This window comes from Leuciscus leuciscus (assembly GCF_965113295.1).
Source record: "Leuciscus leuciscus genome assembly, chromosome: 6".
NCBI classification, from domain to species: domain Eukaryota; kingdom Metazoa; phylum Chordata; class Actinopteri; order Cypriniformes; family Leuciscidae; genus Leuciscus; species Leuciscus leuciscus.
In genome coordinates, this window is record NC_138730.1 from 43,394,613 (window position 1) to 43,466,701 (window position 72,089).

The 72,089-nt window shown below is 39.2% G+C and overlaps 2 protein-coding genes across 3 annotated transcripts; both read left to right on the forward strand.

Moving 5' to 3' along the window:
• Positions 1 to 1,173: 1,173 nt before the first annotated feature.
• Positions 1,174 to 27,691, forward strand: creb3l3b (cAMP responsive element binding protein 3-like 3b). Of its 2 annotated transcripts, none has more exons than XM_082173126.1 (10): positions 1,174 to 1,321; positions 6,957 to 7,061; positions 8,396 to 8,651; positions 11,514 to 11,632; positions 13,801 to 13,911; positions 14,344 to 14,450; positions 17,801 to 17,869; positions 22,083 to 22,167; positions 24,521 to 24,608; positions 26,108 to 27,691. In XM_082173126.1, the coding sequence occupies exons 1-10, from the start codon at positions 1,280 to 1,282 to the stop codon at positions 26,353 to 26,355; spliced, it is 1,230 nt and encodes a 409-aa protein (XP_082029252.1). In that variant the 5' UTR covers positions 1,174 to 1,279; the 3' UTR covers positions 26,356 to 27,691. The 2 variants fall into 2 exon arrangements, with proteins under 2 accessions (XP_082029252.1, XP_082029251.1); XM_082173125.1 differs by having other exon boundaries at positions 11,511 to 11,632; positions 26,108 to 27,690.
• Positions 27,692 to 34,782: 7,091 nt separating this feature from the next.
• On the forward strand, positions 34,783 to 36,332 carry rxfp3.2a (relaxin family peptide receptor 3.2a). Its single transcript, XM_082173320.1, has one exon. The coding sequence runs from the start codon at positions 34,934 to 34,936 to the stop codon at positions 36,128 to 36,130; it is 1,197 nt and encodes a 398-aa protein (XP_082029446.1). The 5' UTR covers positions 34,783 to 34,933; the 3' UTR covers positions 36,131 to 36,332.
• Positions 36,333 to 72,089: the final 35,757 nt, after the last annotated feature.

The window sequence follows — 72,089 nt, forward strand, 5'->3', positions numbered from 1 at the left end:
AACCCTTACTTGCCACAAATATACCCGTGCAACTTGTGACTGGTTTTGTGATCCAGGGTCAAATATGCCAGAGGTTTTGAAGAAGAAGGGGCAATATCGACTCTTTGCATGCAGTGTTGATTTTGTTGTTGTTAATAAAAGCCTTTAAAACTTATGAAATGCTTATCATTTAGTATACCATAAAATAATCAAATACTGAAGCAGTAAACTTTGCGAAACACAAACTGTATGTCACTGCCATGGCTGTTGAGTTTTCTCAGACTATGTTAGGATTTGCCAAGACCAAAGCCTTATTCAAAAGCGAAAGATCTCAATAAGAACTCAATTACTTTTCAAATGATCTATCCACATTCGTTTTATAGCTCTTCGCTCTCACTGGAAGTCAACTATTAACCCATTTTGATCTATTTATCTATTATCTCTTCAAAGGAATTTTCAGAGAAACATAAGAGACAAAGTTGACACTCAAAACATAACTTAAGTCTCTTGAGCTGTGAAAGAGAAACCCCAATAAAAATAAATAAAATCTTTATTTATATGGAACCTTAATATATGGATAGTTTACCCAAAAAAATTAATAAAAGAATCTTTCATAATTTACTAACCCTCATGTTATTTCTTTCTTCTGTTGAACACAAAATAAGATATTTTGAAGAATGTTGATAATCAAACAGCTGATTTTCAATGGTTACCGTCAACTGTTTGATTACCAACGCTCCAACACAATCTCAAATGGAATTTTGTTTTAATTAATTTTAACTTTAAATTTGATGAACTCATCATACTATATTCATACTCATACTCATCATACTCATAATAGCTCATCATACTTCATCAATAGTAAAAAAAAAAGAAAGAAAATGGAAATAACCCATTAAATATGATATTATGCAATCATTTAAGACATTTCTCCTCATATAGAACCGAGTCAAGCACTATATACTCTATATAGAAACCTGAATCTTTTATCTAAGAGTGGATGTTTCCACTTAATTTACATTTAATTTAGACAATGATGTCATCCTGTTTATTTCATTTGATGAGATCATCGTCCTCTCCTCGCTGAGATTCTGACATGTATGACCTGTCAGTCAAAGCCCTGTAAACATTAACAATCCAATTGAATCATAGGCTGATTATCTGGAGTTTATCTGGAGTTTCAACTTTGTCCTAGAACAGAGAACACATTCAGGAACACAACTGTGCATACAGAGGACAGCACCACACTGACATACTGTATATTTTTCTCTCTGGATTTTAATAATCTGATTTCTTGCTCATGGATTCTAGTGCCTGGAACATGGCACTTCTCTCAGACAAGGTGAAGTATTGCATTCCCTTTGCTTTTACTGTGATTTTCAATGTTTGAAATGGGGTCGTTCTCAGGTAACAGTGCCATTTTTATGCTTGATTAATAATAATAATAATAATAATAATAATAATGATTTCATTTGAAAAGGTTACTGTCGAACCGACCCACCTCAGGCCCTGTAAAAGCCATAGACATTACTGGACCACCATAACTGGGTGTGTCCTCCAAAATATTGTATGCTTCAAATTCATATATTTAGAAAAATAAATAAGTATATAACAGTAGTATCAGTCAGTTTAAAGACTCATATATATATACACACCGGTCAAAAGTTTGGAATAATTTCGATTTTTTGTTTAATGTTTTAAAAGTCTTTTATGCTTTTTGAAAGCAAAAAATAAATAAATATAAAAACAGTAAAAATGAACTTTATTCCTGTGATCAAAGCTTATTTTTCAGCATCATTACTCCAGTCTTCAGTGTCACATGATCCTTCAAAAAAATCATTGTAATATGCTTTTCGTTGCAGCTTTAGAGAGCATAAGAAACTTCTTTTAAAAAGATTACAAACATTAAAAAATGATTACAAACGTTTGACTGGAAACCTATACAGTAATAATTCGCTGAATTTAATAATAAAAAAATGTATGGTAAGTGGTTGCACACAATTGATTTTAGCTACATTTAACACTTACCATAAATTTTTTTATTAAATTCAACAAATCATTTTTTTTTTCAGTAGGATATATGATATATATGAATTGGGACATGCAAAATGTTTCATGATCCAATGAAAAACATTGAAAATCTTTTTTCTCTTTTCCATTTTTTTTTTATCCCATTACACTCTAAACAGAGCTAAGGCACTGCTTCTTGAGAATGACCCAAATAATGTATTTGACCTTGATGATCTGAAGATGAGAACATTGTTTGTCTAGGAAGAATTTGATTAAAAAGGGTTTGAGTTTTCTGGCAGATCTGAGACATTATTAAGATCTCTTATTAAACTCTAGTTGAGATATGTGTGAGGCTCCTTCACTCTTTCAAAACTTAAATTTGCTCTCCATTTATATCTCATCAATCGAGAACAAAATGGCATCCTGCTATTTTGAGGTTTTATTGAACCTGGTGTATTTGCCGTGCTTGGAAGCTTGTGGAAATGGCAATAATACAAACCCCGAGGATAATTATCTTTTCCTAATTAGTCTAGTAACTCATCAGCGTGCTCGAAAACAAGAATAAAACCCAAGGTTCCTCTCAGAGTTTTTCCATTAACAACAAGATGAGGCAGAGAAAGTTCAACAGATCTGCTCAATAGACTAAAATGTCGTAATTACTCACACGCACTCATCCAGCGTCAGTATCAGTGTTACTTTGCCGTCTATAATCGTGATTTAGTACAGCAATCAGTTTATATTAAACCTCCCAAATGAAACTGGAAGTTAAAGTTAGCTCTTTTGCATGTTAAGTTTTATTTAGTTTGATGATGAAATGCAAATCAACCTGATTTTGAGTCTCACTTCACAAACATCCTTGAAACCGCCAGCTATATGAAACTGCTCTTTAGAGATTGACTCAAGTATGCCGTGGTATTGTGTGACTCCTTCTGTGCTATTAGCACAAGCCATACAAAACTTTGCTCAGATGAGATAAGCTTATCTTCACTGCTAAACCGCATGACCAGGAGCGATGTGGGTCGCAGGCTGCTGGAGAATCCTGTCAATGAAACACAAATAAACTGAAGGTTGAGAGAACATGCCCGTCTGGAATGAAAAACTAAGCCGAGGTTTAAAGATCCCGAGGGTTTGTGTTATTCATTGGAGAATCTGTTTTGGGATTAGATATACCACTGCCACCTTCTCATTCTAAGCACGAGCTATCATCGTTTTCAGTATGGCTTTGTCGAAACCTTTCCTTTAGGAAATCCATCAATAAGCCATTTTTCACAAAGGAAAGTTTAATTGCTCTTTAATCAGTAACAAATAATTTCTACTTTGGTACATTTTTTCAAGTATCTGTACTTTAAAAGAGTGTTTTTATTTTGGGAAATGTACGTTTACTTCACTACATTCCATAAAAACATGTCTTTCCCATGTCAAAAACATGTTTAAAAACAGCCAATGATCATGGCCGATTGTATCCTGTCAATCAAAAGTGGGCGGAAAAACGTGTTCAGACTGCAACTCATAGTGTGTGTGAAAGAAGAAAATCTCTAGTGTTGAATATAGGTCAAGTTAACGTGACACTACCGCATTTACAATAAAAAAATAGCGATTTCTGATTCATTCTGTTTAATTGGTTCACAAATAAATAACACTGCAAATATGCACCAATCTTTCTTAGTAGTGCTGGCTAATCTGATTAGTGCTGGCTATAGAATAAATAGCTATGTGGTTCATTGATCAGAACTTTTTACCTTTAATACTTTATAAGCACATTTAAAAAATCAAGTGTTTTTGACTGAAACTCGAGATGAGAGAAAAATCTGAGACTACAGTCTATGGGCCAGATTTACTAAACAGGGCAAATTAGTGTTAGTCCGCTAAGAGTGGAACGTTCTGCGTGTGATCTACTGACAAAGCTTCAAATGAAAGAACACAGACGCGGCCGGATCATTTCCATAATGACCAACACAATCTACCAAGAGCAGCACCAATTAGCATCTGGTTTAAGACATGCTTTTTTTGGTGGTAAATAATGAAACAAACACCAGTAAATTGACGAGTGCGTGTCTTTTGTAAATTTAGTTTTTTTACACCAAAAGAGGGTTTGTTAGTTAATCTGGCACCCTTTTTTGATCTCCATTGCTGTCAGGAAGAAAGAATTGAGATACTGAAGAGATACAAATAATATTGATGATAGCTCAAATTGTTTGGTCTTGGCAACATTTGATTTCATATTGAACGTTTTGACTGCAGTTTTTGATATCATCTGTGCACACTTTGCTACTGCATCTCACTGTAGAGATAAATATTACTGCAGCATGTTTTTCTGAAGATAAATCTGAGCGGCAGGAGATTTACAGTAAGCAAACGTCTCGATTTTATCTCTAACAAATCTAATTGCTGTCTGCAAAAATGCAATTGAGATCAAATGAATAGATCTCATTAATGATTTTCCTTCCCGAAGGCATTCATAAAGTCATTGAGGACTTTGGTCTACCAAGATAGAAAGAGTACATTTAGTCTCTAGAAATCCCCTTAGCAAAACTACGCTGCAAAAAATATATATTTTATTCCTGAGAATTTGTCTTGTTTTCCAGTAGCAAGTAGACAACACTTGAGAATCAAAATGACATAAGTCTTGGTTTCTAAAAAATTTATCAAAATTACACTTAAATCAAGAAACAAATCAATCAATCAAAGTTTTCTCTTTAAATGAACTCACATAATTTACATCAATTATTAAGTAAACAAAACTTAATATCTTAAGTAATTTTGCTTCTCAAGTAAATGCATCTTATTTAAGAATGTTTAGATATTTGTACACTATCAGAAATAGGGGTACAGTAGGAGTCCATTTCTGTCCCTTAAGGTACAATCTACACTAACGTACCCCATAGGGCTTATTATTGGACCTCAAGGTACATATATGTACCTTTTTGAGGGTCAAAAAGCATTAAAAGGTACATATATGTACCGTTTCTTTTAAAGGTTAAGGTACAATATTGTACCCTTGAGGGTACAGCCCCAGTGACAAGCCATTGTACCCCTAAAGGTACAATTATGTACTTTATTTTCTGAGAGTGTACAGGAAAACAAGACAAAAATACACAGGAAGAACATTTTTCTCTTTTTTTCTTTTTTTTTTTTTTTTTGCAGTCTAACAACCTAATTTAATTCTGCACAGATAGCTAATCAACTAAACAATCTAAAAACAGAAAACCAATAAAACAGAGACTCAAAGCCAATCTTTTCTGTCTCGATCTGTGTGTGTGTGTGTGTGTGTGTGTGTGATGCTGAATCAGACTAACTGCTCAGGGATCGAGTTTCTCTGGCAGAGGGAAACTTAACTCTTGGTTGTTACGTGCATTGATATTATTTAAATCTTCTTTTCTGAGTTAGCAGACTTCAACATGGCAAAGTGCGTATCTATAGCACGAATGATATTTCTCGTATCATTTATACGCCAAAAAGAGTTTTTGCGTACATATGATACGCACTTTATGGCGTGTAATACGCACGCACTCCTCACCCCTAATCCTACCCAAGGGGTTTACAGTGCGTATCATTTGAACGCAAAAACTCTTTTTGGCGTATAAATGATACGAGAAATATCATTCTTGCTATAGATACGCACTTTCATGAGCGTGTTGGTTCAGCACGATCTAGGTCACGGGTTTTGTGCATGGCCTGGTCACATGGATTTCATTAATTTTGTCATCTTTTCTTGACACATTTGATGCTATCCTGTTGCTTTATGCTGTAACCAGGCTTGAAGAGAGATGTTTCTGTCAGCTGTGTCACAAATAGCCAGCTGTGCTTCAAATGTCATCTTCTTCACACTAACTACAGGTGTTCTCTGTGCTATACAGCACTAACAATGACTCTGAAGACTTTCAAATTAATACTTAATAATGCCCAGCGGACATGGTTAAACTTTTATGGTCAGAGCAGCTTCCTGCCTCACTCTTTAATAAATTGTGGAGGGAAGTTTTACATTCAGGAGCCCGGACATGCGGAAGTAATGAAGACACTTTCTGAAGAAAATCTGAGAGGTCACCAGGATGGTTTCTAGGAGAATGCTTACTATCCTAAGACAATAAACCTCTATGATATTTTTCTTGCAAGGAAAACCCTGGTAATCTCACGTCTCTTTCTCAACAAAGTCTCAAACTGTGCTCAGATTTGCTTAAGACATTTATTTGTCATTAATCCGGATAGGCTATTTGACTTTAACCCTTCCGTCTACATTGAGATAGTGTTTTTGTCCTGTGAAAACTGAGCTTGAAGAATAAAAAAGTTTTTTTTTTTTTTTTGTTGCTTTTTTATTCAATATATGAAGGTACTGTAAATTGAATCACTAAATATTTTGTTGTTATTGTACAATATATGGTATTTTTTTATGTCGAGTTTCCCATTAATACAGACGCTGGATCCATTGCATCTGGCATGTGTTCTCACTGAGGCGACCTCAAGTTTCCCACTCGTAATTACGACTTTGTGGTGACGTTAAACTTGTAAACATGATCTTTCCGACATGACTTGAATGCACTAAAAGACAGAATGCCATTGCTTTAGTGAACAGCACATATGTGAATTAAATGCTTAAAACTTAAAAGCTGTTTTTCTCCCCACCTGGTTCAGATGATCGATTAGCCTGATCAGCTGATAAGTGCCCAAAACCCCTTTAATACCAACAAACCAGATATTTCACCTGGTTTAGATGGTCAGCCAGCTTTTCTCTAAACCTGACCAGCTGATATCTGCCCAAAACCCCTTAAAACCAGATCAGCTTGGCCAGATAAAATGCTGTTGGTGGATCTGGTGTGAGTGACAGGTTGCTCCGCCCTTAACACGTCATCAGAGAAGAGATGCGGGAAGGTTCATGGTGACTTTACTGTGGGAAAGCACCTTCTGACATGACTTACATTTGTTTTTCTCCCACGTTTCCTCCATCTTTTCACCTTTCCTCTATATCTCAGGGTTATTCCGGGATTGAACTCCTAGACCTGCTCTTCGAGCCCCATAAGGTCTCTCATATGGAGAGCGATGGTGACGTCTCTGCGTGGTCAATCACGGATCAAAGCGTGAGTGAAATGCCATTTGATATTTATGAGTTTATCTGATCAATCACAAGACAACTTTCCTACTTAGAGCATACTGAGAATATTTTATTTTTTAGTTATTTTAATAAATGAGGCTCCCTGAAATTCTTCTTGTGTGTCTTCAGTGACATGTCTGACCCAGATTTGTCTGTCAACTTCTGTGTGTGTTTGTATCTGACATGAAACTGTTGTGTATTATTCTAAAACCATGGGGAACTGTGGAGAAGATTTCTTATGCTCACCAAGGCTGCATTTATTTGATCAAAAATACAGTGAAAACAGTCATATTGCGATACATTACAATTTAAATCTATTCTTCTATTTAAATACATTTTAAAATGTAATTTATTCCTGTGATCAAAGCTGAATTTTCAGCATCATTACTCCAGTCTTCAGTGTCACATGATCCTTCAGAAATATTTCTAATATGCTGATTTGCTGTGTATCTATTTAGGAAAGCATTGCATACTTTAATTCATGTTTGATTACTTGAAACATGCTGTTACATGAGAGAAATTGATGCATGTCATAGCTGGTTGGGTTAATTTGTTAAAGTTGCCATTAGTACATACTAACAAGGGTGCAAAGCAATACTTGGGACAGAAAGAAAAACGAAAATAGGAAAAATAAGAAAATAGGACTTATTAACTGATCTAAATACAAACATTCAGTTTTTACAATTTTAACATTTGTTTATGACTAAGATTAAACTTATTTAGCAAGATGACAAAATGCACCTACTGTAAAATAACCACATTTTTGTTGGACAGAAATTGAGATTACAATATTTGCATCAAAATATATATAAAAAATGTATATATTTGTATTATGTATTATAAATGGAAATATTTGTTTTCTTATATTGTGTAAATATAGATGTATTTTTGTACAATTTAATTCTCTTACACTCTTAAAAGTAAAGGTTCTGTACTGCAATTGATGGTTCCATGAAGAATATTTTACATCTATTTTCTTTATAGAAATATAAAATTCTTTATAAAGGAAAAAGGGTATTTAGATATGTTTAAATGCTCTTCACTCCCAAAAAAGATGCTCTTTAAATGAAGAAATGGTCACTGAGAGGTTCTTTGGGGAACCAAAAAGATTCATACTAATAATCACTTCTATAGCATCGCTGTGAAACCCCACTTTATCTTTTGTAGGAGCAATTAAAATCCATGTTAAAGTGAACGAAACATGAAATACTGTACTTTAGAGACACAGATGACGCATCTGCAATGAGTGTGTATCATGGTTGTGCATGTGTGTTTCTGCTGTGTATTTATTCTCTGTGTTTTGTGTCTGCATCCCTGCAGAGTCAGAGTCAGGGTGAAGGTGTTGTTGATAGCTTCCTGGACTCCCTGCTGTCGGAGCCCTGCTCTCCTCTCTGGGTCCCTTCACCCTGTGACAGTGGAATCAGTGACGACACCCCGTCAGACCACCTGGACAGCCCCCCACCACCCCCCACCAGCCCGCTCTTCGACTCCATCTTCCTCCCTCAGCATCCTCATCTTCTTCCTCAGCCGGCCGCTCATGCCGCAAACACAGAGCCGGATATCTCCATTGATCTGGGTGAGATCTCACTCTTCAAACTGCAGTCCCACCGGAATCTAGTTGATTATTTTGCAGTCAAAACAACATCAGGGATGCAATAAAGTAGAGATGCACCGATTTATCGGCCAATAATCGGTATCGGCCGATAAAAGCAATTAATTTCATTATCAGCCATCGGCTGATTGATTTAAATCAGCCAATGATCAGGGCCGATTATATCCTGTCAATCAAAAGGGGGCAGAAAAATGTGTCAGACTGAAACTCATAGTGTGTGTGAAGAAAATCTCTAGTGTTGAATTTAGGACAAGTTAACGTGACAATAACGCATTAACGGTTAAAAAATAGCGATGTCCGATTCATTCTTTCCAATGAACCTGTTGAATTGGTTCACAAATAACACTGCAAATACGCACCAATTTTTCTTATTCCTGCTAGGAGAAATAGCTATGGTTCATTGATCAGTACTTTTTACCTTTAATACTTAATAAGTACATTTAAAAATCAAGCACTTCTGTACGTTTAAGTCAAACTTAAATAAGTAGGCTACTTATACTTTTCCTGGAGTAATATTTTAACATGGCATCTGTACTTTTACTCAAGTACTTGATTTGTGACACTCGTCCACTGCCTTTTATAGCTCAGGAAACTTCTCACTTATGTTTCAAGTATCAACTTTGTCTCAGATGTTTGTTTGTTTTTAAGTAAAGTGGCATAAAGGCATTACTGAAATCTCTACTGGAACTAACACGACAAATAACGCATTAACAGTTAAAAAATAGTGACGTTAAAGCAGGCTCTATTTGACCCTATGAATTACCTGTAGTTCAAGCCAGGGTTGCCAGATCCGCAGTTTTTCCCTACACTAAACATTATTTGTAGCACGCCTCCCATCCCATAATCACAAAGAGCTTTGTGCTTTGAACAAGTAAACAAGACTTGTAAACAAGTCTCAGCTTTAAGATTCTGTCCATTTTATCATTTTATGCATGAATATCAGAAGATGAAAGGTATAGTATACTTACTGAAATGAGTCATGTCTCATATAATCACTTAATCAGTGTTTCAACCCAAAGACGTCAATAATTTAATTTTGCATTTACCTCAGGAAAGTTATCCAATGTTTACAGTTCGTTAGTTAGCTATTAAAAACACTATAGAGGAGCTTATTTACTAATTATATATGCTTAAATAAATTTGTCATGAAGACAAGTGTTTATGAAAACTACCTTATGTGCAACCGAGTTTTATAGGCAACAAACATTTCAGTTTTTATTTGAGATCAAGAAATCAACTCAACTCTAAGAAAACAAATTTTTTGTTTTTGTTAACATGATCACAGGGTTATTATTGTTCAATTGTAGGCCATATTGATGCTCATTTGCTGTAATACAGCAGCGGGACAGGGCAATTTTTTTTGGGATTAGCCTGGGATTTATGTATCTCGATTAACTGATATTGACCTACTACAAATGTCTGAGTGGAAAATTGCAGAAATAAGGCAAAATTGCAGGCTATCGCATTTCCATTTGATGTTTCAATCACAAAAACCTGTAAGGCTGCAAAATCAGAACACACAACAGACTTTCAAAGCTTTCAGAGTTCAAAGTCTGATGAAATGTAGTGAAGAATCAACCCTTAGAGTTCATCTTCAGAACACAAATTAAGATATTTTTTATTAAATCTGAGAGCTGTCTCACTCCTCCATATGCTTCACTGTAATTGAAACTTGGCCCAGAAAGTTAGTAAAGACAATGTTTAAAATAGTGCAAGTGACTACAGTGGCTCAACCATAAGTTTATCAAGTGTTGAGAATAGTTTTTGTGCGCAAAAACAAACAATGATAACGACTTTATTCAACTATTCATTTTCTAAACCCTAGCACCACCTAGAAAAAAACAATTGGAACATTGCATTGCAACACCCTAGAAACCACCTAGAAATGGGGAAACGACTTACTTGAAACACCTTAGTGCTAACAACCACCAGAACACCTTGGCAACCATCAAGCAACACCAACAGAAACCACCTAAAACAATTGCAACCACTCAAAAATGTGTTAACAACCACTGAGAACACCTAACATTAGCATAGTAATGCCCTAACAAACACCCAGAAATGGGGTAACAACCCCTTGTAACCCCTTAGAGCTAACAACCATCAGAACACACTGGCAACTGCACAGCAACGGCCTAGGAACCACATAGAAACTTGATAAACACCCAGAACACCTTAGCAACTGCATAGCAACGCCCTAACAACCACCCAGAAATGGGGTAACAACCCCTTAGTGCTAACAACCATCAGAACACCCTTGCAACTGCACCGAAATGGCCTAGCAACTACCTAGAAATTTGATAAACACTTTTACGTCTTAGAAACTACATAGCAATGCCCTAGCAACCACCTAGAAATAGGGGTAATGACCCCTGGGAACCCCTTAGTACTAACAACCATCAGAACACATTGGCAACTGCACCTAGAAATGTGATAAACACTTAGAACACCTTAGTAAGTAGTAACTGCATAGCAACAGCTTAGCAACCTCCTAGAAATGTGATCAACACTCAGAACCCTTTAGCAACTGCACAACAATGGCCTAGCAACCACATAGAAATCTGATAAACACTTAGAACACCTTAGCAACAGCCTAGCAACCACCAATAAATGTGGTAAACTCTCAAAACAACCTAGCAACTATTTGCCAACATCAAAAAAATAAATAAAAAAATAATCCATCTACCATCTGGCAATGTAACAACAACCTCTCAGAAAATGAAAATATATTTTTTGTCTGTTGGTCTTCAGACACAGTGTGAAGTTAATGCATTCTGCGATGTAAAACGCTCCTCTGTGTGTGTGTGTGTGTTGTACGTGCAGCAGATTGGGAAGCCTGTCTGTTCAATGACGGTCTGACAGACTCTCAGTGCACGAGAACTCAACCAACCCCCGTTTACCAGCTCACTGTAAAAGACCTGCTGCTCTCCAACATCGGAGAACCGGTGAGTACTGAATCTGACAGAACATGAACAGACACCATGTTGTGTGTGTGACTACACAGTCCTGCTGTGCCTGTGACATTCAATGTGACATAACCAGGAGAGGAGAGAGAGAGAGAAAGCAGTGGAGTTGATTTCATTCTAGAAAACAGGAGATGTGGAGGGAAGAAATACATGACAGAGAAAGAGAGAAACACACAATAACTCTAAAAAAGGCTTGTAAGAAAACAAATTTTGATTTCTAGGCTAAAATTAAAGGCAGCTTATTGCGTGTGTTGTTCACTAAGATGTGGAAGCTCGTTTCCGCCACTGAATAAAACAATTTAAAAGAAAAATTGCGACTTTTTCCTCACAATTCAGACTTTTTTCTCTCAATTGTGCGTTTATATCTCACAGTTCTAACCTTTTTGCCGGATATAAACTCTCAATTCTGATTTTTTTTTTCTCGCAATTCTGATTTTTTTTTCTCGCAATGCAAAATTCTGACTTCTGTTCTCAAAATTGTGAGAGATAAACTCGCAATTGCAAGTTATAAAGTCCAATTTTGAGGTAAAACATTTAATTGCGAATTTATACATCACAATTCTGACTTTATAACTTGCAAAGGCAAGTTTTTATTCAGTGGCGGAAACAAGTTTCCATTCTAAGAAGTGAATCCCAGAGTGAGATTTTTTTTTTAATGCATTCTTTTTTTTATCAACAATGTGAGTAAGTTCATAAAAAAGCAACATTTTGAACAAAAAATGCTTGTTGGACTAAAATGCTTGTTTCTGCTAATTCTTCGCTGGTGTTTTAATCCAGAGATTAAAACACTCTTTTACTCTTTTAAAAGATGCGTAATAGCGCCCCCTACCGTATAACAGTGAAAACACAGAAAGCCAGAAAAATCCTTCAATAGGTCAATTTCACAAGAATCAGAAATGACTCAGCTGTGTAAAGTTAGTTCCGCTACGGGTTTGCACATAATATTCCCTTTTCTCCAATATTGCTTCTTACCTTTTCTGTTTTGTCTGTTTTCCAAGTTGCTGTTAATCTACAAAGAAATTAATTTGTAGTTTATACGGCCACTCAGACCGTGCTCAAAGTAACCGGCGGGTGGTTTTAATTCACCGGCTGTCGTGTCACAGAAATATGTACTTATTTATATTAAAAAAATCGAAATTCCCAGTACATACACACAGTTATATATATATACAGGAATGCATTCACACATATATATGTATATATATACACACACCGGAAAAAGTTTACCCATGCATGGGCCAATCTGGAAGCCAAAAACCCAGATGTGTAAAATTGGCGTTTGGTGGCAAGCATTGTCTCATAAATGACGGAAAATTCTGTCAATGGCAGGGAAAGAGTTAAGTGTGCATTATCTAACAAAGCAGCCGCCTGTGTAGACAGTAAACAGCTTAATAGTGTCATTTGAACAGATAAAAGCATGTTGAGGGGCAATGTTTTCAGTCAAACATAGGGTAAACATAGGGTCGTCCATAGCATACAGGTAATGACTTTGACCTGTAAACATTACCGTGCAACATAAAGCACAATAGAGAGCTGCTATAGTGCTTTTCACAGTGCTTTAAAACCTCCACAGATGCTGTTTCAGTGTTTGGGTTGATGTGGCATTGCGTCTGATTTATGCGTTATGATGCATGCTGGATAAAATCACACAGATGAACAAATGTATCCGCAGCACTTTTGTTGTCAATGCATTGCATTGATACTTGCGTGAACAGGGTTATTTTTGCGGCTGACCTTATTGCATATGCATTTGTAGGAGTTTCCCTTTCAGATGCAAAATTTATGGGAGGAGAATATTGAAATTAATCATGCAAGGTGATTTACTAAGGTGGTTTGTGCTCGTCAATTTACTGGTATTTGTGCCATTATTTACCGGCCAAAAAAAAAACAGACGCTGATTTGCGCTGCTCTTGGTAGATTGTGTTGGTCATTATGGAAATGATCCGGCTGCGTCTTTAATTTGTGTGTCGACAGTAGATCACGTGCAGAACTATCCACTCCCATCTGTGCTTTTTTGGAATTGCGCTCTCAAGCTACTTTGCCCGGTTTAGTAAATCTGGCCCTAAGTAAAGTGTCTTTAATCATAATAAAAACAAATGCAGTTTTTGAACAAGAGCATGAAATGAAATGTGTGATTCTGTGTCTAGACAAAACCCTCCAACCAGCAATCCCAGCAAGAACTGATGCTCAATGAAGATGAGAAGAAACTTCTAGCCAAGGAAGGAGTCAATCTTCCCAGCCAACTGCCTCTAAACAAGGTACGTTGAACACACACATGTTCCACCTGAGTTAGACCAAGGTCACATGGCCACCTGTAATAATCTATCCATGTCCTGCATGTGTCATTGCTCCATGTCTCTATATTTACTGGAAGCCAGATCAGACATCAGCAGCAGGGAGGAAAGAGGCTTTCATAAAGGCTGAGATGAAGGAAGTCAGTGATGAAAGGCAAAGGCAGCTCTCATCGTAATAACACATTCTCAGCCGCAGAGGTTTTTCCCTCTGTGTATGCGATAATAATAATGACATGATTAAGCTGATTTGATTCAACTCACAAACCGCATACTTCAGACCTTCCACTAAAATCTGTATCAGAATAAATGTTTGAAATGTAGACACTTGTGCCATCTCAATTCAAGATGAATTCCTCTTAACATTTTGTCTGGCTTGTTCTCTCATGTTTTTATTAGTACGAAGAAAAGATTCTGAAGAAGATTCGAAGGAAAATCCGAAACAAGCAGTCGGCACAGGAGAGCCGCAAGAAAAAGAAAGAATATATAGATGGACTGGAGGGCAGGTAAACACAAACAGAGAGAGACACACAGACACACGTTGGGTTTTCATGTTTTATGGGGACTTTCCATATTAAACTTTTGGCATTTTTACATAAAAAAACAAACAAAAAAAAACATTGATTTATAAGCGGTTTTCCCCATGGGGACCATATAATTTCCATTTATGGGGACATTTTGTCCCCACAACATAGGGAATACCTGAACCACACACACACACACACACACACACACACACACACACACACACACACACACACACACACACACACACACACACACACACACACACACACACACACACACACACACACACACACACACACACACACATACTTGAATGCAGACATAATTTCTACAATTTCAGCTCACTCTTTTTTTAACTTGCATATGTAGAATTAGAAAGCAGAATTGGATACACTACAGTTCAAAAGTTTGGGGTCAATAAAAAAAAAAAAAATGTTTTATGATTGCTTATATTCAGAAAAGACATGCTAAATTAAAGTGACATCACAATCTTTTACATTGTTACAAATATTTATATTTCAAATAGATTAAATGCAGTTTTTTTGAGTAAATCAGCATTTTAGAATGTTGTCTGAAGTATCATGTGACACTAAAGACTGATGATAGTAATGATGCTGAAAATTCAGATTTAATCACAGGAATAAATTACATTCGAAAATATATTCAATAAGTCTCTATTTCTCAAACTTTTGAACGGTAGTGTATATTGTGAACTATTGAACTGGACCTGTTTGTGGTACCAGTCTCAATGAATAAATATGACATCAAAGAAAAACTCATTAAGAAGTAAACTTGCAGTGAAGTTGAAATTGAGGTTGAAAGTCATTAAAAACCCAGGCTTGAACTTATCTAAACTTGGGATCAAAGGAATGGAATATCCTCGGAGAGGCTGGAGAAATTATTGAGAACACACTGCTGCACAAACTTCGGGCATGAAATTGGCCTTTAAGGAAGAGCCCGTGGGTTTATCTGTCCAAAGGACAAACTCATTTCACAGCCGGTGCTGCAGTCATTTAAAGCATCGAAGCCATCTTGCTGTTTTTTTATTCACACTCACAAATCAGTCGTGTAAACGTACACATATCGGGCCCTATTTTAACGATCTGAAACGCAAGTATCAAGCGTGAAACGATCTCTGGCGCTGTTGCTATTATACCGGTGGGATAAATGACTCTTGCACCCGACGCAAATCTAAAATGGGTTGGTCTGAAGTAGCTTCATTACTCATAGATGTGGTTTGGGCGTATCGTGAAATAAACCAATCAGAGCGACATCGCACATTCTCTTTAAGAGCAGGCGCGCTTGTTCCATGGCGGTTTACTATTATAACGGCGGATTTGCCAGACGCACGCCAGGAGCGTTTCACAGCCGAGGAGACCGACGTTCTCGTCAGGGCCGTAAAACACAGAGAAGTGATATTGGGGATGGAGAAACCCACCCAAATTAGCTCCGGTTAAACAGGCGTATAATAATTTGGGTAATTGTGTAAGCTAGATTTATGCTTATTTTTTCACATCTTCATGGACACAACAATGATTTCCCTCGTGTGTTAATAGTTTTCCTTGTAATAATGTATGATTTGCAAAAATGAAAATGCTGCTTCTGTGTAGATGAGAGAAGCAAAGTGTATGCGTGTTATGCACACGCTACATTGATTATGGCCAAGCATGCGCCCTTAAAATAGCATATGAATAACATGCGCAACGCGCCACTGACTTTAGACTAGGTTTTTCCTGGTCAGTGGAAGAATTGTTTTCTAAACCTGCAAAATAGCACCAGGGAACGTTTGCACCGGAACACGCCTCCTCTTTTCGCTGAACCGCCCCCGGGAGCGCAAGTTCATTCCCTAGTTTACCGATGTGCGTCTGTGGAGGGAAAAGTCCGCTGTGCATGGGTGCAAAATAGGAATGATACATGCGTCGGTGTACAAAGTCAATTGCGCTGGGTGCAAGATAGGGCCCTATGTCTGCTAACAGACACCTGTTGGATTGTACTGTCCTCAAAGAAAACAGACAGCTAATTTTCTACTTTTCATATTTTGTCAATAAACATACAATTATTCAATAAAAACACAATTTAAATATATTAGCATTTTCTTAATTGCAATTTCAAAAAAGATTGGCCCTATATGAAGAGTTCAGATGCAAAAGCTTCTAATTGCCATCTGAAATTTTCTTCTAAAATTATAATTTTTTATCAAGCTTGTATATTTAGGTTCAGTAATTTCACTTAAATGAGAATGAAAATTACCTAATAATTGTCATTTAAGTGAAATTACTGAACTTAAATATACGAGCTTGATAAAAATGATCATTCTAGAAGAAAATTTCTGATGGCACTTAGAGGCTTTTGCATCTGAACTCTTCATATATTACCACCATTATCTAATGTTATTGATGCAGCAGCACCACACACACACACACACACACACACACACACACACACACACACACACACACACACACACACACACACACACACACACACACACACACACACACACACACACACACACACACACACACACACACACACACACACACACACACACACACACACACACACACACACACACACACACACACACACACACACACACTATGTCGCCTTTGGTTTTTGGCTTGCTTAGTTGGGGACATTTAATATTCAACAATATTATTGTATTGAATAATAGAATCACTGACAACATTCAAAAGACAGCTGAAAACCAATCTCTTCCGTGAGCACTTAACCTTATAGAAAAAAATAAAAAAAATAAAAATAAATGTCCTTTCCCTTTGAAACATCACTTATCAGGCTTATGCTACTCTGAATAATACCTGAACTTCGTATTTTGAGCACTTCTTGCGTTGTTGTTGCTTTTGCCTCTTTATGATGACTCGCTGTATTTTGTCCTAATTTGTAAGTCGCTTTGGACAAAGGCGTCTGCTAAATGACTAAATGTAAATGTAAATGTAAATTATTGATCTGCCTGCATTGACTCCATTTATATTATGGTTTTCTCCAGAACAGCTATATATATATATATAAATGAACTAAATTAATAACTTTTTTACAACAAAAATGAACCAGCACTGAACTTACATAAGGTTAACTATGATGCTATTTTCTTCTAAATCAAACAAACTTTGTTGCATTATTTTCCTGTTATCACTGCAAAGCTGCTTTGAAACGATCTATATTGGAAAAAGCACTTTATAAATAAACATGCCGTGACTTGACTATATTGTGTGTGTATGTACACATGCTGCTGTGACAGACAGAGGGTGTGTGTGGGTGTGTGTCAGATTCATCACTGTGAGTAATTTGCCAATATACTTTGGTCTAGGATGGCTGCCTGCAGTGCTCAGAATATGCAATTACAGCGGAAAGTCATCCACCTGGAGAAGACCAACACGTGAGTCTCGTTTTACAACAATATCAGATCCGCTCCGCTCTGACAAGGCTATAAATCAGTGGTTCTCAACTGGTTTTGCTTTAGGATCCCGACATCAAGTGGCCACAGAGTACTGAAATTGATTACCCTATAAAAGGAAACTAAGGGTGTTTTCACACTTTGTTCGAGCGCCTGGTCCAAACCCGAGTTCGATTGCTCCCTCTCCCCACTTGATTGTGTTCACATTATATTATTTAGGCCCGAACTGCAGGGCGTTTGCATCAGACCGACGGCTCTTTACCCCTGTTGTTTGGTAGCAGGAGACGGTGGCAAAAGCATAGTGCGGATTACTTTTATACTTTTGTTTTTGAACCTGTGGTTTTGTTTTCAGAACATAATAGCACTTGCGTCTATCTGCCGTGAATGTAATGCAAATGTTTTAAAGACTGTGGGAGTCCATTAGTGCTGAAGGCGAGACGAAATGACATTAGATGAATGATACATTCTCTCTTCTTGATGTGCGTCAGTCACTCTTGTCAGGAAAGTGAGTGAGACGCACACAAACACACAGTTTTATCGAATCATACGGCATCAATAGCAGTTCACTTCAATGTTTTAGTACGATTGCGTTTATATCATCAGCAAACTGGAGTTCACATGAACCGCACCTCAGACCGCCCTTTTTTATGCAGACTTGGGTACGGTTCACATCATCCAAACGAACCGGACTCTGACGTCAGTCGAACCCGAGTGCACACCAAATGTGCTAGTGTGAAAGCACCCTAAGATGTCCTTATAAATAAACTAAGGCTGTGTTCACACTTGTAGTTCGGTTCGCTTTGTTTGTTTGGTCCGGACCAAAAAAACAAACATTTAGTTCAACTTAGCGTTCACATTGGCATTTTAACACGGAACCTAAAGATACCGAACCTAAAGATATAGAGACACGTTCACAACCTGATTGGTCGGCTTTTATGACATATTTTGTGACGGAACTTACCGAACATCTAAAACAATGGGATAAATGCGCTCATTGTGTGTGTGTAGCTACATATGATGGTATTCTGACCAGCTGAGAACTCGTGAAGAGCTTATAAAATGTGGCAGGAATCCCTCCGTCACACAAACCAAGATCTGCTGTGAGGAGACGCGGTTCTGATGCCTGAACTGAACTTTTGATGGACAACATCACGACTATGATGAGAAAAAACAGGCATGCTTGATCACTCTGTCCTTTTCAGAGTCACGTCTTGTGACATCATGAGTTTGTTTGGAAGCGGATCGAGACTCATCTTTTCAGCGGTCTTGGTCCACTCGTTTGGTGTGCACCAGGGTTCAGATGGCAGCGTTCACACTTAGGGTGTGTTCACACTTCGCATGTTTGGTTGGATTAAAACGAACACTGGTGCAATTGCTCTATTAGTGCGGTTCATTTCAATAAGTATGAACACAGCCATCTGAACCCTGGTGACAACAAACAAGCTGGAATGATGAGTCTCGATCCACTTCCAAACAAACTCTGGTGCTATTCGAATGATATATGAACGCAACACGAACCAAATACATGTAAACGAACCAAAAACAGGAAGATGAGACCCTAAAAAGGACAGAATGCTCATGCGTATCATTTTTTCTCATCATAGTCGTGATGTTGCTCATCATCACAGTTCAGTTCAGGCATCAGAACCGCGTCTCCTCACAGCAGATCTTGGTTTGTGTGACGGAGGGATTCCTGACGCTGTTTTGACTACTTTACACATTTATAAGCTCTTCATGAGTTCTCAGCTGATCAGAATACCATAATATACAGCGATACACACACAACGAGTGCATTTATCCCAGAACACAGCATTGTTTATGATGTCCGGTAAGTTCCGTCACAAAATAGGCAATACGTCATAAAAGCCGACCAATCAGGTTGTGAACGTATCCCTGTGCCCTATAGGTTCGGTATCTTTTGGTTCAGTGATAAAGATGCCAATCTGAACGCTAATCGAACCAGGACTAAATGTTTTTTGTTTGTTTTTTGGTCCGGACCAAATGAACCAATTGAACTGAACTACAAGTGTGAACACAATCTTAATCAAATGAACTGCATAATAGAGCAGTCGCACCAGGGTTCGTTTTAATCGAACCAAACATGCCAAGTGTGAACAGAGCAATTGTTTCCAAGTCTTCAAAGATAAGGGCATTTCACACAGTCTTCTTTACATTTATGCATTTAGCAGACGCTTCTATCCCAAGCAATTTTATTTTATGCAGCTTCTACATTTTCTGATTCAGGAAAAATCATACAATTTGAGGTAACACTTTACAATAAGGTCTGATTGGTTAACATTAGTTTATGCAACTAACTAACATGTTGTGTTAGTTAGCATCAACTAACATGAACTAACAATGAGCAATATATTACAGCATTTATTACATTTTGTTAATGTTAATTGATGAAAATGTCCATGTTAGTTCACAGGGCATTATCTAGTGCTATACAGATACAACTTTTGATCTTTTAAGTAACACTTTTGATCAAGTGTTACAAAATTTAATTGGATATACAACCTGTGGTGTAAGCAACATATTATTGGAAGCTCTTTCTCTTCCCTTCATGAAATGACTTATTTTGCTATTTGAACTATGCACGATTATATACAGTAGTTATTTAATCTTGTACTATACTGTATGTCAGTACTGTATTTTACTATTCCTACTTGCTCTTCTTGTCTGTATGCATGTTTTTATGTGAATGAACAAAATTTTGTTGCACAGTTGTGCAATGACAATAAAAAAATTCTATTCTATTCTATTCTGCTCTTTGCATGTTATTATTTGCATTTAGCATTGTTTTCCCATTGCTCTCTTCGATCAGAACGTGGTCCACCAGTTGAGATCCACTGCTGTAATATATGTAGGTTTTATAACCTGCTCATGCAAACAGCTCTTTAACTGTGCTATAAACCTGACCCTCCATCTATTATAAGATCATTTACATAACGTCTCTCTTCTTTCAGTGTTTTATTGGTTATTTTACAGGCTATTTAAGATGCCATGAAATCAGCTATTAAATTTAAAGGAGAAGTCTAGTGAAAACAGTCATAAAATTGAGCAGTAAACCACGAAAGGCTGTGCATAATAATGATTTTTACCACAGCTGAAGGGTGTTGTCAGGCAAGACACAAAGACAATTTGTTTGTTATATGCATTCAAGACCCCAGAATATGTCATCCTGAACCAATCAGCACTGTTAGAAAATGTTTAATGCGATTCAGTTTTGATGCTTTTTGCAAAGTTTACACCATCAGTATTAAAAATGTGTTCAGCCCTTTATAAATTTGCATAATTTTCCCAATCCAAATGGAATCAAACAAGAATCCTATAACAATAAAATATTAGAATAAAATGTACAGTACAGGCCAAAAGTTTGGAAACATTACTATTTTTTATGTTTTTGAATGAAGTTTCTTCTGATCATCAAGCCTGCATTTATTTTATCAAAAATACAGATGTTTTTTTTTTTTATATATATATTGTGATATATTATTACAATTTAAAATAATTGGTTCTTTTTAACCTTTTATTCATCAAATATATTAGGCAGCAGAACTGTTTCCAACACTCATAATAAATCAGAATATTAGAATGATTTCTAAAGGATCATGTGATAGACTGGAGTAATGATCCTGAAAATTCAGCTTTGCATCACAGAAATAAATAATAATTTAAAGTATAATAAATTGAAAACCAATTATTTTAAATTGTAATAATATATCACAATATTGAATTTTTTTCTGTATTTTTGATCAAATAAATTCAGGCTTGATGAGCAGAAGAAACTTCTTTCAAAAACATTAAAAATAGTAATGTTTCCAAACTTTTGGCCTGTACTGTATGATAACTAAATTATTTATTATATTATTTATTATATATATCAGAATTATATATGAGAATTCTTGTTTGATCCTATTAGAATTGGCTTCAAATTGATGGTATTCAAAAGAATATATTGATGAGCTTCAGAACTTGGTTTGATGGACTTTTAAAACTTATTTTTATCCATCTTGACATTTTTAAAACACTTTGCTGCACTCTGAAATCCTCCAACTCTCTGCATATTTGTCCTTAGATGAGGCAATTTCCTTTAAAAGCATGACTTTACACTTCCAAAGTTCACATTAAATGAAAGTTTTGCTACTTCCCTCCTCTAACTCATAATGCACTCTCACCATCTATCTGTCAGGTCTCTGGTGGAGCAGTTACGTCGCCTGCAGTCTCTGGTGATGAACGGGTCCTGTAAACCGGCTCAAACGGGAACCTGCATCCTGGTAAGATGACAGCGGAGGAGGGAGGAAGGAAGGAAAGGAAAAGAAATGAAGGAATAAAGGTAGCATATGCTTTGAAGTAACCCGCTCCAAGGGTTTTTAGAGCTCAAGCACAATGAAAGTAAACACTGGCAGAAGAGGTAGAAAAAGGAATCAAACAAATCTTCAGTGACACGTCGATCAGAGCAGAGAGATTTCAGCCGTGTCCTCAGAAAAGTCACTTTTCTTCTTCATTTCAACTGATTACATCATTGACTGCTCATGAAAACTGTCTGCCACCTTCCATTAGAGAGATCCACAACATCTCAGACTGAGCTCACATTTGCCAAGATACCAAAGTCAGCTCAGAAGTCAGACATATCAAACACTCAGCTGTGCTCTTCACACACTCCTCTGGAAGAGAATTAAAGTAGACCTATTGCTTTTTAACATTTTAAACTGTGTTTAGTGTGTAATGTTGCTGTTTGAGCATGAAAAAGCTCTGCGAAGATACAAAGCGGGAGTTATTCTCTATCAGTGTCAATGTTTCTGAACTCCCTTAAAAGCCTCCATTGTAGTCTTGAGTTTTCTTCCGGGAATTAACATGTCTCAATATTCCTTATTTAAATAATTCCCGCCCAAGGCATACGCAAAATGAAGAGGCGGGGCCTGGTTGAGTTAATTAATAGTGTGTTGAACCTTGCAATAATGGGAAGGAGCGGGGCATTGCCGAAACACACTTGAAGCGCTTGACCAATCACAAAACACTGGTCCAGCCAACCAATCAGAGCACAGTGTGCTTTTCAGAAGGAGGGGCTTCATAGAGACAGGAACTAAACAGGGGTGCGTTTCCCGAAAGCATCGTTAGCCAACTATGGTCGCAAGTTCCGTCGTTATCAGCATAGTTCAACGATTTGGTGTTTCGCGAAACCATCGTTCCAACGGACGTTCGCAAACAACATCGCAAACTTGTGTGGTTGGAACGACAGCTCTCGAGCTGTGGTTATAGCATAGTTTCTAGTTTACATGTAGATGTAGACTGAATAAATCCTTATCTTTAGCAAAATAAGCAAGCTGACATTCAGTACAACCCGTGTTATTTATTTAGAATACATACAAATGTAATTTACGTCTTTTAGTTTGTCAAGAGATTTAAAGCACCGTTTTTGAAGACTGCGCATGTGCGAACGTGCTCTACTATGTAAGAACGAGCCAAATATTGAGTCTGGTAATAAAGCAAAATAACTGAGAAAAATTAGAAATGGTCTTCAGATGCCATGTCTGTAACTTATATGACAAAATCTAGCGTTAATTCGATCTCAAACAGATTCATTAAAATAAGTTATTAGTCCACCACGTGCGAGACGTCATAAACCAACGTGGTTGAACGATACTTTGCGACATACGGTTTCGGGAAACAGTCGTGACTAGCTAGTTGATTTCTCCAAACTAAAGATGCATCATACTATGGTAGTTAAGCAGCGAGCTATATAGTTGTACGGGAAACGCACCCCTGAGCGTTACTGACAGACTGGGGAGAGAGGTGCTGCAACAATAGCTAATACGGGAAAAAAATATCTCTTTTTGAACATTCAAGCATGGAAACCAATTCTAGTAGACCCCAAAAACAAAATCAAGACTCTGTAAAAGGACAGAAGTCCTCTTTAAAATTAAATGCATTGACAGTGAAAGTAAATAAAACAAAAGAAATAATACTCACACAGTTTGTGTTTTGTGGTTTGTGCTCTCTGCTGTCCGTGCTCTGCTGAGATGTGCCGGTCGAACTCTATTAATAAATTCAAGCATCAATCTCTCCCTTAAGCAGATGAATGAATCATTTCGAAAGTGACTCGGGAGGCACCGGTTGGGTATTTGAATTTAAATTAACACAGATGCCATGAAGATAAATGAAGTGAACTGGCTGGATAATACAATATTGCTGACGGGTGTAAAGTGCAGATTTCGTTATTTACAGCATCTCAAAAACATGTTTAGAAAGGAAAGGGGAGAAAAATAAGGAAGAGGGATAAAAGAAAAAAAGTCATGGCCCGGAGAAAAAAAGGAAGGAAGGAAGGAAGGAAGGAAGGAAAGGAAAATGAAGGATAATGTTATTATATTACCGACCCCAAACTTTTAAAAAGCATTACGTAAAACATATTTTTATATAAGTATATCAGAGAGGATATTGCAAATTATAGTATAGAACATTTATTTTTATCTTTCCTGCATGTGGCAGATAGAGAACGAGAAAGATTTGATGATTATCATGAAAGTGTTGATTATACAAGCCTGTTTAATGGATGTAGGTCGTAAGCTGACCCATTTAGCAGGACTTGTTTATTTACTTCTTCTCGTTTAATATTCCTTCTTTTCCTAGGTGCTGGTCATCTCTTTCTCTCTCATTCTCATCCCGAGCCTCCAGCCCAGGAGGGCCGCGGACCCCGGGGACTTCAGCACTACCAAAGGTTCGTCAACATCAACAGCACTGCAGACACGGGGACAGCATCATGAAACTGTGAATTTGACTTCAATTACATCATGATATGCTTATGAACGCATTTCAGAAAACTGCGTATCTACCAAACATCTCTGTATAGCGTGTAGTGATCGATGTTTACTGACCTGAGATGTCAATATAAAAATATAATCTGCTGTTTTTCATTTAAAGAGACTGTATAGTACAGACACACAAGCACTAGGGCTCTACATCAAGGCGTAACCTGATTTATATTCAGGTTCGTGAACAGGTTAAAGTGGGAGGCTGCAGCATTGAAGCTCACATTCACCCGTCTCAGGCTCTTCTGTTCTCTTAGAGCGGTGACAGCGATCACAAAGCAATGGGGTCGTGGCTGTCAGACGGTATACAATGCCTGCTTTTCACAACCACAGAAGTTCAGAACGTGAACATTCATTTTTCATGTGGCACGACTTTTCTTCTCAACTCATGTTTGACCTTTCTCCTATTCTGCTTGGTTTAATCTCTGACAGTGTTGGTTTCAATGTATGCTTGCACTCAACAAAACAAGGTTAGGCACAATAGTAGGAGACGCTGAAAACAAAGTCTGGTACTTCTTGTTCTCTAGTCTAGAAAGCATCTGGTGTTTTAAAGCAGGGGTTTTCAAACTGGGCTCCAGAAGAGGGTTCTATAAGGCTACGTTCACACTGTCAGTCCAAATTCAATGATTTGTGTATCCGATTTGAATCTGATCTTATTTACAACATGAAAATGTGCATTCGCCGCGCTGGATTACTTTGTCTTATGAGGCAGCGGCAGAAACGAAGGAGGCTTTATTCCACGCCGTCGTCTCCGCCGGTCTCAAACATTTATTGTAAATTTCTGCTCGTCCGGCACTTTGCAAAAACACAACCAATTATTTGAATCTCCAGAGAACTGATTCTGGAGAGAAAATTATTCCTAGAACCTAAAAGTACTGAAAAGAACTTTTGAAAAAACATATTTCAAACAGAGAGTTCAACCAAAAGTCATTTTAACCTTGTACACTGTCAGAAAAAGAAAGGTACAAAAACTTTAGCTTTTGTTCCTTTGTTTGTGAACAGACATTTCAAGACATTTTCAAAAGGTACACTTTTGTATCCGAAGGTGCACTTTAGTACATAAAAGAAACCGCCCCGGTGGGAGCTTTTGTCCCTTTTTTTTCTGAGAGTATATAATTTTGACTCTAAAGGCTGAGAAAATGATGACAGAATAAACCCCAAAAAATGCTACAGTATGTCCACACATTTACGATAGTACATACTGTTATTTTTCTTAAATCTACTTAAATCCAGTTTTTATTCTTATGTATGATGGAACTGCTCTCGGGAGAAAGTTTAATGCTATGTACATACAAATGAAACAATTCACTGACGGAGACAGAACACACTGATTATGCAGCAGTGAGTCACTGAAATGATGAAGCGACTCGAAACAAGGTCTGTTTTCCTCTTCCCCTCTCTCCTGCAGTTCAGTCCAGGTCACTGCGCTCCGTGATGGAGGTGTACAGCATTCAGCCGGGCTACTCAGTCAACAGAGATGTGGAGGTGTCCTCGTCCCCTCACAGCAAGCTTCAACTCAGGCCTGAGTACGCCGACATGAACCCTCTCCATCACAACCACAGCTACAGAGACCGTGAGCATCACCACAGCGACCCCATCACCGGTCACGCTGCCTCACTGCGCTGGCTAACACATCAGGAGAAAGACAGGAAGTGATGTAACCGACTGGCGCACATTACACCAGACTTTTGACTATGGAAACGCAGCTCATTCTGGCCACATATATGAAGTGACCAACCGTCTGACTGACATGCTTCTATGTGGCATTTAGTTGTGGGTTTATCTGAATAGATTTGACCACAATAACAGACTGGAATGGGAAAAAATTATCAAATAATGATGCAGCAGTCAATGCAAAAAGTTGTACAGAAAACACAAAGATAGTGTAAAAGGTTGGAGGATTATGTGAATAGATTTTACCCCAATAACATACTGGAATGGAAACATAAATCATGCAATTTATGCAATTTTTTTTACAGAAAACACTTTTTTATATATATATATATATATAGTAAAATGTCGCAGGTTTATCTGAATAGATTTTCTTTTTTTTACACAGTAACATGATGGAATGGAAAAATACATATTTCAAATAATAAAGTAGCAGCCTATGCAAAACGTGCAGAAAACAATGTGTAAAATGTGTGTAAAAAAGTACATATTTCACAGACGCTTAAGCTGACTTGGGACTTAAAACTCAAATTATGTGACAATTTTTTATATTCAAGCGTTCATTGCATCAACATTTGTAAACATGACTCTGTTCTCAGTTCTACTGCTACCTTAAATTATATTTTATTAACAAAGTTCGGGAGGAGCACGTTCAGATAACTCCCGGTTCGGGCAATATGTCCGAGCTCGATGCCCTCTCCCGGACAGAACACCAAAATACGCATAATCTTTATTCTGTTTAATTGATGTAAGAGTGAACTTGTGAAATTGCATAAAACCAGCCAATCAGATTCGATTAGAAAGGGGAAGTGTTTTCTGTGCAATATGCATCAGTGAGCCAGCATATGCATCCACAGATCTGCAGGGAAATCAGATGCTGGCCTGCGTTTTAAATGTTGCCATTGGGGAAGAGATTAATCATTCGGAAATGTACAAAAACGGCACATCGCATCAAAAGCGAAAGCTCCTGCCAAACATTGTGTGGATCGCCGTGCCAAGATCACGTTTAATAACACAGACAGCTAATCTCATTCGTGCGGAATCAAGCACAAGCACAATGTACCGACACACGACTGGGTGTTCATTCCAGACGTTCGTTAATGTGAGTTTATATCCAGCAATATTTTTGTACTTAATTTACCTTTTTTTTTTTATACTTAATCCTTATTTTGTCTATAACTTTGTTCTCTAAGACTGCATTTAAATTCCGATTTGTTGATATCCGATTTTTTTGTTTTTATGACCATCTTACATCTTTTAAAAGTGACCCATATCCGATATCTGCTTTTACACTATTCATGGATTTCATCAGGTCCCTTTCCACAGGTGTATTAATCAAGCACAATGCAGTCTGCATTCATAATCTAGGTGCTTTATTTTATACACCTGTGGAAAGGGACCTGATGAAACCCATGAATAGGCTACTTGCCGAAACAACCCAAGGTGGACTGACCTGGAAAACCTTAAAAAGGAAGTTTAAAACGGCGCGATTTGCAATGGACGCAGATGAAATGATAATACAACCTTTTGCTTTCCTCACCAGGTCAGCAAAAAAATTGGGATTGAGCCTTCGTCCTCCATTGCGCCATTGAAAAGTGTCATGTGATCGCGGTTGGTGTCCACCCTGAGTTGATGTCACTTTTCAATGATGTACGACTTGCATTGACAGGGGAATATCCGATCTGTCCGCTCACTTGGCAGAAGCAAACGCGCATATATACATATATATACAGTATAGCCTATAGATCTGTGCCACATGGAAGAAACAAAATGGGAATTGAGTCCCTTGAAGCATGTAATGTAAATGTGGCCTAACTCATTCAGTGCACAGAACTCCCTCGAGTGCTCTGACTCGCGGTCAAACGCGGCTCCTGAATGCTAAACGACACGTTTACTTTTTGTTGCTCCATAAACTAGATACACAATCCATTTAGTATTCCAACAGGCAGCAGCTGTGAAACCTAAAATTACTGCAGAATAATAAAGCAGTGATGGTTTCCACCTCTGTGACCCTCGAGGAAGCTTTTGCTTTCCTGACAATCACAATACGTGTATAATTGGACCCGTGGAGTACCTATTACACATCTCGAGACCGGAGCATTCATCAGCGCTTCAGAAGAGGTCAAGGCCAGGAGTGTTAACAGCCACTTTCACTTCGTCATGCACAAGTGTTTCAGGCGCTGAGTACGAATGCGCTGCTCGTGTGGCGTGCTTTAGAGGCAAAGGAAAGGCAGTGAGGAATAACAATAACCCGTTTCACACAAGGCCAGTCCTTTTGCATCAAAGCTGCTTGTGTGGAGCCACCGGAAATACAGTGCAACCTTGGGCAGAATAAGCAGTTCACCTCTCCCTCATGGGTTTTTGTTCTGTAAAATCTTGTTCTAAATCTTGGTGTTTTTTTTATTTTTATTTTTTATACTGCAGTGAGTCTTTAGAAAATTACTGATCAATTGGGAACCACAGTATTATGAGTATGTGGCGTTATATTTTCCAAGATAAATTTGGAAGCTTTCAAGGTTTTACAATAATTTGTAGGCCTACTAGTCCACATTAAATTGAATGTATTTATTTCCTTCTGCTTTGTATTTTTAGAAACTATTTAGACTTAATGGTGTCCAGAGTTGCAAATAAATGACCTCATGTGTTGCTATGTGTGGGTGATTCTTGATTTGAAAATCCTCTGATTGACAGTGGTATAATTAATTTGTTCATTTTGCATTCGTAGGCTCAATTTATTTGTATCCAGCATTATCTGAGCCTTAACAATGAGCTAATACAAAGATATCCATCTTTAGAAGTTGCTCAATATCTTTACATCAGTGGATGTAATTCATCTGCAGAATTAATCTCCTTTCATATACAGTAGACACCAAGAACCAGTCTCTCTTAATTAAAGCTCCCGGTCACAAGGCATTTCAATCAGGTATAAAGGTAGCAATTATACATTTTAATTTAAAAAAGAACAAAATGTAAACAATAAACGAGTAGCCTACATCATAAAACATCTTCCAAACTGTGTTTTTTGCCTTACCCAAAATCACTGCGGTATAAAGCCTATAATTTTTTTAAACTTTTTTTATAATTATTTATTTTTATGTATTATGTTTATTTCATTTTTTTGTGTGTGCGTGTTGAGCCTTCCATGACAGTTTTTTTTTTTTTCTGTACATTGGTTTATGCCATTTTGTTGTATTCAGATATTGTTTTCAATTAAAAATATATATAATAAAAAAAATAGTAAGCCTATAATAATTTCCGTGGAAACCGCAGACTTATTTCGTAAAAAGGTCAGGCTACTACTAGTAGCCTATATTCCAGCAAACACAGAACGTTGGCACAACGTACCCAACCTCCTAACAACGTTTTAACAACATGGCCAAAAAGTTGCTATAACTACGTTGTGTGGTGAAGGTTGTTACAGCGTTGTCACAATGTTGACATTAAACCACCATTCAGGGTCATTGCTTAAGGTTGTGCCTAGGGTGTCTGGACAACCACTGGACTACATATGCAGGCTACTCGTCACCCAGCAAACACATTTGCGTTGTGGCAACGTCTGTGGCACGTTGCATTTCTGCTATGGCAACGTTGCTGTCTACGTGCTGGCAACATTGTAACAACGTAGAATTGTAAGACGCGACAGGGCTGTGTAAGACTGAAAATACTGGTTGAGGCCTGATTTACGGGACAAAAGGGCCCTGCTGGCTGATTAACATTTGACCTCCCCCATACAACCTGACTTCCTCTCAGAATCTAGGAACTCACACAAGAACATGGTTTAATGTGAATATTTAACATTGACTGTTATGTTTTTGGTGTCATTTGAAATGTCTCAAAAGAGTGGTACAGATATCTCATATCCAGATAGATCAAATAAAAGGTAATAAGGTTTATAGAAGTTTAGAGAAAACTGGTTAAGCCATTTGAGGGTGGTCTCCCCCACCCCTCATGTCACCTGGTCAGGAGGAAACTGGTTAAGCCATTTGAGGGTGGTCTCCCCCATCCCCCATGTCACCTGGTCAGGAGGATAAAGGAAGGTGTGCTCGGGCTCTCTGGCTCTTCTTTGCTGGGTTCGAATGGAATAGGTGGTCTCTCTCTCTCTCTCTCTCTCTCTCTCTCTCTCTCTCTCTCTCTCTCTCTCTCTCTCTTTCCCTTTCTCTCTCAGGTAGGCTATAAGCTGGGTAAGATTATTTGGTGTATCCAATGTATAACCATGTTCTAGATATTTGAATTGATTGTGGAATTGATCTCTGATATCTGAAATATTAAATTGTTACATGTGATTATTCTAACTGATTTTGACATTGTTCATTTAATGGTTAAAAGGAATAGTCATACATTTGCTCACCTTTAGTGAGGCACAGATGTTATTAAAACCTTTCATTTATGGAGTCAGATGAAGTAACGAGTAAATACATATGATTCATGTATTACAAATTTAACCAACCAATACTTTGCATGAGTGAGGACAGAACACGTGATACCTTCCCCGTGTATTGGCGAACCGGCAATTGGACCAATATAGCGGGCCTTACAGCTGTTAGTAGCAACGTTGTTGCGCGACATTCAGCAACTGAGAGACGACGTTCTGGCCATTTCTTTTTTTATGCTAGATATAGATATCCCCATTTAGCATGTTTTGTGGTTAATTTTTAATTAGTCATATGTTAAAGAATTATATACTTTTTAAATTTTGTTTATCCCTATTATTATTTATGGGCCTAACAGTAAATTCATTATAATCAACATCTGCAAGTGTACATATTGAAAAGTAAAAATGACATAGAAGGTCACCTAATTCAACTTTATTAAAACTGCATATGGTAAACAAATTGCACTTCCAAAAGTCATACTAAGTGGACTAACTTTAACTAGCATGAGCAAACATGAGAAACTCTAGCAAAGAAACGAATGAGACGACAAATCAAAGTAAAAATAAACAGGTGTGCCAAAAGTTACAAACATTTTTTTTTGTCTGTGCGTTTCCACACACAAAAAAGGAAAAAACATTAACGTGCAACAACACGTGTCGCTGCCAGTTCAATGAGTGCTGAAATCAATTACTCATCATTAAAGTCATTTTGGCTTCATACTTTTGGCATAAAGTTAAATATGTGTCATACCTGACCAGAAGATGTTCAAATAAATGTAACATTAGACAAGGAAGTTGTAGGCTGTGTTTGAATAATTCATAAAAATCTATTTAAAAGGCACATTTTCCTGCTTCAGGGCAGTGACGACTGACGAGTACATGTGTAGTCCAGTGCTTGTCCAGACCATAGACATAATAAAATAATAGTAGAAATGCATCGTGCCACAGACGTAAATGTGTTGGAGACCGATCTCATGAAAGTGCGTATCTATAGCACGAATGATAATATCTCGTATCATTTATACGTCAAAACGAGTTTTAGCGTAAATATGGTACGCAGTTTTCGCGTGTATATGATACGCACTTTATGGCGTGTAATATGCACGCCCTCCTCACCCCTAATCCTACCCAAGGGGTTTGCAGTGCGTATCATTTGAACGCTAAAACTCGTTTTGGCGTATAAATTATACGAGAATTATCATTCGTGCTATAGATACGCACTTTCATGAGATTGTGTTGTGGTTTGTTGGGTATGCATTAACGAAAAGTGAAAGCGACATCAATAATAAATCACGAATCAACATAGTTGCATCATATTTGCTGTACATTGTTCTCAAAACAATGTTTGTTGGTAACAATGCCAATCGTCTATTTGACTATAAATTGCCAAGTTATAGTTTAGCTACACCATTACCTGAAAAGCATTGGCAAACTTTTTGTAACGTTATTTTAAAATAGTTCACTTCAACAAGTCATAACAATAATGGCACATAAGCTACTCATACCTGCTCATAAGAAATACAGTATTTTCAGATATCCCTCTTTCGTTATTTGGAGAGTTTTGATCTCGTAGCAGTGAAAATGTTCATTTAATACGGTGGCGCGCCTCAAGCATCAGATTCATCAGCACGAAGCACAACTCACCTCATTACCATAACAATGTTCCTCCGCGGTCCGCATGTAACTTGTAGTTTAATGATTCAACCCCCAGAGGGCTGAAAGCTATAGTATAACTTTAATAAAAACAAAAACAAAAAAAATCTTTCAATTGTCATATTTTTGGGATTAAAAATTATAATTGATTAGTGTGAAAATTATTAATTATCCAGTTCTTATTTGATTCTTTGAGGATTCTTGTTTGGTCCCATTAGAATGATTTAAGATTGATTGTTAATTATTCCTCATTATATATTCTATGCACATACAGCATTCAAGAAGAGACACTTAAACAATGGAACATCTCAGAATCTGCGCAGGCAAAGCCAGTTGTCCTGGAATGAACTCAATTAGTGCATCAGCTGCTTTGAGGAAAAGTCGATTGACCCTCCTCCTCGAACATGATCAATCACTGTCTCACAGAGCCCAGGGGCGAGTAGTTCGTTCTGGATTACAGGATTCTTCTCAAAGAGTGTTTGTGGAGAATCACTGACTGCTCTGATCTCTCTCTCTCTCTCTCTCTCTCTCTCTCTCTCTCTCTCTCTCTCTCTCTCTCTCTCTCTCTCTCTCTCTCTCTCTCTCTCTCTCTCTCTCTTCTCTCTCTCTCTCTAACACTGCATTCCCTTTGCATTGCAGTAACACTTCTAACGGGATATGAAGTCTGAATACTGACCCATTTTTACAGGCAAAATGTCATCAAGGAAGTAAAGTTTATAAACGTAATGTTATTTAAAGATACAAATTAGTTTGCTTTTAAGTGAATTGGAGCATTTCCTATTTTCTATTCTCTAATAATCTTGTTGTTTTAAGAATACAGATTAAATGGTAATCAATTTATTGTTATTTTTTTCCTCTCATCAATTTAACTTCATTCTGTTAGACACTTCATGAAACATCCTCCAAGAGATATTGTTTGAGTGGTAAAAAAAAAGCATGTTCATATCATATCACTATGAATAAACACTGTAAATAGATTTGCACCACTATTATTATTTTTTATTTTTTAGCCCTTAATCCAAGAGATATTGTTTGAGTGGTAAAAAAAAGCATGATCATATCATATCACTATGAATAAATACTGTAAATAGATTTGCACCACTATTCTTTTTTTTGTTTGTTTAGCCCTTAAACGTACTTGTATGGAAAAGCATGACGAGCATGACCTAAAATGACCTAAATATCAGTCTTTGTCTCATAAGGATTTGCTATTAAGAAAAAAAATGCATGTACAAGGAAAAAGGAACACATCCATTCAGAAAAGTCACCTTGTTTGACCTATAAAATAAAATGCATTCTTAGATTATATAATTAAAAATTGCATACACAGAGACAATCTCTGTATAAATCTCCCAGGAGTGAGATAGGAGATAAGTGTTCCAGTTACTATTTGCTTGAGTCAGAAAAGGCTTTTGTGTTTCAACCACAAAAATTCACTCTTCATCAAGCCCACGATTCTAGTTTAGGACGATGTTAATGGCTTTGGGGTTCATTTTGAATGTGAGTGTGTGTCTGTCCCACTTTTTATTACAGTGAATATTTCTCAGGGTGAGATTATTTTTAAAGAACGTTTGAGCATGCACACTCTCTAAAGTCTTTGCTAAAAGAACCATGAAAAAAAAAAAAGTAATCTGTGCACAATTAATGACAAAACAATTATTGCATAATGTATGCAATACAACTGTAATATGCAAATGCAATAGGGGTTTGTGTGTGTGTGTGTGTGTGTGTGTGTGTGTGTGTGTGTGTGTGTGTGTGTGTGTGTGTGTGTGTGTGTGTGTGTGTGTGTGAGAGAGAGAAATATGCCTTAAAATAATCTTTTCAGACGTTTTTCTTAAAATATGAAACACAAAATAAGAGTAAAAAATATCAATACAATTCAAAAATTCAATAAAATATCTTTTTTAAATGCATTGCAACAGAAAATGGGTGAATATTGTAAAACATGTCTGGGTCATTTTTAACCTCAATAAACAAATAAAAGATGTTATATTTTGCTTAAAGATAAACTATAAACCTAATTGTGGTATTTTAATGACAAATAAGATAACCTTTACCCCTCAGTTGTCTTTAACGTAATGCAAAAAATAAATGGCATTAGAGAATCTAAATTATACATTTAAAATCATAATGTAAAAAATTATAATATAAATGTTTTATGCCAACTACTCCTGTAATTTCCAACAGCTATTTATGGAATTTCAGTCTTGTAATTTCATACATTTATTTATTTAGCAAATGATTTTATAATAAGTTAAACAATAATAATAATAAACTATATTTATGTTCTCCTTTTTAACGCTATAAGCTCCAACCTCTCCATGTGACAGTGGCAGTCTCCGCTATAAAAGCAGTGATGCTCCACGAGCTCATTCAGGTGTGGAGAGTCCGAGGAGAGAGGAGCAGCACAGATTCACAGCAGTCTCTGAATCTGGGAATATTAGGATCGCATGCTGCACCTGTAAGATGATTTTTAGGGAAACATTTGTGCAGAACATGGAATGTTATAGAAATCGTATGGGTGCGTAAAGCCGTGCCATGCAGGGGAACAGCAGCGCGTTGGCACCGGGTTTAGGGTCGTGCGGTCCGGCACTGGACGAGGGCGATGCGCTGTCGAACCGGACTCACCAGAACCTGTCGCTCCGATGCTGGCTCCAGCTCCTCTCCAAAGAGTCCGCGCCCGAGCTCTACGGCGACAGCTCGAGCATGGCCATGCGCGTGGTGATCGCGCTCGTCTACCTGATCGTGTGCGCGCTCGGGCTCGTCGGGAACCTGTTGGCACTTTACCTGCTCCAGTCGCGCCACAGACTCAAGCAGTCGTCCATCAACTGCTTCGTCATGAGTTTAGCCGTGACAGACCTGCAGTTCGTCCTGACCCTTCCGTTCTGGGCCGTGGACACACTTTTGGACTTCAGGTGGCCGTTTGGAAAGGTGATGTGCAAGATCATCAGCTCGGTGACCACCATGAACATGTACGCGAGCGTGTTCTTCTTGACGGCCATGAGCGTGGCGCGCTACTGCTCTCTGTCCTCTTCCCTACGGATGCAAAGTCCCAAAACGGCCTGGGCCGAGGTCAAGTGGGCCAGCTTGGGGATCTGGCTGGTGTCTGTGGTGGTCACCATCCCTCACGCGGTGTACTCGACAACGGCGCAGGTGTCCGACGACGAGCTGTGCCTCGTCCGCTTCTCGGACTCCGGTAGCTGGGACCCGCAGCTGCTGCTCGGTCTCTATCAGACCCAGAAGGTTCTTTTGGGCTTCGTGATTCCGCTGGTCATCATCTGCGTTTGTTACCTCCTCCTGTTGCGCTTCGTTCTGCGGCGGCGCGTCAGCGGCATTCCCGGCTCGGACAGCGAGAGAGGGCTGCACAAGCGCCGCTCCAAAGTCACCAAATCCGTCACCATTGTGGTTCTATCGTTCTTTCTGTGCTGGCTTCCCAACCAGGCGCTGACCGTTTGGGGAGTGCTCATCAAATTCGACCTGGTTCCGTTCAGTAACGCGTTTTACAACGCGCAGGCTTACGCGTTCCCCATCACCGTGTGCCTGGCGCACACCAACAGCTGCCTGAACCCGGTGCTGTACTGTCTGATCCGACAGGAGTACCGCTCCGGCCTAAAACAACTGCTGTTTCGAGCCACTCCGTCCATCCGAAACCTGGCCAAACTGGTGTCCAGGAGGAAGAAGGTCGCGGAGGCTCCGCCTGGAGTTGCTGTGGTGCAGATGGAGATCGGGATGTGACTTGAGACTTGTTTGAACTTTTAAATGCATCATCGTACATCGTGGATTTATCAGACATTGCTGATTTGAAATAGAATTGCATTTTCAGATATAACCATAACCAGTTATCTATCTATCTATCTATCTATCTATCTATCTATCTATCTATCTATCTATCTATCTATCTATCTATCTATCTATCTATCTATCTATCTATCTATCTATCTATTCTTTTTATTTATTTTCATTTAATGGGTGAATTAAAGCAGATAGTGATGTAAAATAATTAACAAGTGTCCGTTAGGGAACGCAAAAGCTTTTTTTTTCTTTCTTTTGTTTCCAAAAGCGGAGCTTCAGGACAACTATTATTCTCTCCTATTGAGGGAAAAAAAGGACAGAAAAATATTGACTGAACTTTTGGACCTTTACAGGAAAAAGTCACGAAGGGGAGAAACTGTTTTCTAAACGGTCCTTAAGCACTTTGAATTGTTCAGTCCATCTCTAAACGTTTTCATTGGATAATACAGATCCTGCTGATCGCAGTGTGAACATCATCTAAACAACAACGCTGTCTTTCTGATGGAGTTTCAAAGCAATGTGTCATTTTTGAGAGAGAGAAAAAAACTTTTAAATGTGTTTACACTTCAGATTCATCTTCTGATAACATGAGTCAATTGCAATAGTTCACTTTACTGACTTGTAAAATGGGTCATTGTGAATAAAAACGTTTCAAGCATATCCAATTTTGGTTGATTATTCCCTTTTGTTCAAATGATAAAGTCAATGAAATTGAGGAAAATTTTTGTTTGTTATTGGAGGTGCAAAATGTCAGGTACTCTAAAAATGTGCTTTATGTCTTAATGTGCTTTATGATTTACAGTTTTTCTCAGTCGCTTTAGTGCATTTCTCACATCACTATTTACATTTGCACAACAGTTAGTTCAACCTCCACAACATTTAGTCATTTGTGCACATCATAGTAGCAGTTTCTCATTCCTTCTAACAAATTGCAAATGCTTTTGTACATGCATCAATTGCTTTCATACAACTCTCTGCTGTTTTATAACATTATCATTTGCTTTTGTCATGTCAGTCAAAATTAACTATACTTGTGATTGCTGAACAATCCATAATGTTTTATTTTCCATATAAAACAAATAGTCCTCATTTCATTGCTTGAGTCATTACATACAAAAATGTTGAACTAGCTGTCAAAATCTGTCAAGCTAATAAAAAAAAAAAAATTTAAAATCTTTTTTAATCACCACTCAAGGAGATACTTTCCTCACTGCATTGCAAGAGATGATATTCGCTGTGATGTAGATTAAATTATGTGGCCAGACAGAGAGGAACGGATGTGCATGAATGATTACAGTACTATGTATGTTGTATATTCAGTTCCAATATGTACTACAATATTGTTTCCAGTTGTGCACAGCTCTACCCAAAGGGAGTTTATGTTTGTTGTAAATAAGGGTGTATTTTTTCTTTTGCACAATGCTGTGAACAAATTAGAATTGCAAAGAGCATATGCAGTAAAATTGTTAAAACATACATATTCAGTGTCTTGTACTCAGTTACCTCACTAAATACAGTAATGTGTAACTTTACTGTATTTTTCAAATGGCTGTGCAAATAGTATATAGTGCTGTCTTGAGCATTCTCAGGTAGTGTCACCAAGATCTGACTTTTTTGCACTGGAAAACATTTACAGAGTAAACTGTCATAATGAAAACATGACAAAGCCATTTGACTATCTTGTTCATAAACAATGGTGTCAGGACTTTTCATCTTGATGACACTGACACTTTCATTGACATGAATACTTGCTTTTGAGGAATGATCTATCCATTTTGAGCAAGTGACACGCTTTTGCAGGTTATCAACTAGGTTTTGCAGTTTGTACTAATTGTTTTGAGAACTGCATTAACTGTTGTGCAAATGTAAATAGTGATGTGAGAAATGCACCAAAGCGACTGAGAAAAACTGTAACATCTAAATCCAGTTGTTAGTCTAAGTCATTAATTTTTAAAATGAAAATGAAACATTATTTGTTCATTTGAAACAATTCTCAATTCTGCATTGATATTCTAGATGGTATTGATGAGCGAGGCGACGGTTCGCACAACACTAATGTGAAACCAGACTTCATTCGGCCCTATGGAAAGCATATTTACGCTGTCTGAATCGTTCCCTATCCCCTATATAGTGCACTATGCGCCATTCATCATGTAGAAAATAGTAAATGTGTGAACAAGTGACCGATTTCAGCCGCAGCTTCAACGTCTATTTTTATTTATTTTTTGCAACATATTTTTATTGAAAACTGAATCGAGTTACATAGAATTGACAACTTTTACAATTTAGATTTTAAACAAATAACAGAAATCAAGAAAAGAAAAAGACATAACCAAACCACCCCACCCCACCCCGGCTTACTTAAAATCATATACGAATATAAAATATAACAGGACTTAGTCTGGTAAGACTTGCAAGTCTGCAAAATATGATAGAAAAGGCTGCCAGATATAAAAAAACTTGTCAGTGTTTCCTTTCATTGCGTACTTGATTTTCTCAAGTTTTAAGAAATGCATAGCATCAGTAAGCCACTGTGAAACTGATGGAGGATTTGGAGATTTCCACTGTAAGAGAATTCGACGTCTGGCCAATAAAGATGTGAATTTGAGAATTTCTTTCTGTGCCCAATTAAATCGATCTGATTTGTCTGGGGTCCCAAAAATAGCAATTAAGGGGCAAGGTTGAAGGTGTATTCCTATTATAATTGAAATTATGTTGAAGAAACCAGACCAAAAATCGTGTAACCGTAGACAAAGAAAAAACATGTGGCTCAAATGACAACATGGTTGTCATGGCAAGTTGTCAACAATGACAAGACATCGTTCACATTTATCCTCTACTCCAGGGAAAATTGCAGATAATCTTGCTTTGGAGAAATGGACCCTGTGTACAACCTTGAAATGAATCAGTACAAGACGTGAACAAGATGATACAGTACTCAGTCTATCAATGACCTCTTGCCACCACTCCTCACTGAATTGTTGTCCCAGTTCCTACTCCCAAGCAGTCTGTGTTTTTGAGATTGAGTAGTTACAAAGATCCAGAATACAATTATACATTTCTGAGACAATCCCTCTTTGTTGTGGCTTAAAGTCAAGCAATCGATCCCATGGTTGTTGAGGAGGTAATAAGGGAAAATTAGAAAAACTTTTTGAAACAAAGTGCCGAACTTGAAGGTACCTAAAAAAATGGTTCACAGGTAATCCATACAGTGATGACACATTGGTAAAACTTCCAAAGATACCATTGGAATACAAATCAGCAAAACAACGTATACCTTTGTTATGCCATATTAAAAAAGTAGAATCAAGAGAAGAGGGAGGGAACAAATTATTCCTACACAGTGGACCAACTGGAGATGATGTTACAAATTTGAAATGTTTCCTGAATTGATACCAAACTTTCAAAGTGTTAAGCACCACAGGGTTTTTAACATACAGCGGAATTTTGGTTGGAAGAGAGGAGTGTATGAGGGCAGATATAGAGGATTTCGGACAGCAAGAAAGGGCTTCCAGTTTGCACCAAGGTTAATAAGGAAACTCATTCCAGCATCGTATTTTATGAATATGAATAGCCCAGTAGTAAAATTAGAAGTTCGGTAGAGCAAGACCACCACCAAACTTACATTGCTGAAGTAATGACCTGCGGACCCGTGGAGGCTTCGCGCACCATATAAAATAACTTATCATTTTGTCTAAGGAGTCAAAGAAATATTTAGGTAAGAATAGAGGAATTGATTGAAACAAAAAAAGAAATTTAGGTAAAACATTCATTTTAATAACATTGATCTTCCCAATAAGGGAAAGAGGTAGATTATTCCATCTCTGGAGATCAGATTTAATTTTAGCCAAAAGCGGGGAAAAGTTAGCAGACAGAAGACTGGAAAATGTCCGTGTCAGATTAATACCGAGATATTTGAAGCCAGAGTGACTGATATTAAAGGGCAAGTCAGTTTGTTGAAGTAATAAACCCGCTGTATTAATGGGATAACATTCACTCTTTTGTAAACTAATTTTATATCCAGAAAAAGAACTAAACGCTTTAAAGGAGAACTCTGTAACTCTAGCGAACTCTAGTCACTTCTTCGCTGATTTTCCCTTTTGTTGTCGCATGTTTTCCCCACGAGCTCCCTCTACAGCTGTGGGGGGGGCGTATATTTCACAACACAGTCGTAAAAAACTCACTTGCGGCGGCCTCCTCCCCCTCTCTACCGCTGCTCATGTGCGTTTGTTTTGATCGGAGCAAGCCAACTGTATCGCGTGGAGCTATGTCTACCGAGGTGGGTCATCTGGTAATACATCATACATGCGTGTGTGTTTATGTCGAATTGCCGTAAAGCAATTTGTGTTTCGCGCTCGTTCTCTTCTCGTTCTTGGTTCTCACGAGACTTCCAATTTCACTTTGCCGGGACGGCAGTGCGCAAGTTGCAAGGTTGGTTTTCCGCCTGGGAATGCTGGGGGGAGCGGGGAAAGTCACCAATATCACCAGAACAGGTTGTTTAACCATCCAAATGATTTCTAGACAGTTTTATTAAGTTAAAAAAGTTACCAAGTTCTCCTTTAAGAGTGGACAAAATGGTAGGAAGACAGGCTACTGGGTCGGATACATATAACAATAAATCGTCCGCATATAAAGATAAACGATGTTCAATGTCATTGCGAAAAACACCTTTAAAACAGGTGGAGGATCGTAACATAATGGAGAGCGGTTCAATAGCCAAGGCGAACAAAGATGGTGACAGGGGACAACCCTGACGCGTCCCTCGCTCTAATGGAAAATATTCAGAGCGGATGTCATTTGTTTGAACACAAGCTTGTGGTGATGTATATAATAATCTCACCCAATTTATACATTTATCTCCAAAGCCAAATTTTTTTATTACGGCGAATAAATATCCCCACTCTACCCTGTCAAAAGCCTTCTCAGCATCTAATGATATTACAAGCTCAGGTAAATCTGTTGTTTGGGCCGAATAAATTATGTTTAATAGAGTACGAATAATATAAAATAAATGGCGTCCTTTAATAAAGCCATTCTGTTCTTCAGAAATAATACTAGGCAAAACCTTTTCCAAACGAAGAGCAATAGTCTTAGCCAATACCTTTACATCAACATTTAGTAAGGAAAGAGGTCTATAAGAGCCACAGAGGTTAGGGTCCTTGTCAGTTCAGCGTCTATTTATAATGTAGGGGGCGGAGCTTCAGATTCTAGAGAGCATTTGATTGGACAGAAAATCTAATGAGAAGCTGAAGTGCAGAGTGATGTCATCAAAATCATTGATAGCCTAAATATTGGCGGAACTGAGAGACTGTAAGTTTTGAATGCTTATATCTTCTAAATGTGATTGTTTTGGAGCACATAGCTTATAGATAACAGTAAGAGTAACATATTCATACTAAAAGTCTAAAAACTTCATGGGAACTTTAATGCAGCATTGCTGAAACAAGCCATTCATTTCCATTTCCCAGCAAGCACAGAGAGTGTAAATCTAAATATTATTTATAAAATATTTATCCAAAATATCTCCTTTTTGTTTCACAGAACAAAGTAACTCATGCAGGATTGAAACGACATGAAGATTTTCATTTTGAATAAACTATTATCCCTTTGAAAAAATCAATTTCCAGTGTGTGGAACCTTTGCCCACAGTCAAATTAGGTTTAGCCACAGAATTACTATTATTTTGAGTGATTGTGCATTTACGTTAGCCCGGCTTGTAAACAGGTCAGTGGCAAGAATGGGAACGTGATGATGGAGTTTCTATAACATGCGTCTCGCTTGATGAAAGCCATAAAGCTTCATGCACACAGAATAATAATGCAATGAAACTGAATTCTGTTCACTTTGGAGAATAATTTCTCTGCTATATGCATGATCGTGACCCCTCATCTGACATTCATCATTATGAGCTGTCAGTCTGGGTTAAGTCTTCTCATCTCTCCACATACTCAAATGTGAGATGCACAAACTCAGGTCACTTTATTAATCACGTCTGTCAACTGACAATACAGTTCTTCCCTCTTGCATCTGTTTGTGTAAATCAGTTTCAGATCGTACAGCTGTGACTGAACAGTTACATATATGGTGGTGGTTGAGGAGATTCCCCCCTCCATGTAAAAAACGCGCTATATAAATGGAATGGATTATTATTATTATAATAAAAAACTACCCCCAATACACTGGATCCTATTCATATATTTCAGTTTATATCTTTCGATCAAATGAACAAAATAAGCTCATGCAATTTACTTATGAACTGGACCGGAGACGACGGAAAAACACACGGAGAGCATCAGCTTCTGCTCTGACAGGCGGAAGACCAGCCGAACACTGTGAGTGTGTGTTAGAAATCAGGAATGGAGAGAGAAAATTGTGATTGGTAAATTTTTCGTCTTCAAACCAAACTTGGGTCTTGCCCATGCATCTTCCTATAATGTTACGCATTAGGTCAGTAGACAGAGAGTAGACTGTCTTTTGTGGCTGTTTGAACACATTCAAACACATGAGCGTTTTACACTACGAAAGCAATCGAATCGGTCGGATGTGTTTTCAACTACCTCTGGAAGTGGTAGAAAGTGGACAAGCTCAAAAAGTTTTTGACCCGGTTTACACCTGTATTTAGTGTTGTCCACTTGTGAAACAATTAACCAAAATGCATCTTAATACCAGGTGTAAACAGGGCCTATTTTTTAATGAATTTTTAATGAAGTCACAACAGTAGGTGGCAACACATGACTGTGAAAAAAGTGAGTCACTGCATCATTTATTTTACAGATTTGTTCAAAACACTGATTCATTCAGGACCGAAAGAAGTGTCTTTATGAGTGAACCATTGAATGATTCACTCAACCGATTTGCTCAAATACACTGATTCCCTCAACTGCCTCGTTCATTCAAGAACAAATGTAACTGTCTGCATCCGAAATCACATACTTCCTTACTATATAGTGGGCGAAAACAGTAAGCGAACATGATAGTATTTCCGAATTCACAGTATTCATAAAACAGTAGCCAAAATGTAGCCTATACTACCCAGCAAGCAAAAGCCATCAGTTCACCGTCTAGGTTAACTATAGACCCTATATTGTCCGGCTATGAGTAACACACTTTATAGCCAAAATAACCTTGAGTTTGGTTACATGTCGTTTTTGCCAAAATAACTTGCGGGATGTAGGATATTCCATCATGTAAGCAAAGGTGTTTGTTCATTTCTTCACTCATTTCATTTCTTTGTTATCTAATTGATGACTAGTCTATGGCAAGCCATTTTTATGGCAAGCCGATTTAGCTTAAATTGTACCCAGCGTTACTCGTCGTAATTGCATTTTTACTAGTAAGAATTCAATTAGAGAGCTCTACAATTCAATTCTTACTAGTAGCAATTACAGTTAGAGAGCTCTCTTCAATTATTACTAGTAAAAATTACAATTACAAAGCTCAAATAAATTTTTACTAGTCATATGTCTCCATTGACTTCCATTCATTTTTAATTATGGAGCTCTACAATTGAATTGTTACTAGTAAGAATTCCAATTAGAGAGCTCTCTATTTCAATTGTTACTACTAAGAATGCAATTGCAGAGCTCTTTAATTCAATTACAGAGCTCTGCAATTATACATATCTTTAATTCGTTTTTTTACCAGTAAAAATTCAATTAGAGAGCTCTGTAATCGCATTCTTACTAGTAACAATTCAATTGTAGAGCTCCATAATTAAAAATGAATGGAAGTCAATGGAGACATATGAGTAAAAATTAATTTGTAGAGCTCTCTAATTGGAATTGCTACTAGTAAGAATTGAATTAGAGAGCTCTACAAATTAATTCTTACTAGTAAAAATGCAATTACGACGAGTAACGCTGGGTACAATTTAAGCTAAAATGGCTTGCCATACTAGTCTATTCTTGGGCTATGGTTTAGACATCTATTAAATGTTCACTGACAGCCCAAATTTTGCCTTGTTTTAGCCTAGATGTCTGGGCTGTGTTTGGGCGGCTTTTAGACGTCTTTTTAAAAACAAAATTGCTTGCTGGGTATTTACACTGAAGCGTGCATCCAATAGACATTTTCCTATCCTGTGAAGCCACGTGAGAGGATTTATGAATTGCAGTGAAGCGACGCAGCTGATGCTGTTAGGTCACATGACAATGACAATATGATGAATGTAGTTCGCCTGGATTACAGTCATACAACACACATTCATACAGAACTTTTTTTTTTTTTTAATGGTCGCAAAGTAATTACGCGTTCAAAAGTACCTCAGAGAGTAAGCCTATGAGATTTCTGATTATTATTTAAATAATTTATTTAATCGATTCGTTCACAAATGAATTTGTTTAAATAAAAAAAATTGAATAGCTAAAACACACACATCTGTAATGTTTCAAAGGCTCACCATCAAAACGGCAACCAGCGTTCATGAATGCTAATGACTTGATTCGCAGTCATAACACACATCCCTTGCGTTTGCAAATCAGTTTGAAGCATTTGGCAGTGCGGACAGTGGCAAGCCATTACTCACCTCATGTCTCGCTGGATTGCCAGAGGAAAATCAGTTTCAGAAGCTGCCGAAGTGACAGATGCAGGGAAGATAGAGAACATTTTTGACAAGCTTGCTTAAAAAAAACAGATGCCAAAAGGTTCAGTTGCTCTGATTCCTGTTGTTCAGTGGAAAGCTGTAATGGAGGATAATTCACTGCAATTATATGGACATTATCCGCTGTGTTGCTTCTGCTTTGATGGATGGTCTCATATGCTTACTGCCTAATCAGTCTGTGGACAATTAGTCATAAAATAGGCCTATACACACTCTAAAAACAAAAGTTTTCTCAAAAAATTGTGCACGATTTTTTACTCTCATCAAAATGCCTCACACAACAAAATATTTAGCTTTGCACTATAAAAAAGAAAATGCCTGAAGAAGGCTGTGTTAAGCTGAGACGTGTTGTAATGTCCGATTTCACAGTCAAGGCATGTTTGAGCTGTTTTAACTGAAAGCAACTTGCACTGATATCTTAAAATATGCCACTGCCATTGTTTTGTCTCGAGATTCATACCAGTAATGTTTTTTAAAGGCATGTTTAAATGTCCTATGAACTAAGGCTTAATCCTGGCTTAAACTAAGTCTTGTCTGTGGAACCAGGCCTTCATGTTTTAATGACTTGTATATATATATATATATATATATATATATATATATATATATATACACACTTAGAAAAAACATCACTTTGTGTGCATCTTGAGACAAAACAATGGCTCTGACATATTTTAAGATATATCAGTGCAATTGCTTTCGGTTAAAACAGCTCAAACATGCATTTTAGTCTGGGACTAAGCCTTATCTATGAAACCAGGGGTTTAACAATGTGTGGTGAAGCCAAATTTCCACAACGTGGACAAATAAAGCCCATTAACTGACATATTATAACCGGATTTTTTTTTTATACCTCAACTTCATGATGAAGCAGCCTTGAAATAAAGAAAAATCAAATATACTGAGGTTCATTAGGGCTCAAGGGCATTGCTGGACAATTCACATCATTTAACAATTCACAGTGGCTGTGTATGATCTCCACTGCCCTGAGAGCTCCACAGCAGAGACTCCTCTCCATTATCAATATCCAGATCTAAACATGTCATTGCATGAAAGCACTGGTTGTAATTTAGCAGCCAGACCAGGTCAAGGCAGTTTAATTTGGTAGGTGTGTTACTGTCATAGTTGTCTGTTAAGTTTAGCATGTGAGAAAAATCCCAGCTTTCTTTGTCAGAACAGGCTTGCCAAAGAGAATGAAGTCTCATGTGATACCCTTCTTGAATAAAGGTTAAGTGAAAAATGGACTGATGTGTTTACTGCAGGAGTGTAAGAGAAATTCCAATTCTGAAGTGGATTTGCCATTTAAAAGTGTCGTTTTTGTGAATCTAGGGGTGCAGCAGCTGTTTGTTTAAATAAAATGTATTTATTTTTTTTATTTTTAAAGGTCATTAATGCTCTGCTGTCAGTTTAATCAGGAGCTCAGAGTGGAATATCTATAGGACAGGGAAATATGGTGTTAATATCATGGTATGATGTTACAAATTTAGAATTAAAGTGGTATTAGTCACAACAATATATATATATATATATATATATTATTTTTTTTTATTAATACTACATAATGAAACAAATAAAGGGGTTATATGATGCGTGTTCATGTTTTCCTTTTTCTTTAGTGTGTTATGTAGCGGTTTGTGCATGTATAAGATATGCAAAGTTACAAAGATCAAAGTCTCCCACAAAAAGATTTATTCCAACCAGTATTGAGAATTGAACCCACAACCTACAGGTTACCAGTCTGACTATCCAGTCTGGTAATCCAGAGTTCTCGTGAGAGCACAAGTTGAATTTGCTCAGCGAGTTACTCTGGCGTCGAGTAATGATGCTCATTAAATATGCCCTTGTATCCGAGCTGCACCAATCACATCGGGTTATCTGATATAGGCGGGCCAGAGGCAGGCTAAACAGAAGACGACAGCGCTATGACATCGAAGTCATTAGTAAACATTGCAAGATGGCTATGGATGAACACCAGTTATTTGAAACGGCTTTGGCCGCTACAATGAACGAGTTAGACTTGGCTTTTTATCTAAAAGAGGAACAGAAGACGGCGCTTGAATCGTTCCTTTGCAAGAAGGGCGTTTTTGCTGTTTTTCCAACCGGATACGGCAAGAGTCTAATCTACCAGTTAGCTCCGCTGGTAGCTAAGCGATAACTTGTTGTGATTGGTCGTAGTGTTATCCAATTGCGTGCAGTGAGTTTTTCAAATGCATGCTTGGTGCCGCCCCTCGAGCTGGCCGATTTTCATTAGTCGATGCCAGACCATTAATCTTTTAGATTTAGGTCTGGATTTCCAGGCTAACAGGTTACCAGTTTGCAGTGGCGTATCCAGGACATTTTTACTGGGGTGGCCAAGATGGGACACAAAACTAGAGTGGGGTGGCCATATATACTATAAAGTAATGTTATGTAAACCTTTAAACTCTTATATGTAAGGTGGGAGGAGTTGGATCTAGATTAGAGGAAATAGAGGATTTTAATAATAGTAACAAAGTGCAAACTTTATTTTTAAATAATGGTACTATTTCATAAAATGTAAGATAGTCACAGGCCTATTTAGGAAATGTGTTTACTATAGTCTGTTATTAATTGCCATAGTGGGGGATATTATTTACTCAATTAACTTGGCCATTAACTTGTCCGAAAATGCATTTGTGTTTATCTGCAAAAAGGTTTACATACACTAGATTGCAGCCTAGGCTACTGTTAATGTAAATATAATGTTAGTGGTTTGTTTTTAAAGTCTACATTAGAGACCTGCGCGGGACGGATTTCTCACTTAATAATTCCTAAAAAGCTGACATCTCAGTTCATCGCCATCTCACAAATCTCTGTTATTATCAATGAAACTGGCAGCATAATTAATCTTTCATATTATCTACACTTTGTTTGATATAATAGATGATTTGCCAGTATGCAGAATTCAGCACTGAACAAAAAGTCCATTTTGAGCGGTGAGGGGATTCTATCTTAAATGCATCTGATTGGCCATTGCGTTCAAGAAATCAACACATATGTCTGTGATTGGTTACATTGTTCAACGCTGCAAACATGTTATAAATAGAGACTCTGGCCTGTAAATAGTTTCTATTTTGTTTTAGTTGTTCTTGTTGCTTTTGTGCAACAGATGAATGACAATTTATTCGTTTTTATTTGTTCAATTTATAGATCATTCTATTTTGCGGGAGTCCCGACTCCCGCGAATCGACACACGAGTGCATTACCGCCCGCGCCCGCACTCGGCCATCAGATCTATATTCCCGTGCCGCACTCTGTTGCGTTGGGTCCCGACCATACCTCTCAATCGACTGATTCCAGCGTTTTTATCGTTGTTGTATTGTTGCAACTGTGTGACGTCCTCTTGTTTCACGGACCAGCAGCAGCAGGTGCACCGTGCAGCGCGCGTGCTCTTATCTCATGGGTCATCTGACCTGCATGGCCAAACGTCCGCTGAGCAGAAATCAGCTCTCACAGTCTCAGTACGACCGTTCCTGTGTTAGTTAAAAATGTGAAACTGGCCCTAAATCAGTTGATCAGCTGTCATCACTGATTGACAACATTTCTCGTTTCTTGTGTTGACGAACTTGACCTACCTATCAGATCTGGGGTGGCCGCAGGGGTGGCCAATGAGCTTTCAGGGGTGGCACCGGCCACCCCAGGCCACCCCCTAGAATCGCCATTGCCAGTTTGACTCTCTAACCATTAGACCATGACTGACCCATGTATATAAACACTAATCAAACGACTAATTTAAATGTATTTGGTAGTTAAAGACACCAAATATAAAGTGGGACTGCGAATTGTGAATAGATCAGCATGCAGGACCATAGATCTACAATGATGCACAGAAAACAAATATGTTTCTGAATCCTAACACAAACACACAACTTAAAACACATCTTAAAATGCCTTTAAAAGGATTTAATTTGAAGAGAGATCAATACCACAGCACCTTCAGTTCAATAGCATCTAACACACATAAAAATCAAGTGAGATTTAATTATGTTTTAGTTTTGTACAGAAATTCACACATTGGTCTACAATAGTGTTATTTTAGTTATTGATTAGCTAATAGTGAACTACCTCATTCAACTGACCGATTTTCCATACTAATTTGTTAATCAGAGTTTCTTGTTAGTTAATAGTAGCTATAGAATGTTACTATTGCGTTAGTTATTTGTTCCTGTGTAGTTTCTCTGTGTTACCCATGTTTCCATGATGTATTTCCACTGTCCATCATTGAATTGAGTTAAAGTATAATTTTTTAATGAATGCGCCACTGTAAACAAAAACAAAAAAAACATTTGGAAACGGTTTTGTCCTCAGAGCTTCACTTGTATTAAAGGGTTAGTTCACCCAAAAATGAAAATTATGTCATTAATGACTCACCCACATGTCACTCCAAACCCGTAAGACCTCCGTTTCTCTTCTGAAGACATCTTAAGATATTTTAGTTTTCTGTCTGTTACAGTTCTGTCTGTTTTCCATTCGCGTCCACGAGTCCACATTGACGCTGCTGACGTGTTATCTGGTGCGCCCGAGCTTCGGTTACAGTCTGAGGGAGAAGCACGGTGTATGAATAAAGTCGTAGTCTTTGTTAATTTTGGACCAAAATGTATTTTCGATGCTTCAAAACATTCTAACTAACCCACTGATGTCACATGGACTACTTTGATGATGTCTTTATTACCTTTATGGACGTGAACAGTATACCGTCCATTGACTTTCAATGGAGGGACAGAAAGCACTCGGAATAAATCTAAAATATCTTAAGATGTCTTCAGAAGAGAAACGGAGGTCTTACGGGTTTGGAGTGACATGAGTCATTAATGACATAATTTTCATTTTTGGGTGAACTAACCCTTTAATTCCTTTGAGTCTCAGCTTTGAGAGCACGATCCCTATCTTTGTGTTAAGGAGCGAATCGAAACTGAAACCATCGCTGTGTTTGCGTTTTTAAAACGACCTAACCCTTTAAAGTATAAACAGTAAAGGTGACAGGTCATAGCTATAGAGGACATGACCAAACTGTTGATTTTATGTCAGAATTGAAAGAGTTAGCGTTCAGACGGGCCACTCAAAGGCTGAGGAGAGATGTCCTGAAATCAAGTCAAAATATTTCTTTAACCAGTGTTTCTGACAACCAATCAGCAGAGCTCAACCCCACTGCTATCATGAGGAGCTTTCATAAAGCAAACTCAAGCAAACCTTCTCGTTCCCAGCAGTCTCTGAAGACCTTCAGCTCTGGTCTGCTGGTCATTGGTGGCAGAGGCACAATAAAGACACAATTAAGATCCTTCACTCAAGACTTTAAAGCAAATGCACAGAGCATCCATATGATGATCTGATACTCTCACGTGCAGAGAGTCACATTGTATCACTTTCATAAACAAATTTTTTTTTTTTATATATTCTTTTTATGACTATTTTACACATATAGAACAATGAAAATCAGTCAAAAATAGTCGATCTCCGAATGCGAATGAACTGACTCTGAATTTTAGTATTGTTTCTTATATGAGGATCCTTTTTCAAATACAAGGTCAATATTGATTTTCACTAACGACAAACAACAAATTATTCGTGAATTTATATGGAACTAAGCTTTAGGAGCTGTTGGAAACTTTTATTCCTTCATCGAAGCAGAAACCAGGAGACTTGAGATGGATTTTATAAGCAGAAGAGATTTATTCGTCCATGTCTGTAGTTCATCAAGTCTAATCTAAAGAAAGTTGCCTTGCACTTTTATATACATTTAGGGGGAGGGATTTACATTGAGGTTGCATGTAAATTAAGTATACAGGTTAAGGTACCGCCCTAGACTCCAGCGTGTACCAGTCTCAATCCAATCAGCATAACTATTCAATCGCATATATGCTAATCCAATCAGCCTAACTATTCAACGTCTGGGGCTTGGGCTCCAAGAGCCATTTGGGCTCCGAAAGCCATTTGCAGAACAAAAGGTGAGAGTCCCAGTGATCTGACTCATTTAAAGCCCATGTTGCAGGTTAACCACCACTGTCGATTAATGGGTACATAAATCACTCAAAATATGTATATCATTTTTAAAATGTCTCAAAAAATTTCTTAAAGACCAGTTTTTTTACGTTTTTGGTATTAACGTTTTTTTTTTACACAATTCGGTGATGACGTCACGTTGGGGAGAAGTGGAGGAAAGGTAGCCTCAGCTTGTATTAGAACAATGGAGAATGAGTGGAGAGTTGGTGAAGTGTCCTGGTGAGTTGCTATCATTTAGCAACGGAGCAATGAGCACTGGAGCTAGTCTACGAGCAGCAGTGCACAATAACGACACATATATCTTTTTTTTTTTTTACTGTAATTGAATAGCACCGAGTGAAAAATCAACGTTTTCTTTATATCTAGTGGCAGTGATCATGACGTTAGTTCAGATAAGTACCGGTAACCTTTGTCATTGTATCGTAGTACTGGTAAACTTTGTCTTTGTCATCTAGAAATAGAAGGCTTCGTGCTAGCTATATGGGCGTTTCTAAGCGTTTATCTCTTCCTCTGGTGAAAATGTTGTTGCAAACGTAGCCGTTTGCAGACACAGCGTGTCTGTCGCTGTGTTTGGCAGGTGCTTGTGTGGGCGGTGCCGTCCCATGGAAACTGCATTGGAAAGCTTGTGCTGTAGGGAAGTGAGTGCGTTTTGGTCGCTGGTCGAGTTTTTACACCCAGCACAAACACAATAGTTCACCATTGTTAATCTACCTACTATATATTTCTATCTATTTATCTATCTAGCTGCTAGCTATCTATGCTAACGTTATGCTATCTGGCTGTCTGCCTATCTGCCTATCTATCTATCTATCTATCTATCTATCTATCTATCTATCTATCTATCTATCTATCTATCTATCTATCTATCTATCTATCTATCTATCTATCTATCTATCTATCTAGCTGCTAGCTATCTATGCTAACGTTATGCTATCTGGCTGTCTGCCTATCTATCTATCTATCTATCTATCTATCTATATCTATGTATTTATCTATTTATCTATAATCTGCGCTATCTGAATACTCTTGTCTACTACTCGTCTCTCTAGTCACTCAATGCTCTCAAGGCGGGCTTTGGTAAATTCTCTCCCCAACGTGACGTAATGCAATGCATTGTGGGGGAAAGGAGAATCGTTGCAAACCGCTGTAAGATAGTACCTACTTTTTCGTATTATATTCCGTTTTGTGATACCCAACAACATAAAATACAATGGATAACTTTTTAACCCATAAAAAATTAACCCTGCAACACGGCCTTTAACTTACAATGGAGAAAACAGGAATTGCAACTTTGCTGAGCAGAATCTAACTTCAATGTACTCAACTTTTACTGTTGCAACCTAAATTTGTAATACAACAGAGCTTTCCATCTTTACTCTCCTCCCTGTCACGGAGATCGACTATTTTTGACTGTCAAAATGCCGGCGGACGGAAAATCTTTCTTTTTAGTAAACTCTGTGTACACAAACAATGTTCTCAATGCTCAAGTTCACGTGAATAGCCCCTGGTGATACTTCCAGCACAGTTTCATGTTGTGTCGAGCCTTCTTAGCGATTTAAAAATAGCGATTTTTTATGCTATCATAGAAGTGCCCCAAGCACTCCCATTCAAAAGGCAATTTGACCGAAAACGAAAATACGGTCAATCTTAAAAGTGGCGTTTCCATTCTAATTATGCTTTTACACGAAAGTTTACCTCGGGTAGATTAACAAAAATACCCTATAGGTTGCATTTTGCCGAGAGCTACCCTTTAATGTTGAAATTAAGTGTAAAGTTTCTAATGTCTCTAATTAGAAATCTACCCAGCACTGGACGGATGTGTCCGAAAGACTGTTCTCAGTTCAGTGTACTGTTGGACTAACTGAAGCGTTGAATGAGTTGGCAATAACCAGCATCATAGGATCATATACTGCTGGATATTGGCTCATTTTGAGTCAGAGTGACTGTCAGGCACTACGGGTGTACTGGTTCAAATTTCTCACGGTTCGGTTTATTTCACGGTCAGGGTCAGGGTTTCGGTACGGTACGGTTCAGTATGTGCTATGTTCAGGGGAAAAGTCCAATAAAAATAAAGAAAATAAAAACAAATCTAACTACAAGCAATAACACAAATAAGTTTACACAGAGTGACTGTTTTTTCTGTTTTTGATCATCGTTGTTGTAACGTATTGGGAAGCCAGAATGTGTATCCATCGACAGAAATATACATTAGTCTGTTTTACGCATTATTTTCAACAAACCATATTATAGTCAAAGTCAAAGTTTATTTATAAAGCACTTTTTTAAAAACAGCAAGTGTTTATCAAAGTGCTGTACACACATATCCCATATCAATGATAAAAACAGTCAACAGCACAGAATAAAACAATAAGACAACTCTCACATAGCGTCAAATGTCAAACTATAAAAATACGTTTTTAAGCTAGTATTAAAAATAGCAAGTGTTTGAGCCTGCCTAATGTACAGGGGCAACTTATTCCAGAGCTTGGGAGCCGCCACTGCAAATGCTCTGTCACCCCTGCTCTTCAACTTTACCCGTGGGACAACTAAAAGCGAATGATCAGCAGACCTAAGTGCTCTTAGCGGAGCATACAGCTTGATCAGGTCAGAAAGATATTCAGGTGCAAAACCATTAAGAGATTTAAAAACAAACACCAAAATTTTAAAATGAATCCTGAAATGGACAAAGATGCGTTGTTAGATGCGTTGTAGATGCGTCGTCAGATTTGAGATTATTAACCGTGTGTGTGTGCCGAACCGTGGGTGGAGAATGGTACGGTTCGATATTTTACAGAGAACCGTTACATCCCTATCAGGCACGTCTGTTTTGATTGAGTAACTTGTAGATCAGCGCTGACTCGAGCCAAGAACTGGTTCAGATGGTTAGGTATGATTTTGTTAAACTGGTTCAAACAGTTCTCTAAAAAGAACCGGTTCAAAAGACCGATTCGTTCACGAATTGTACATCACTATTTCAAATAGTTACGTGCATAGTTTCTTCCAATCAGCTTATAAATAAATGAAGATAAATAAATGCTATTAATTATAAATGATGTTTTATTAACAAAATTCGGGAGGAGCAGGTTCAGATAATTAACCAAATTATGCACAGCTGGAGATTAATCAGTAATCAACTCAATGACAGAGTATAAATTCACAGCAGACCTATCTCTGTTCATTGAAAGTTTGTCAGCATCCCTCCTCCACCCCATCTCCTCACTTCCAGTTCCATCTACACTTACCAACTGGGGGGAGTACTCTGGGTTCGGGCCTAACTCCGAGCTCGGAGCCCTCGCCCCGCACAGCACGCCAAATACGCATAAACTTATTGTACTAATTATATGTAGATGTGAACTCGTGAAACACTGTTCAAGTTTTGTGTGGGCTGCTACACAACTGTAACTGCCATTGCATGTTTAAAACAATTATATCCTATACTTCAACTCATATAATGTTGACATATTATATATAATTGGAAAGCTTACAAACTCAAGATTCAGCCTGTGAAAACCGTTTTGAAATCGGATCTTTCGTTACCATAAAAATGGTACTTTAAATTATTTTAGCGAGTTCCTTACCTAGTGGGTGGTGTCAGGTTCTCTTACGAGAGGTCTCTCGTACTGCGTAAGATATCTTACGCTAGGGGAAAATCCTTTTTCCGCGAGATATTGAAGCCAAAAATTATCCTTAATTTTGTAATAATGCAAAACGCGTTGCAGCAGCAATGCAGACATAGGCGAGACAGCTCGCGCGCCTATTGGCTGCTCTGCGGCAACTGCAGCAGCCTATCGAGCGAGGCCTGGCGTGACGTCAGACCCAATCAGGGCACTTCGCGCCCGCTGCGTCACGTCCCGCCGAAATGGGCGTGGTCTAGGCCTATAAATATCGCTCGCAGGCAGCTATTATCTGATTTTTCATCCTTCAAGCGAAGCACACGCATCGCTGGAGCTGGATTAGAAGCCGCGCCGTCGAGAGAGAGCACCTTCAGCGGGACGAGTCACTGAAGTCGCTGGCCGCGCCGCCTTCCTGCCTTCCTGCTGCGCTTTCCGGCGCTTATATCCTTCTCTTTATTGCACTGTATTTCTGTGTGTCGCGGCGGCGACACACATTTCTAAAAGAGCTAGCGTCTTTTTAAAGATGCCTTCCTGCGGCTCGTGCAGAGCCACACTCAGCGACGGGGACCGCCACGTGATCTGCGTTTCCTGCCTGGGTGAGGAACATGCAGCTCTCGCGCTCGCTGACGGCGGATGCCCTCACTGCGAGCTGATGGCAATGGCGACTCTGAGGACTCGCCTAGCCGTCTTCACCGAGACTGCTCCCCCGCCCGCCGCGGCGTCGCGCCGTAAAAAGCGCCGTGCCCAGCGGGCCCCGGAACCCTCCCTCAGCCGCCAAAGCTCGCCGGTTCGCCCGCTTGCTTCCCCGGCTTCTTCTGTTTCGCTTCCTGACGGACAGCGGCCGCCGTCTGCCGCCGCTTCCGTTGATATCGCGGATGAGGAAGCCCTGCTGGGAGAGGATGATTCCTGCTCTATCCTGGCGTCAGGCAGTGAGGATTGGGCGGGCTCTGAGGACCCCGCGCCCCCTGCCCGCACTTCGTCAGGCAAGAGAGCTTCCATCGAGACGGAACTCATGCGAGTACTCGCACAGGCCGCGGCGAGCCTCGGCCTCGAGTGGTCTTCGCCTGAGCAGCCCGCTCACAACCGGCTGGATGGATTTTTCCTGCCTGGGGAGCGCGCTTCACCTGTGTCCAGACCGGCGCCTTTTCTTCCTGAGTTACACGAAGAAGTCGCCAAGTCCTGGAGCGCCCCCTATTCTGCTAGAGTGCGTCCTGCTGTTTCTTTGGCATTCTCCGCCGTTGACGATGCCAAGAACAAAGGATACCTCTCGCTGCCGCCGGTTGAAGAGGCGATAGCGGCCCACTTATGCCCGCCCTCCGCTGGACGGCGCGCTAAGCCGGCCCTACCCTCTAAAGCTTGCCGCACGACGTCGAGCTTGCTCCACCGCGCTTTCTCCGCCGCCGGGCAAGCTGCGTCAGCGTTGCATACCATGGCAACGCTCCAGATCTTCCAGGCCGATCTCCTCCGTAAGCTGGATGAGGAAGGACCTGACGCGATCTGCGTGCCGGACTTAAGGAGTGCCACGGACCTCGCCCTTCGTGCTACTAAGTCCGCAGCGCAAGCCATTGGACGGACTATGGCTTCTCTCACCGTGTCTGAGAGACATCTATGGCTGACGCTCTCGGAAATGGCCGAGTCTGAGCGCACCGCGTTCCTCGACGCCCCGCTTTCCGCCGCAGGCCTCTTCGGATCCTCCGTCAAAGATTTCGCGGAGAGATTCGCAGAGGTACAGAAAGCGTCTCAGGCTATGAAGCACTTCCTCCCGAAGCGCTCCAGCTCTGCAGCAGGCATTGCGAAACCGTCTGCTCAGAGCTCACAGCCACCGTCCACTGCCTCCACTTCACAGCGCCGCCAGGCCAGAAGCGCGAGACCGCGCTCCCGCTCATCCGGTCGCCGCCCCGCAGGACGCGGCCCGCGACCTAAGGTTACGGTGAAGCCCGAGGCCCCGAAGTCGTCCTAGCACAGCTAGGAAAACGACGGTGTTCCAGTCCCGCTGCGGCCGGACTCACACCAAAGCTATTCGCTCGTCCAGTTCCAGAAAATGTGACTGTTCCAGTGTTTTCTGCAGCCAACAAGTCGGTTCTGTCACCCGCTTGCCTGCACACAAATGCCGTTTTCACGGCTACCCAGATAAATCCCCAAAAGAGCGTATTTTCTGGTGTCCCGGCCACGGCCGATGGTGTTTCGTGTGTAGTAAGAATGCCCACTGCCCAGTGCCCATCCCTACACATAAGCACAGCCTGTCACACAGGGCTCGCGCACATAAAACCGACTCAGGTCGGTTGCGCTTCAAACATGGTGAATGTGCCCACTACCCAGTGCCCACTAACACCACGTTATGCATGTCTCACGGTTTCTGTAAAAACGAAACCAACGTGCACTCGCTTCACGCAAGCGAACGATGTTTTCGGTGTGATAAATGTGCCCGCTGTCCCGCGCCCACATCCACACATAGACATGACAGTTCCCACGGGAACCGCCCAGCCCTCCCCCTCGCGGTTAACCACCGTAGAGGAGTCGAGCGCGGGCAATCTGCCCGCTGTCATCAGCGCGCCCCATGCCTCAAATGTCACGAGCGACACGCTTGTGTTACAGCACACAGAAGCTTCTCCATCGCTGAGCGAGCGGAGCGCGCTTCGTATTCGACCCCTAGCTATCCATGCAGACGCATGGGCAAAGCTGCCCGGGGTTTCGAAGTGGGTGCTGAACATTATAAAAAGAGGCTATTCGCTGCAGTTTCGCCGACGCCCTCGTCGCTATGTGGCGCGCGTCGAGACCACGGTAAAAACAGAAGTAGCACATCTACTTCGAGCCGAAGTGACGAAACTATTGAGAAAAGGGGCCATAGAACCCCTCTCTCAAGATCAGAGCGAAGGAGGGCTATACAGCAGATACTTCCTGGTACCGAAAAAAGACGGGGGTCTCAGACCCATACTAGATCTAAGGCAACTGAACAAAGTGCTTGTGAAGCGACAGTTCAGGATGCTCACGACCAGGCAAATCCTTGTGCAGATTCGCCAAGGAGATTGGTTTGTGTCAATAGATCTGAAAGACGCGTATTTTCAAATACAGATAGCGTCACATCACAGGCGATTTTTGAGATTCGCCTTCGAGGGCCAGGCATATCAGTACACAGTCCTGCCGTTCGGTTTGTCCCTAGCACCCCGTACATTTACGAAGTGCATGGACGCGGCGCTCGCACCCCTCAGAATGAGAGGCATGCGAGTGCTGAATTATTTGGACGATTGGCTGATTCTAGCGCAATCTCGCGCAGTGCTCATAGAACACACGACCATTTTACTCGATCACCTCGAGGATTTGGGTCTGAGTGTCAATTGGGCGAAGAGCTCCCTGTCACCCAGTCAGAAAATATCTTTCCTGGGCACAGAACTGGACTCACTATCCATGATAGCGCGACTATCACAACAGCGCGCGGTAGACATTCGACGCACAGCGAACTCTTTTCGCTGCGGCGCGTCTGTCCCGCTCAAAAGATTTCAGAAGATGCTAGGTCTCATGGCCTCAGCATCGTCAGTACTCCAGCTGGGTCTGCTCCGCATGCGCCCGCTGCAGTTTTGGCTGAAAGCGCGAGTCCCACGCAAAGCGTGGGCACCCGGTTTGCTTCGCCTCAGGGTCAATCAGAAATGCGTTACAGCTCTGAAACCCTGGAAAGCGAACGACTGGTACCAATCAGGTGTAAGCCTGGGGACTTCCTCGAGGGTGAAAGTGGTGTCCACGGACGCGTCCACCTCGGGATGGGGAGCGCTGCTCGAGGGCAGACCGTTCTTCGGCCAGTGGTCAGAACGGGAGAAGCTCCTGCACATAAACTGCCTCGAAATGCTGGCAGTAGACAACGCGCTGACGCGTTTTTGTCCCCAAATAAAAGGTCACCACGTCTTGGTCCGTTCGGACAACATGTCTGTGGTATCCTACATAAATCGCCAGGGCGGCATCAGATCCGAGAAACTGTACAGGCTGGCAGAACGCCTCCTGGTATGGGCTCAGTGCAACCTGCGCTCGCTCAGAGCAGCGCACGTGCCAGGGATCATGAATATAGGACCAGACAGACTGTCCAGGAACAATGTTCCGGCAGGCGAATGGTCCCTACACCCACAGACAGTCCAACTGCTGTGGAAGAAATTCGGCAGAGCGGAAGTGGACCTGTTTGCGTCTCAAGAAAACGCTCACTGTCAAGAATTTTTCTCCAAGAGCAGGAGCGCGCTGGCCCATGTGTGGCCCCGCCGCCCGCTCTATGCTTTTCCCCCCGTCTCTCTCCTGCCTCAGGTGATAGAACGGATCAGGGAAGAAGGATGCTCAGTACTGCTGGTAGCACCGTTCTGGAAAAACCAACCTTGGTTCCCAGCCGTGATGCAGTTAGCAAGTACTGCCCCGTGGCCAGTACCAGTGAGGAGAGATCTCCTCTCACAGGCCCGCGGCTCGATCTGGCATCCTCACCCGGATCTATGGTCCCTTCATGTCTGGGCCATCAACGGGTACATGTTGGACTCCCTAAAGGAGTATTAAACACGATCACGCAGGCTAGAGCTCCGTCTACAAGACGACTCTATTCTTCGAAATGGTCAGTGGTGTGTCACCCACAAATTGTGATGTGACGGAGGTGCTTTCCTTCCTACAAGAGCTGTTGGATGGGGGCAGGGCCCCCTCCACGCTCAAAGTTTATGTGGCGGCTATAGCAGCGTTCTCAGAAACAACGCTTGGTCAGTCAATAGGAAGGAACGATTTAGTCATCCGCTTCCTTAAAGGAGCTAAGAGACTGAATCCTCCCAGACCTCCCTCAGTCCCCGTATGGGACCTTTCTACGGTTCTGGAAGCCATGAAAGGTGCGCCATTTGAGCCTTTACAGTCAATCGATTTGAAACACCTGTCTTTCAAAACGGTGTTTTTGCTGGCTCTCGCTTCGGTGAAGCGCATAGGGGATCTGCACGCGCTCTCTGTGAGCGCGGCGTGCATGGAGTTTGGGCCCAATGACTCAAAAGTTATACTCAAACCTAAGCACGGTTATGTTCCAAAATCCCTCAACACACCGTTTAGGGCGCAGATTATCTCTCTGTCAGCCCTACCGGTCCCTGATGAGGAAAGAGACGCGAGCCTCCTTTGCCCAGTCAGGGCATTACGAGCTTATGTGTCTCGCTCGTCTGTTTTCAGACAGACGGAACAGCTCTTTGTTTCGTTTAGCGGACGTTCTAAGGGACTAGCCGCGTCGAAACAGAGCCTATCCAGATGGATAGTTGATGCTATAGCGCTGGCATACGCCTCCAAGGGCATGCAGTGCCCTTTGGGTGTCAGAGCGCATTCCACAAGAGGCATGGCCTCTTCGTGGGCTTGGTCAAGTGGGATTGCCTTGCAAGATATTTGTATGGCGGCAGGCTGGGCCTCCCCGTCTACATTTATAAGGTTTTATAACCTAGAGGTTCCCGCCCTGCAGGCCAGGCTGCTGTCGGTCTAAACTACCAGTATTATCTGACCTGATGCGTTCAGCTCAGAATGCTGCGTTTACTGAGCACAGCTCAATTTTCGACAGTTTAAAGCTGGGCAAACTGTGTAAGACCCACATTTTTTCCCATCAGTTCAGGCCGTACCCCGCCTTGTCTGTATGATGAAATTTGCGTCCCTTCGACGCTACTTTATGTGGAAAAGTGAGGCTGCACCCCTCCTTCTTCCCGGACTCTCTGTGAGTTCACTGAGTGATTGTGCACTATATGTACCCCGGGCTTTCGCCCTTGGGTCTTTGGTGTCAGATCTCAGCATGCACGGCGTTTTACACTGGGTCCCCTAGCGTAAGATATCTTACGCAGTACGAGAGACCTCTCGTAAGAGAACGTACTCGGTTACTAACGTAACCTCGGTTCTCTCTAGAAGAGGGAACGAGTACTGCGTATCTTGCCGTGCATGCACACGCTCTGGTTGCTTCGATGATGAAAAACCAGATAATAGCTGCCTGCGAGCGATATTTATAGGCCTAGACCACGCCCATTTCGGCGGGACGTGACGCAGCGGGCGCGAAGTGCCCTGATTGGGTCTGACGTCACGCCAGGCCTCGCTCGATAGGCTGCTGCAGTTGCCGCAGAGCAGCCAATAGGCGCGCGAGCTGTCTCGCCTATGTCTGCATTGCTGCTGCAACGCGTTTTGCATTATTACAAAATTAAGGATAATTTTTGGCTTCAATATCTCGCGGAAAAAGGATTTTCCCCTAGCGTAAGATATCTTACGCAGTACTCGTTCCCTCTTCTAGAGAGAACCGAGGTTACGTTAGTAACCGAGTACGTTTCTTATTACAAAATTTATTTTAACTACTTTATAATAAAAAAACTTTTCTAATCTTGACAAAACACATATCGTCGGAAAGGTCTGAGACTGTATTGAGACTAAAAATTAATTAATTTGTTACAAAAAACACCCATTGGCTATTTTTGGTACAGCTCCTAAAGCATTCTTGAATTACAACCATTTAAATTTGGATAGTGCAATATTACATATATTCTCAAAAAGGGGGATGGTCCATCATTGGTCCCTTTTTCTTGCATTTTTAACTATGCATGAGCAGTTCTTAGTCAATCATTGTCACTAACATTTTCCAAGGGTAAAAATAAACAAGAGATTCTCAGAAATAAAAACAAATAAACATTTAGAATTCATTTTGGTGCAAATCATGTGACCAGCATACTCAAGACATATAAGACATACGTGTAACATATATTTCAAAACGTGCTAAATAACAACATGAACAACATTTTAATAAATTTTCTTTTTCAGCACCTTAAGACAATGTTCATAATTAATGTTAGCAGTGTTAGTATTATTTTTTCAAAAGAAAAGTAAGTTTAATATATATTTACTTATCTCAAAATCTGAATGTCCTGCACCACTGGCAGCCATGTTGGATTTAGGTCAGGCTGACTAATTAATCACAAAATTTTTTAAACACACCATGTGACCAGCATACTCAAGACAGACCAGGCTGTGATAAATGATAAAATGTTTTGATGAAAAAATCATTCTTACGCCCCAAAAAAGACGACAAAAACTATGTTACACCCAGATCACATGGCCAGTTTTAGGGTTAAATTCTCATTCAGTTCCTGCAAATTCCTTCATTTGATTTCCTCAATAGCTCCACATGCCTCTGCTCTCCATCTCTGAAACTGACACATGAAATAGGCCTACACGTAATTGCATTCAAAAGATTATCATAATTGCCTCCGTGTCCCATCACACCGGTCAGGCCATGACCTTTCCATCTGGCCTGGCTGGATGACAGTGATTTGGTTGGAGCGGGTAGTTTAGCTCAGCATTGAGATAGCGCTGGACGTGGCTCTTGGTTATCAGGACACAGTTGCGCTCTTGTCTCCCTGCAGACGTCAGATGATATCAGCAAAGCTCCGGCCACGAGGAACACGCCAGTTAAAGAAGAAGCTGCTGAAAAAACACGCCTATGGAGAAACATTTGTTTATAGTAAAATGACTGCTGCTTTTGCAAAGAAATCCCTGAATATTCAGATAAAGTGCTTAGTTGGGTTGTGATAGGATGGCATTATTGTATTAGGAGAGTCCAGAGGCAATTCCATGAGTCTAATCTGAAATGGGCCCAATATTTGCGTCCTGTGATGATTAATGTATTTAAAAGCAAAATATTAGACTATACATCATCATCACCACATGTCTCAAAATTGCTCACTTTTGAAAAATTGGACTATTGCTCCTAACAACGTCCTCCAAGTTATGACTAAAGGTTAATCTCTTTATGAAGTCTTTATGAAGTCTGAATCTTGCCGACAGCTGTTGTTCTCTCGCAGGAACTCTGCGTGCATCCGTTCATCCATCAATTTGTCCGCATCCTCGGAATCTGCCAATTTTAGATTTGATTCAAGGATGTTTATGCTCATGCTTCAAACCCGAGGAGCAGAAACACCATTAAAGGGTTAGTTCACCCAAAAATGAAAATTCTGTCAGTAATTACTCACCCTCATGTTGTTCCAATCATGTAAGACTTTCGTTCATCTTCGGATCACAAATTAAGATATTTTTGATTAAATCTGAGAGATATCTCACTCCTCCATAGGCTTCCAGAGGGACCGAAACTCGCCGGCCCAGAAAGTCAGTGAAGAAAATGTTGAAATAGTCCAAGTGACTACAGTGGCTCTACATTAAGTTTATCATGCGACGACAATACTTTTTGTGCGAAAAAACAACAAAAATAACGACTTTATTCAACTATTAGTGTTCTTCAATGTGGGCCTCTGACGAGAGTTCACGGGAGCGCCACGACGCATGCGCGAGAACTGAGATTACGGCGTTCTTCTTCTACTACTACTTGTTACTGGCTGCTCACTCCTTAGGAGTATTATCGCCATCTACTGTACAAGATGACGTCCCGACATTGCCGGGAGCGCAAAACGGTCTGTTTACAAGCAGCTGAAGACGCGCGCTGTATGTAAAACTGTATTCGTAAATATGTCCGCAGATTTCGATGTAGATGAAGATTTGATTTTTTTTTTTACCAACCATACTTATTCGAACCAGAATACACAGACATTGAACTACAAGAGATGGAAGATGCTGCAACACAACCGCAGTCTGCTTCTGAAAGACAGAGAGCATTGGACAGCTGATGGTGTAAATGTAATCAGTGCCAGGCGATGCCTACTGAGGCCATCCTTAAAAATATTTTGGTTTGCCGTAACAGCCAAAAAAAAAAAAGGGGTCGGTTGGTCGGTCTATATATATAGCCTACATGGAGGCGCCCGCGCGCTCGTCTCTTAAATGAACCAAAACTCTACATTGAATCTTTAAAAAAAAAAGAAGAAAGAATATAGGCTATATATAGACCGACCAACCCTTTTTTTTCTTTTTTTTTTTGGGCTGTTACGGCAAACCAAAATATTTTTAAGGATGGCCTCAGTAGGCATCGCTTGGCACTGATTACATTTACACCATCAGCTGTCCAATGCTCTCTGTCTTTCAGAAGCAGACTGCGGTTGTGTTGCAGCATCTTCCATCTCTTGTAGTTCAATGTCTGTGTATTCTGGTTCGAATAAGTATGGTTGGTAAAAAAAAAAATCAAATCTTCATCTACATCGAAATCTGCGGACATATTTACGAATACAGTTTTACATACAGCGCGCGTCTTCAGCTGCTTGTAAACAGACCGTTTTGCGCTCCCGGCAATGTCGGGACGTCATCTTGTACAGTAGATGGCGATAATACTCCTAAGGAGTGAGCAGCCAGTAACAAGTAGTAGTAGAAGAAGAACGCCGTAATCTCAGTTCTCGCGCATGCGTCGTGGCGCTCCCGTGAACTCTCGCCAGAGGCCCACATTGAAGAACACTAATAGTTGAATAAAGTCGTTATTTTTGTTGTTTTTTCGCACAAAAAGTATTGTCGTCGCATGATAAACTTAATGTAGAGCCACTGTAGTCACTTGGACTATTTCAACATTTTCTTCACTGACTTTCTGGGCCGGCGAGTTTCGGTCCCTCTGGAAGCCTATGGAGGAGTGAGATATCTCTCAGATTTAATCAAAAATATCTTAATTTGTGATCCGAAGATGAACGAAAGTCTTACATGATTGGAACAACATGAGGGTGAGTAATTACTGACAGAATTTTCATTTTTGGGTGAACTAACCCTTTAAAGTGATATGGTCTGGAAAGTTTGCTGAAATGTTTCAAAGCTCGGGAGGCTTTATAGAGCACTCAATTTGTGTTGTTTCAATGTCAACTTTTTGTTTCTCCTAAAATGAAGTATTATTATTTTACAAATCTGACTTGTGATGCAGCTTGGAATAAACCACACCATGTTCGATCATTTGACCAGAGGAAAACTGGTCCCTCGACTGAGCCTGGTTTCTCGGGTCGAGTAGGACCGGTTACAATTACATGACACGGTAAACAGTTCATTTACTGCGTTTATGGGCCTGAATACGCAAACTTTTGAAAATGGGTTTCAGAGTGCAAGTTTTTGAAAATGATAGCATCTGTGTAAACTACAAAAAAAGTGAATTTGTAAGAATGGTGATGTCGTGCGCATTTTTCTTTACAAAGTGACACCGCCAACTAGCCTACTGGCTTGGGTTTAAACAATAACACAAGAAATCTGAGAAGCAGGAGATGTTGCTCTTCATTTAATCTCACTAATGTCTAGGAGAAACAACCAAAATATGAAAGAGTTGGGAAAAACTAAAAACCACTTGCAATAGTTTTTAATTTGAACTCTTTCCCTGCCATTGACGGAATATTACAGCTTTACATGTTTCACTGTTATACAATAGGGGGCGCTATTATGCATCTTCTGAAAGAGTACATAATCTCCGCATCAAAACACATGCGAAGAAAATGCAGAAACAAGCAATTTCATTTGTAATCATATATGTAAAAATAACACAGTCACCAACATTAAACAGCATATAAATCAAAACTGCCTAACGTTACTGAACGAGCTTGTACGGTACAAGCATTAGGGGTGTTGATGTACTCGATCTACTCCATCTGTGTTTTGATCATCGCTCTGAATCCGATCTGGATGTAGTCTTTGACAAAAACATGATTTTCTCAGCTTGGATACCACTACAGCTCAAAATTTGGCTTTTTTCCTTTTGATATATTGCATGTTCAGATATTCATATATTCTGGGGGCTTGACATTTTTGTGAAAATGATCAAAAACACTGGCGATGGCTGGCAATTTTTTTTTACAATTTTTTTTTTTACGTTGGCAGGGAAAGAGTTAAAAGGACATGCAATTACAACATTTCTCAAATTAAAGTAAAAAGATTCAGTGAGCTTAATATTTTGTCACTTTCTATTATGGGGACAATGAAAGGCACAGCATTTACGACTCAAAGGAGCATGTACAGTCAAAGGAAAATAATTATAATGACTACTTAAAGATATGATTTTTAATTTAAAAAAGTGTTTTATATGAAAGCGGTAGAATATGACATTGTGTTTATAAATTGGATTTCAAATTCAATTGCTGTAATGCATTTGAATGAAGAGTGTATTTTCTGAATCTGAACATTCCTCAAATAATGTTTATCACTTAATATGTTGACATGCTGTTCCTCTAATACTAATGCTATTGTTAAAATAGAATCGTTAAAAGAGTCGTTTAGCTGTCTCTCTCTCTTAGACTGGACGGCGAGTGCACGTTGAGCAGAAGGTGAGCCGTCACCTGTGTACTTCAGGATCAATGCTCATTTAAGTGAAACGAATGAAACTGGATGTGTCAGGTGTACAGTGAATTTACAGTAATTTACCGGGACAGTCTATATCTGCTGAGAGTGAAGGTCTTGTAGGCTCAGCTGAATTCTATTAAGATCACCAGCAGTGCCAAGTCTTCTGACAGTATGGATGAAAATCAAGGTGCCTATAAAGGATCTTCGGAGAGCGGCACAAACGTTTTGACGTCCTCTTAGAATGACAGTTTTGTTAGCATTCTGAACCCTGTGAGAGAAGTGAATTCTCCCATGATTCAGTGTGCTAAACCCACCAAAGAGAAAGAAATCAAGGTTTCTTAGGGGCTATTTGTATTGCACGGCACCTAAACTAAAAATGGAAAACTTTTTATGAGTTTTGGCCGTTTATTTAGGCCTACACGACAACAGCGTTTGGGGGTTTGAACCCGCAAGCTTTTGAAAACGGTGCAAAAAAGTGCACGTTTTTGAAAACTATACTGCTATCGTCTCCAACTACAAAAACGTACATTTGTGAAAATTGTGACGTCATACACATGCGTATTACGTGTTCAGTCACGCGTGTATCTTTAAGTGACATCACCATCTACTGGCCTGCAAGCATAATACAGCATTTTTTGTCGTTTTCGCAGATCGGAAATCACTGGCTGACGATTTCATCAGTTCAAAACAACAAGGAACAATATTTTTTTTTATAGAATGTAGTGGGATAAAAAGTACAATATTATGCTTTGGTATGTAGAGAAGTAAAAGTAAGAGTGTCAGGTGTGGGTGTGATGGAAGGAGCAAGGACTCGATTGCAGGAGAAATAATGGGCTTTATTAATTGGTCATTGTATGACTTGTGAAGAGGTCTCTGAAGTGGACTTAATGGGCAGAATGAATGCTGAGTATCAGTGGATGTTATTAATAATGTGTTTAATATTCATTTATGGGTCACTAAACTCATTTGATCAATCAACGAAGCAGGAACAGTTGTTATCAGCATGATCTCTCCAGAACTAACTGACACAAATGAAAGATGCCTTCCCAGACATTCATTAAAGTGTTTTGGCAAATTAACCACAGATAATGGAAGCAGTAGAAGCCATTTTATAGCGCTTTGTCACCACTGATCTGTCTAATGACTCTATATGGGTCAGTGATTGTCACAGGTGGCCAGTGAATGTTCTGTCCTGGCTTACCATGGTAACGACCAACAGGTTTTTCATTTCTAAACGCTTTCAAATAAAGATTGTTTTTCAAAGGTTCTTTGCAGCAACTTGAGCGATGTGAACTATTCTGTGGTCTTCAGTTGCTATATGACCCTTGACAGATAAATATAGTTCATGATGCATCACTCCATGTTGTTTGAATCAGTATTTTAGTTTGGGTTCTTTAAAGCACCAGTATGTAATCTAACGATCACTTACCAGCAGAAAAAAAGCTGTCTCTGCGTCTGTTTTGATTGAACCCCTTTAAAACACTGAGTTCACGCCACCTGTCAAAAGCCCTTCCGATATTTATCCTTGTTTTCGCATGGGCCCGGTTGCAGTCTCTTTTTTTCTGTAGCCACTCCGAAGTCCGAAGTGTTTTGCATTTTACAACCGGTGAATCTCCAGTTGTCACTGGTATAAGAACTGAGAAATTAGGAAATGCCGGACAGTCTGTTTGAAGAGCGATCAGACCCTGAGAGAGGACAAAGGACCTCTCTGGAAATTAGCATTTAAACTCACCATTTGTGAGGCAAAGTCTCACCTCAGAACACATCTCTCCCCCTCTTCCCCACTCCCCCTCTCACATGCTCAGACCACATGTAAATCACCCAAGAAAATGTATAGTTTAATGTGAAAGATTATCACAGAGTATTTTTCATGTTTGGTATCATTTGAAATGTCTCAGTGCGACTGGTACAAATGTCTCATTTCCAAATAAGTAAAACAAAAGGTAATAAGGTTTTTAAGAGTTTATGGATAACTGGCACACAAGGAGGGGTTGGCCTCTAGACAAATGGTCTCCCAACACCCAAAGGTGTAACCTCTGAATGCAAATTTCCATTGTTAATAGATGTTTCCAAGTGAAAGAGGTCCTGACTATATAATGAAGTGCAGCAGAGGATTCGGGGCCTTTTCTGTACCTCAGATTGGCCCGTGAGGCTGAGAGAGAGATCATCTCTCAGCCTCATGTATTTCTTAATGTTGGGTTTGCATCTTCTCTCTATTCCAGAGCATTTGATGTTTTGTATCGATTATCTTTGAATTGATTATGAAATTGGCATGATACATTTACCTGACATAATAAATTGTTACATTTGATTATTCTAACTGACTTTGGCATTATTTTCATTAAAGAGTTAAAAGGAATAGTCAAACATTCGCTCATAATTAATGATCCACGGATATCATTAAAACCTTTTCATTTATGGAGTCAGATGAAATAACGAGAGAATACATATTCAAATGTATTGCATTTAATAAAAAAATACTTTGCCTCGAGAAAAGGAGAGTAACACGTTAAGACCTTCCGCGCTGGTCGGATGCCGGTTTTGGGCCGATCGAGCGCGAGCTTACACTGATGATTGTCGTTAGAACCTTTCTGGATCCGCCATGTAATTTTTTCACATAAATGGTGGGAGATCTGAGGTCGCTCCTATGGCAACAGGCTGTAAAGCTCTTTATTTTTGATGTGTCTGCTGGAGAAAAAACAAACAATGAATGATATGACATGCAAAAACAGTCAAGTACAGACAAATGAATATGACATGCAAGAAGCAGACATTGCATATTGTGCATATTTAAAATAGATCAGAAGTATCAGTATTACTCAATACATGTATAATGTTTATGTTTTTGTTGAATTAGCTTTCTTTATACAAGTTCCTGGTGTTTTTGTGAACAAATCATCGATAAGAAATATTAGTCTTTGTAATATTTGGTAAAAATGCAATGACGTCTCTGCTTTTCAGATGATGTCACCAATTATTACTCCATATTATCCATTTGAATGGATCTCTGATGTCCTAAAATTATTTTCTTGGCTTCTCTGGCCTGCTTATCTGCAGTTAATGTCAGAAATTACTCGCACAAAGCTGTTCCCACAGTTCATGGCATAAAAGGCGGGCAGTGAAAATAGACTGGCTTTAAAGCCATTGCCATTTGATTGAACTGAACTTTACAGCAATTTCAAACCTTCTGTACTCGATGCATAAAAATGAATGAGCCCGACAGCAAAGCAGAAGGGGCCATTCTGTGCTCAGATGAGTTGAGAAACATGAGAAAAACATCGAAAAGTAATAAATTATCTCATAATGCATGTATTATTATATTAAATATACGTAATGTATACTGTCCAATCAGCATAACAACGTAAACTGTCATTAGAAAGAAACAGATTAGGGTCACACTTTAGATTAGGGTCCAATTCCCACTATTAACTAACTATTAATTACAACTTCTGCTTCAATAAACTCCTAACTACTGCTTATTAATAGTTTGTAAGGTTAAGTTTAGGTAGGAATTGGATAATTGATTTATACAAAAAAATTTAAACATTTATTATATTTATTTATGACTACACTTTGAATTTATGAATATACTAAATAAATGCTATATATATATAATTATATTATATATATAATTAACTTACAAACATGATTATACTTGACCATTTTCAGTAAATGGAGCAACGTGAACATGAAAATTTCATACTACAAAAATTATACGATCAATAAGTTATGACAACACAGCAATTTTCAACTTTTTTTTATGTTATTCAAGATTCAACTAATTTTTTTTAAGTCAGTTTAATGTAATTTATGTTGAAATGGCTTAAACATCCAAGTTGATTGTAAGAATGTGTTGTTCACAATGTAGGAAACTTCTGCAGAAGAAAAGTGGAGAAAAAAAACCCCAAATAGAGCGAAAGAAAATGAGAGACTCAAGGTTTACGTAACTTAGTTAAACATAGTTTAGACTTCATTTCTTCTGCCTGATGTTTTCTCTTTTGCACTCCGACTCGCTGCTTCCTCTGACAAATGAATCAATGTGACTGTTTTAACTCACTGATTCAGTGACATGATTAATCTGATCTGCCAAGAAACCGCATGAGCTTTCGTTTTCTGTCTGGTCTGTTACAGCTGGACACTTTCGTCACACGACTTCATCACCTGTTTGCATAAATTTAACACGGAATAATCTTTTAAGACCATTGTCATGGCTTCCACACACACCGTCACAGCGTTATCACTCATAACACCACATTACAGGTGGGCGACGCTTCCCGTCAGTTAAACTCAGTTAAACCTACACGTTTTCTACTTTGCTTTGTTTGTGAACTCTTTCTCAAAAAAAGAAAAAAGAAAAGTGGAACCATCGCTTATGTATCAAAAGCAACAGAAAACCTTTATATGGTTCAAACTCAATAATCAGTTACAATGCATAAGTAACCACAAAGGTTATAGATTACACGTTTGCGAGCCATAACCTTGTGGACTGAAGGAGGAGGTATCCGTGGCAACAGGAGGAGGTATCCATAGCAACGGAACAAAATTTCGTCCACAACAAAAGTTTGGTCATCAGACTGTACTGCAGTGTAACAGTCATATAATATGGATAGCTGGGATGGATGTACAATGACAAAAGACGTTTCTTAATATGCGTTCTAGTCTGTACTTTTGTTTTTGTGAAACGTCATCAGTCGCTGCCCCAAGTACTGTTCCAAGTACTGTTCCGACTCAAAGTGCAGGTCAAATTCCCGGATGTGTTCTTGCTCCGTCCCCTTTATGGAGGAATCATCAGGAGGTGACTTGTGTGGACTTGACACAGACACACTGTAAAATGTACAGTAACTTACTGGCAGACTTTACACTGTAAATTTACAAGAGTATTGTAAATCATCTACAATTGTAGTGTAAAAACACAGCACATTGCTGTTACTGTAAAATTACAGTAGGAATAATGCATGTACTATAAATGTGACTGAAATTAGATGTCCATATTATACATGTTACAGTAAAGCATTTACTACATTAATATGGTAACACTTTAGTTTAGGGTCGAATTCTCACATATTAACTAGCTTAATAGCTTGCATATTACTTGGATATTGGCTGTTTATTAGTACTTATAAAGCACATAATCATGCCATATTCTACATGCCTTAATCCTGGTCAATATACTTAACAACTACCTTACTAACTATTAATAAGCAGTACATAGGAGTTTATTGAGGCAAAAGTCATAGTTAATAGTTAGTTAATAGTAAGAATTGGACCCTAACCTAGTGTGGCCAAATAAATAACAATAATAAATCAAACATAAAGCAGCTAAATAAAACGTTTGCTGAACAACAGATCTAATCCTAATAAAAACCTGCAATCTCAAACATTCTCAAAGGGTTTGTTCACCACAAAATGATTAAAAAAAGAAATAAAATAAAAAATTCTCATGTTGTTCCAAACCCATAAAAAATGTGTTCAAGTTTGGAACACAAATGAAGAAAGATATGTTGAATAAAATCTGAGAGATTTTTGTCCCTCCATTAAAAATTTGTTCACCCAAAACTCTGACACTTCAAAAGGTTCGTAAAGAGATCAAAAAATAAATCCATATGAATTGAGAAGTTTAAATAATCTTTTTTTTTTTTTATATATAAAAAATTATAAACTTTTTAACCACAAATGCTCATCTTTCACTCGCTCTGCTATGCGCCAAGCATTACGTGATCACGTTGGAAAGGTCAAACGTGACGTACAGTATAGGCGGAAGAACCGATCCAGTGTTTTCAAGTGTGGAGAAGGAGGACCGTTCAAAAGTTGATGTATGTTGAATTACACATATTTATAGGTCTTTGTGTCAGTTTACTGTTAAAAACGGTCCGTTCGTGTACTTATCCTAGATGTTAAATCTTTTGATAGTACTTCCACCTATGTCACGCGTGACCTTTCCAATGTGATAACGTAATGCGTGGCGCATCCCAGAACTAGTGAAAGATGAGTTTTTGTGGTTAAAAAGTATATAAATGTTTATTTTTTTAGAAAATGACCAATCGTTTGGCTAGATTAGCCCCTTATTCCTCGGCTGGGATCGTGTAGAGACTTTGAAACTGCATTGAAACTGCAATTTGGACCTTCAACCTGTTGGATCCCATTGAAGTCCACTATATGGAGAAAAATCCTGGAATGTGTTTGTTTTTGTGTTTGTGAGTTTGTTGTGTCTGGAATGACTTGAAGTAGTGTGTGATCCTCAGTCATTTAGTGTGTGATACCCAGTTTCTCCTCTGTGACCATTTACAAAGTTGGCAAGCGTATAATGCCAAGTGTTTTAAAATCCCCCTGTGGTGAAAATCAAGCTTTTAATGTTGTTTATATGTCTATGTGGTGTTTTTAATCTGCTTTACGAGTGGATCTCTTGAGCTGGTGTGAGTGAGTGGAGGCGGAGCTAATTTACATATTCATAGAACAATACTAAATGAGGCAAGGGTGTAGA

What these genes read in the sequence shown, in the direction of transcription:
- creb3l3b (XM_082173125.1), top strand. Translation starts at nt 1,280, where the DNA reads ATGGATTCTAGTGCCTGGAACATGGCACTTCTCTCAGACAAG. An exon ending in GGATATCTCCATTGATCTGG is followed by an intron (nt 8,652 to 11,510) that starts GTGAGATCTCAC and finishes TTGTACGTGCAG; the next exon opens with CAGATTGGGAAGCCTGTCTG. An exon ending in GGACTTCAGCACTACCAAAG is followed by an intron (nt 24,609 to 26,107) that starts GTTCGTCAACAT and finishes TCTCTCCTGCAG; the next exon opens with TTCAGTCCAGGTCACTGCGC.
- rxfp3.2a (XM_082173320.1), top strand. Translation starts at nt 34,934, where the DNA reads ATGCAGGGGAACAGCAGCGCGTTGGCACCGGGTTTAGGGTCGTGCGGT.